The sequence below is a fragment of the Aristolochia californica genome, unplaced genomic scaffold, assembly GCF_029961685.1.
Source record: "Aristolochia californica isolate CCGP_79_NKW_82.1479 unplaced genomic scaffold, dmAriCali1.0.hap1 SCAF_15, whole genome shotgun sequence".
Classification (NCBI taxonomy): Eukaryota; Viridiplantae; Streptophyta; class Magnoliopsida; order Piperales; family Aristolochiaceae; genus Aristolochia; species Aristolochia californica.
In genome coordinates this window covers 10866197-10938285 of record NW_027181826.1, presented here as the reverse complement: position 1 = coordinate 10938285, position 72089 = coordinate 10866197, and the positions used below count along the sequence as shown (strand labels likewise).

The following is a 72089-nucleotide window of genomic DNA, read 5'->3' as shown; positions in this document are numbered from 1 at the left end:
TCCTTGAAATTTTTGGATCATTAGGTCACTTGCATCCTCAAAATGTTTGTGGCATACATATCCACCACACTCAAAACATGTTAGGATCAGTTAGAAGTCTCTTTCCTATAAAATTCCACCAAGCTATATTATTAGAGGATTGTGCTAGTTGAATTTCCCAAACATGGATAACAAAAATTTGGAGTTCATTTTAGTGCATGAAATAATTTTCCTCACTTACATTTATTATAGTTTTCAATTTTTTTTGCACACATGAAGTCTAAAATTTTTATTCTATTGCGATCTGCTAGCCTTATATCCTTTTTGTTTACGAAAAAAAATGGGAGAGTGAAAACTCAAGTTTGGATCTAAAAACAAAATTGAACATCCAAAATGGAAATGAACAAATGCTGAGATAGATAATTCCAAAAAGTATCTGTGATTTTTAAGGATTGGCAAAAAGTGGGTTGTTTGGCTCTGGGAAAATATCCAACCACAAGTTAACTTGAGAATTTAATTTTTTCCACTCCTTGAAATTTTTGGATCATTAGGTCACTTGCATCCTCAACATATTAGTGGCATGCATATCCACCACACCTATATGTTTTGGATCATTAGGTCACTTGCATCCTATCCATGTTTGGGAAATTCCACTAGCGCAATCCCCTAATAATATAGCTTGGTGGAATTTTATTGGAAAGAAGCTTCTAACTGATCCTAAAATGTTTTAAGTGTGGTGGATATGCATGCCACAAATATTTTGAGGATGCAAGTGACCTAATGATCCAAAATTTTTGAGTAGAAAAAATTAAATTCTGAAGTTAACGTGTGATTGGATATTTTACTAGAACCAAACGACCCAATTTTTTCCTATCCTTAAAAATCACAAATACAACTTGGAATTATCTCTCTCAGCATTTGTGCATTTCCATTTTGGACAATCAAATATTTCTTCAGATCCAAACTTGAGTTTTCACTCTCCCATTTTTCACGTAAACAAAAAAGATATAAGGCAAATAGATCGCAACAAAATGAAAATTTTAGAGTTTATGTGTGCAAAAAAAATTGAAAACTATAATAAATGTAAGTGTAGAAAATTAATTCAAACACTAAAAATGAACTCCAAAGTTTTGTTATCCATGTTTGGGAAATTCCACTAGTACAACCCACTAATAACACCTTGGTGGGATTTTATAGGAAAGAGACTTCTAACTGATCGTAACATATTTTAAGTGTGGTGGATATGCATGCCACAAACATGTTGAGGTTGCAAGTTACCTAATGGTCCAAAAATATCAAGGAGTAGAAATCATTAAATTCTCAAGTTAACGTGTGGTTGGATATTTACCTGAGCCAAACAACCCACTTTTTGCCTATCCTTAAAAATCACAGATACTTTTTGGAATTATCTCTCTCAGCATTTTTGCAATTCCATTTTAGACGCCCAAAATTTTTTTCAGATCCAAACTTGAGTTTTCACTCTCCCATTTTGCTCGTAAACAAAAAATATAAAAGGCAAATAGATCGCAACAAAATGAAAATTTTAGAGTTCATGTCTGGAAAAAAATTTGAAAACTATAATAAATGTTAGTGTAGAAAATTATTTTACGCACGAAAAATGAACTCCAAAGTTTAGTTATCCATGTTCGGGAAATTCCACTAGTACAACCCCCTAATAATAGCTAGGTGGGATTTTGTAGGAAAGAGACTTCTAACTGATCCGAACATGTTTTAAGTGTGGTGGATATGCATGCCAAAAACATTTTCAGGATGCAAGTGACCTAATGATCCAAGAATTTCTAGGAGTAGAAAAAATTAAATTCCCAAGTTACCGTGTGGTTGGATATTTACAAGAGCCAAAAAACCCACTTTTTGCCTTTCCTTAAAAATCACAGATACTTTTTGAAATTATCTCTCTTGGCATTTTTCCATTTCCATTTTGGATGTTCCAATTTCTTTTCAGATCCCAACTTGAGTTTTCACTCTCCCATTTGTCTCGTAATGAAAAAAGATATCAGGCAAATGAATCGCAACAAAATGAAAATTTTAGAGTTCATTTGTGGAAAAAAGTTTGAAAACTATAATAAATGTAAGTGAAGAAAATTATTTCCCTCACTAAAAATGAATTCCAAAGTTCTGCTATCCTTGTTTGGGAAATTCCATTAGTACAACCCCCTAATAATAGCATGGTGGGATTTTATAGGAAAGAGACTTCTAACTGATCCTAACATGTTTTAAGTGTGGTGGATATGCATGTCACAAACATGTTTAGGATGCAAGTGACCTAATGATCCAAAAATTTCAAGGAGTAGAAAAAATTAAATTCTCAAGTTAACGTGTGGTTGGATAATTTACCAGAGCCAAACAACCCACTTTTTGCCTATCCTTAAAAATCACAGATACTTTTTCGAATTATCTATCTAAGCATTTGTGCATTTCCTTTTTGAATGTTCAAATTTTTTTTTCAGATCCAAACTTGAGTTTTCACTCTCCCATTTTTCTCATAAACAAAAAAGATATAAGGGAAATAGATCGCAACAAAATAAAAATTTTAGAGTTCATGTGTGCAAAAAAAATTGAAAACTATAATAAATGTAAGTGAAGAAAATTATTTCAGGCACTAAAAATGAACTCCAAAGTTTTGTTATCCATATTTGGGAAATTCCACTAGTACAACCCCCTAAAAATATTCCTTGGTGGAATTTTATCGGAAAGTGCTTCTAACTGATCCTAACATGTTTTAAGTGTGGTGGATATGCATGCCACAAACATGTTGAGGATGCAAGTGACCTAAGGATCCAAAATTTTCAACGAGAACAAAAAATTAAATTCTAAAGTTAATGTTTGGTTGTATATTTTACCAGAGCCAAACAACCCACTTTTTGCCTATCTTTAAGAATCACAGATACTTTTTGGAATTATTTCTCAGCATTTGTGCATTTCCATTTTGGATGTTCAAATTTCTTTTCAGATCCAAACTTGAGTTTTCACTCTCCCATTTTTCTCGTAAACAAAAAAGATATAAAGCAAATAGATTGGAACAAAATGAAAATTTTAGAGGTCATGTGCGCAAAAAAAATTGAAAACTATAATAAATGTAAGTGAAGAAAGTAATTTCACGCACTAAAAATGAACTCCAAAGTTTTGTTATCCATGTTTGGGAAATTCCACTAGTACAACCCCCTAATAATAGCATGGTGGGATTTTATAGGAAAGAGACTTCTAACTAATCCTAACATGTTTTAAGTGTGGTGGATATGCATGTCACAAACATGTTGAGGATGCAAATGACCTAATGATCCAAATATTTCTAGGAGTAGAAAAAATTAAATTCTCAAGTTAACGTGTGGTTGGATATTTTACCAGAGCCAAACAACTGGCTTTTTGCCTATCGTTAAAAATCACAGATACTTTTTGGAATTATCTATCTCAGCATTTGTACATTTCCATTTTGAATGTTCAAATTTTTTTTCAAATCCAGAAATGAGTTTTCACTCTCCCATTTTTCTCGTAAACAAAAAAGTTATAAAGCAAATAGATCGCAACAAAATAAAACATTTAGAGTTCATGTGTGCAAAAAAAATTGATAACTATGATAAATTTAAGTGAAGAAAATTATTTCATGCACTAAAAATGAACTCCAAAGTTTTGTTATCCATGTTTGGGACATTCCACTAGTACAACCCCTTAATAATATAGCTTGGTGGAATTTTACAGGAAAGTGACTTCTAACTGACCTGAACATGTTTTAAGTGTGGTGGATATGCATGCCACAAACATGTTAAGGATGCAAGTGACCTAATGATCCAAAAATTTTATGGAGTAGAAAAATTTAAATTCTCAAGTTTATGTTTGGTTGTATATTTTACCAGAGCCAAACAACCCACTTTTTGCCTATCCTTAAAAATCACCGACACTTTTGGGAATTATCTCTTTCAGCATTTCTGCATTTCCATTTTGGATGATCAAATTTTTTTTCAGATCCAAACTTGAGTGTTCACTCTCCCATTTTTCTCGCAAACAAAAAAGATATAAGGCAAATAGATAACAACAAAATAAAAATTTTAGAGTTTATGTGTGCAAAAAAATTTGAAAACTATAATAAATGTAGGTGTAGAAAATTATTTCACGCACTAAAAATGAACTCGGAAGTTTTGTTATCCATGTTTGGGAAAATCCACTAGTACAAACTCGTAATAATAGCTTGGTGGGATTTTGTAGGAAAGAGACTTCTAATAAATCCTAACATGTTTTAAGTGTGGTGGATATACATGCCACAAACATTTTGAGGATGCAAGTGACCTAATGATCCAAAATTTTCAGGGAGTAGAAAAAATTAAATACCCAAGTAAACGTGTGGTTGGATATTTACCAGAGCCAAACAACCCACTTTTTGCCTTTCCTTACAAATGAAAGATACTTTTTGGAATTATCTCTCTCAGCATTTGTGCATTTCCATATTGGATGTTCAAATTTTCTTTCAGATCCAAACTTGAGTTTTCACTCTCCCATTTTTCTCGCAAACAAAAAAGATATAAGGCAAATAGATAACAACAAAATGAAAATTTTAGAGTTTATGTGTGCAAAAAAATTTGAAAACTATAATAAATGTAGGTGTAGAAAATTATTTCACGCACTAAAAATGAACTCGGAAGTTTTGTTATCCATGTTTGGGAAAATCCACTAGTACAAAATCGTAATAATAGCTTGGTGGGATTTTGTAGGAAAGAGACTTCTAATAAATCCTAACATGTTTTAAGTGTGGTGGATATACATGCCACAAACATTTTGAGGATGCAAGTGACCTAATGATCCAAAATTTTCAGGGAGTAGAAAAAATTAAATACCCAAGTAAACGTGTGGTTGGATATTTACCAGAGCCAAACAACCCACTTTTTGCCTTTCCTTACAAATGAAAGATACTTTTTGGAATTATGTCTCTCAGCATTTGTGCATTTCCATATTGGATGTTCAAATTTTCTTTCAGATCCAAAATTGTGTTTTCACTCTCCCATTTTTCTAATAAACAAAAAAGATATAAGGCAGATAGATCGGAACAAAAAGAAAATTTAAGAGTTCATGTGTGAAAAAAAAAATTGAAAACTATAATAAATGTAAGTGAAAAAAATTATTTCATGCAATAAAAATGAACTCCAAAGTTCTGTTATCCATGTTTGGGAAATTCCACTAGTACAACCCCCTTATAATAGCTTGGTGGCATTTTAAAGGAAAGAGACTTCTAACTGATCCTAACATGTTTTAAGTGTGGTGGATATGCAAGCCACAAACATTTTGAGGATGCAAGTGACCTAATGATCCAAAAATTTCTAGGAGTAGAAAAAATTAAATTCCCAAGTTAACGTGTGGTTGGATATTTACCAGAGCCAAATAACCCACTTTTTGCCTATCCTTAAAAATCACAGATACTTTTTGGAATTATCTCTCTCAGTATTTGTGCATTTCAATTTTGGATGTTCAAGTTTTTTTTCAGATCCAATTTTTAGTTTTCACTCTCCCATTTTTCTCGTAAACAAAAAAGATATCAGGCAAATAGATCGGAAGAAAATGAAAATTTGAGAGTTCGTGTGTGCAAAAAATTTTGAAAACTATAATAAATGTAAGTGTATAAAATTATTTCACGCACTAAAAATGGTCTCGGAAGTTTTGTTATCCATGTTTTGGAAATTCCACTAGTACAAACTCGTAATAATAGCTTGGTGGGATTTTATAGGAAAGAGACTTCTAACAAATCCTAACATCTTTTAAGTGTGGTGGATATGCAAGCAAAAATAATTTTGAGGATGCAAGTGACCTAATGATCCAAAAATTTCAGGGAGTAGAAAAAACTAAATTTCCAAGTTAACGTGTGGTTGGATATTTACCAGAGCCAAACAACCCACTTTTTGCCTTTCCTTACAAATCAAAGATACTTTTTGCAATTATCTCTCTCAGCATTTGTGCATTTCCATATTGGATGTTCAAATTTTTTTTCAGATCCAAACTTGTGTTTTCACTCTCCAATTATTCTAGTAAACAAAAAGAAAATCATAATAAATGTAAGTGAAGAAAATTATTTCGCGCACTAAAAATGATCTCCAAAGTTCTGTTATCCATATTTGGGAAATTCCACTAGTACAACCCCCTAATAATAGCATGATAGGATTTTATGGGAAAGAGACTTCTAACTGATCGTAACATGTTTTAAGTGTGGTGGATATGCATGTCACAAATGTCGAGGTTGCAAGTGACCTAATGATCCAAAAATTTCAAGGAGTAGAAAAAATTAAATTCTCAAGTTAACGTGTGGATGGATAAGAGCCAAAAAACCCACTTTTTTCCTATCCTTAAAAATCACAAATACTTTTTGGAATTATCTTTCTCAGCATTTGTGCAATTCCATTTTGGATGTTCAAATCTTTTTTCAGATCCAAACATGAGTTTTCACTTTCCCATTTTTCTCGTAAACAAAAAAGATATTAGGCAAATAGATTGCAACAAAATAAAAATTTTAGAGTTCATGTGTGGAAAAAAAATTGAAAACTATAATAAATGTAAGTGAAGAAAATTATTTATCGCACTAAAAATGAACTCCAAAGTTTTGTTATCCATGTTTGGGAAATTCCACTAGTACAACCCCCAAATAATAGCTTGGTGGGATTTTATAGGAAAGAGACTTCTAACTGATCCAAACATGTTTTAAGTGTGGTGGATATGCATGCCACAAACATGTTGAGGATGCAAGTGACCTAATGATTCAAAATTTCAAGGTATAGAAAAAATTAAATTCTCAAGTTAACGTGTGGTTGGATATTTACTTGAGCCAAACAAACCTCTTTTGACCAATCCTAAAAAATCACAGATAATTTTTGAAATTATCTCTCTCAGCATTTGTGCATTTCCATTTTGGATGTTCAAATTTTTTTTCGGATCCAAATTTGAGTTTTCACTCCCCCATTTTTTCTCGTCAACAAAAAAGATATAAGGCAAATAGATAGAAATAAAATAAAAATTTTAGAGTTCATGTGTGCAAAAAAATTTGAAAACTATAATAAATGTAAGTGAAGAATAATATTTCACCCACTAAAAATGAATTCGGAAGTTTTTTTATCAGTGTTTGGGCAATTCCACTACTACAACCCCCTAATAATTGCTTGGTGGGATTTTATAGGAAAGAGACTTCAAACTGATCCTAACATGTTTTAAGTGTGGTGGATATGCATGCCACAAACATGTTGAGGATGCAAGTGACCTAATGATCCAAAAATTTCAAGGAGTAGAAAAAATTAAATTCTCAAGTTAACGTGTGGCTGGATATTTTACGAGAGCCAAACAACCCACTTTTTGCCTATCCTTAAAAATAACAGTTACTTTTTGGAATTATCTCTTTCAGCATTTGTGCATTTCCATTTTGGATGTTCAAATTTTTTTTCAGATCTAAACTTGAGTTTTCACTCTCCCATTTTTATCGTAAATAAAAGAGATAAAAGGAAACTAGATCGTAAAAAAATGAAAATTTTAGAGTTCATGTGTGCAAAAAAATTTTAAAACTATAATAAATGTAAGTGAAGAAAATTCTTTCACGCACTGAAAATGAACTCCAAAGTTTTTTTATCCATGTTTGGGAAATTCCACTAGTACAACCCCCTAATAATAGCTTGGTGGGATTTTATAGGAAAGAAACTTCTAACATATCGTAACATGCTTTAAGTGTGGTGGATATGCATGCCACAAACATGTTGAGGATGCGAGTGACCTAATGATCCAAAAATTTCGAGTAGAAAAATTTAAATTCTCAAGTTAACGTGTGGTTGGATATTTTACCAATGCCAAAGAACCCACTTTTTGCCTGTTCTTAAAAGTCACGGATACTTTTTTGGAATTATTTCTCTCAGAATTTGTGTATTTCTATTTTGGTTGTTCGAATTTTTTTTTTCAGATCCAAACTTGAATTTTCACTCTCCGTTTTTTCTCGTAAACAAAAAAGATATTAGGCAAGTAGATCGCAACAAAATGAAAATTTTAGAGTTCATATGTTCAAAAAAAATTTAAAACTATAATAAATGTAAGTGTAAAAAATTATTTCACGCACTAAAAATGAAGTCCAAAGTTTTGTTATCCATGTTTGGGAAATTCCACTAGTACAACCCCCTAATAATAGCTTGGTGGCCTTTTAATGGAAAGAGACTTCTAACAGATCCTCACATGTTTTAAGTGTGGTGGATATGCATGCCACAAACATGTTGAGGATGCAAGTGACCTAATGAACCTAAAATTTCAAGTAGAAAAAATTAAATTCTCAAGTTAAGTTGTTGTAGGATATTTTACCAGAGCCAAACAACCCACTTTTTACCTATCCTTAAAAATCACAGATACTTTTTGGAATTATCTCTCTCAGCATTTGTGCATTTCCATTTTAGATGTTCAAATTTTTTTTCAGATCCAAACTTGAGTTTTCACTCTTCCATTTTTCTCGTAAACAAATAAGATATAAGGCAAATAGATCGCAACGAAATCAAAATTTTAGAGGTCATGTGTGCAAAAAAACTTGAAAACTAAAATGAATGTAAGTGAAGCAAATTATTTCATGCACTAAAAATGAACTCCAACGTTTTGTTATCCATGTTTGGGAAATTCCACTAGTACACCCCCTAATAATAGCTTGGTGGGATTTTATAGGAAGGAGACTTCTAACTCAACCTAACATGTTTTAAGTGTGGTGGATATGCATGCCATAAACATGTTGAGGATGCAAGCGACCTAATGATCCAAAAATTTCAAGGAGTAGAAAAAATTAAAGTTTCAAGTCAACGTGTGGTTGGATATTTTCCCAGAGCCAAACAACCCACTTTTTGCCTTTCCTAAAAAATCAGGGATACGTTTTGGAATTATAGCTCTCAGCATTTGTGCATTTCCATTTTGGATGTTTAATTTTTTTTTGCAGATCCAAAATTGACTTTTCTTTCTCCCATTTTTCTGGTAAACAAAAAAGATATAATGCAAATAGATCGCAACAAAAAGAAAATTTTGAAGTTCATGTGTGTAAAAAAATTTGAAAACTATAATAAATATAAGTGAAGAAAATTATTTCACGCACTAAAAATGAACTCGGAAGTTTTGTTATCCATGTTTGGGAAATTCCACTAGTACTACTCCCTAATAATAGCTTGGTGGGATTTTATAGGAAAGAGACTTCTAACTTATCCCAACATGTTTTAAGTGTGGAGGATATGCATGCCACAAATATGTTGAGGATGCAAGTGACGTAATGATCCAAAAATTTTGAGTAGAAAAAATTAAATTCTCAAGTTAACGTGTGGTTCGATATTTACGAGAGCCAAACAACCCACTTTTTGCCTTTCTTTAAAATCACAGATACTTTTTGGAATTATCTCTCTCAGGATTTGTGCAATTCCATTTTGGTTGTTCAAATTTCTTTTCAGATCCAAAATTGAGTTTTCACTCTCCCATTTTTCTCGTAAACAAAAAAGATATAAGGCAAATAGATTGCAACAAAATGAAAATTTTAGAGTTCATGTGTGAAAAAAATTGAAAACTATAATAAATATAAGTGAAGAAAATTATCTCCCGCACTAAAAATGAACTCCAAAGTTTTGTTATCCATGTTTGGGAAATTCCACAAGTACAACCCCCTAATAATAGCTTGGTAGGATTTTATAGGAAAGATACTTCTAACTTATCCTAACATGTTTTAAGTGTGGTGGATATGCATGCTACAAACATGTTAATGATGCAAGTGACTTCATGATCCTAAAATTTCAAGGAGTAGAAAAAATAAAATTCTACAGTTAATGTGTGGTTGGATATTTACCAGAGTGAAACTACCCACTTTTTGCCTATCCATCAGTTATACTTTTTGAAATTATCTCTTTTAGCATTTGTGCATTTCCATTTTGGATGTTTAATTTTTTTTTCAGATGCAAACTTCAGTTTTCACTCTCCCATTTTTCTCGTATACAAAAAAGATATAAGGCAAATAGATCGCAATAAAATGAAAATTTTAGAGTTCATGTGTGCAAAAAAATTTGAAAACTACAATAAATGTAACTGAAGAAAATTATTTCACACACTGAAAATGAACTCCAAATTTCTGTTATCCATGTTTGGAAAATTCCACAAGTACAACCCCCTAATAATAGCTTGGTGGGATTTTATTGGAAAGAGACTTCTAACTGATCCTAACATGTTTTAAGTGTGGTGGATATGCATGCCATAAACATATTGAGGATGCAAGTGACCTAATGATCCAAAAATTTCAAGGAGTAGAGAAAATTAAATTCTCAAGTTCATGTGTGGTTGGATATTTTACGAGAGCCAAACAACACACTTTTTACCTATCCTTAAAAATCACAGAAACTTTTTGGAATTATATCTCTCAGCATTTGTCCATTTCCATTTTGGATGTTCAAATTTTTTTTCAGATCCAAACTTGAGTTTTTACTCTCCCATTTTTCTCGTTAACAAAAAAGATATAAGGCAAATAGATCGCAAGAAAATGAAAATTTTAGAGTTCATGTGTGCAAAAATATTTTAAAACAATTAACAAATGTAACTGAAGAAAATTATTTCATGCACTGAAAATGAACTCCAAAGTTTTGTTATCCATGTTTGGGAAATTCCACGAGTACAACCCCCTAATAATAGCTTTGTGGGATTTTATAGGAAAGAGACTTCTAACTGATCCTAACATGTTTTAAGTGTGGTGGATATGCATGCTACAAACATGTTAAGGATGCAAGTGACTTCATGATCCAAAAATTTCAATGAGTAGAAAAAATTAAATTCTCAAGTTAACGTGTGGTAAGATTTACCAGAGCCAAACTACCCACTTTTTGCCTATCCTTAAAAATCATAGATTCTTTTTGGAACTATCTCTCTGAGCATTTGTTCATTTCCATTTTGGATGTTCAATTTTTTTTTAAGATCCAAACTTGAGTTTTTACTCTCCTATTTTTTGTCGTAAACAAAAAAGATATAAGGCAAATAGACCGCAACAAAATAAAAATTTCAGAGTTCATATGTGAAAAAAAATTTGAAAAGTATAATAAATTTAAGTGAAGAATATTATTTCACGCACTAAAAATGAACTCCAAAGTTTTGTTATCCATGTTTGGGAAATTCCACTAGTACAACCCCCTAATAATAGCTTGTTGGGATTTTATAGGAAAGAGACTTCTAACTGATCCTAACATGTTTTAAGTGTGGTAGATACGCATGCTACAAACATGTTAAGGATGCAAGTGACTTCGTGATCCAAAAATTTCGAGTAGAAAACATTAAATTCCCAAGTTATCGTGTGGTTGGATATTTTGCCAGAGCCAAACAACCTACTTTTTTCCTATCCTTAAAAATCACCGATACTTTTTGGAATTATCTCTCTCAGCATTTTTGCATTTCCATTTTGTTTTTTTAATTTTTTCTTCAGATCCAAACTTGAGTTTTCACTCTCCCATTTTTCTCGTATACAAAAAAGATATAAGGCAAATAGATCGCAAGAAAATTTGAAAACTATAATAAATGAAACTGAAGAAAATTATTTCACGCACTTAAAATGAACTCCAAAGTTCTGTTATCCATGTTTGGGAAATTCCACTAGTACAACCCCCTAATAATAACTCTTTGGGATTTTATAGGAAAGAGACTTCTAACGTATCCTAACATGTTTTAAGTGTGGTGGATATGCATGCCATAAACATGTTAAGGATGCAAGTGACCTAATGATTCAAAAATTTCAACGAGTAGAAAAAATTGAATTCTCAAGTTAACGTGCGGTTGGATATTTACCAGAGCCAAACAACCCACTTTTTGCCTATCCTTAAAAATCACAGAAACTTTTTGGAATTATCTCTCTTAACATTTTTTCATTTCCATTTTGGATGTTCAAATTTTTTTTCAAATCCAAACTTGAGTTTTCACTCTCCCATTTTTCTCGTAAACAAAAAAGATATACTGCAAATACATCGCAACAAAATGAAAATTTTAGAGTTCATGTGTGCAAAAAAATTTGAAAACTTTAATATATGGAAGTGAAGAAAATTATTTCACGCACTAAAAATGAACTCCAAAGTTTTGGTTTCCAAGTTTGGGAAATTCCACTAGTACAACCACCTAATAATAGCTTGGATGGATTTTAAAGGAAAGAAACTTCTAACTGATCCTAACATGTTTTAAGTGTGGTGGATATGCATGCCACAAACATGTTGAGGATGCAAGTGACCCATTGATCCAAAAATTTCAAGGTGTAGAAAAAATTAAATTCTCAAGTTATTGTGTGGTTGGATATTTTACCAGAGCCAAACAACCTACTTTTTCCTATCCTTAAAAATCACAGATACTTTTTGGAATTATCTCACTCAGCGTTTGTGCATTTCCATTTTGGATGTTCAATTTTTTTTTTTCAGATCCAAACTTGAGTTTTCACTCTCCCATTTTTCTCGTAAATAAAAAAGATATAAGGCAAATATATCGCAAGAAAATGAAAATTTAATAGTTCATGTGTGCGAAAAAATTTGAAAACTATAATAAATGTAACTGAAGAAAATTATTTCACGCACTGAAAATGAACTCCAAAGTTTTGTTATTCATGTTTGGGAAATTCCACTAGTACAACCCCCTAATAATAGCTTGGTGGGATTTGAGAGGAAAGAGACTTCTAACTGATCAAAAAATGTTTTAAGTGTGGTGGATATGCATGCCATAAACATGTTGAGGATGCAAGTGACCTAATGATCCAAAAATTTCAAGGACTACAAAAATATAAATTCTCAAGTTAACGAGTGGTTTGATATTTACCAGAGCCAAACTCCCCACTTTTTGCCTATGCTTAAAAATAACAGAAACTTTTTGGAATTATCTCTCTCAGCATTTGTACATTTCCATTTTGGAAGTTCAAATTTTTTTTCAGATCCAAACTTGAGTTTTCCCTCTCCCATTTTTCTCGTAAACAAAAAAGATATAAGGACAATAGATCGCAACAAAATGAAAATTTTAGAGTTCATGTGTGCAAAAAAATTCTAAAACTATAATAAATGTAAGTGAAGCAAATTATTTCACGAACTAAAAATGAACTCCAAAGTTTGGTTATCCATGTTTGGAAAATTCCACTAGTATAGCCCCCTAATAATAGCTTGGTGGGATTTTATAGGAAAGAGACTTCTATCTGATCCTAACATGTTTTAAGTGTGGTGGATATGCATGCCACAAATATGTTGAGGATGCAAGTGACCTATTGATACAAAAATTTCAAGGAGTAGAAAAAATTAAATTTTCAAGTTAACGTGTGGTTCGATATTTACCAGAGCCAAACAACCAGCTTTTTGCCTATCCTGAAAAATCGCAGATACTTTTTGGAATTATCTCTCTCAGCATTTGTGCATTTCCATTTTGGATGTTCAATTTTTTTTTAAGATCCAAACTTGAGTTTTCGCTCTCCCATTTCTCTCGTAAACAAAAAAGATATAAGGCTACTTGATTGCAACAAAATGAAAACTTTAGAGTTCATGTGTGCAAAAAAATTTGAAAACTATAATAAATGTAAGTGAAGAAAATTTTTTCACGCACTAAAAATGAAATCCAATGTTTTATTATCCATGTTTGGGAAATTCCACTAGTACTATCCCCTAATAATAGTTTGGTTGAATTTTGTAGGAAAGAGACTTCTAACTGATGCTAACATGTTTTAAGTGAGGTGGATATGCATCCTACAAACATGTTGATGATGCAAGTGACCTCATGATCATAAAATTTCAAGGAGTAGAAAAAATTAAATTCTCAAGTTAAAGTGTGGTCTGATATTTTCCAGAGCAAAACTACCCATTTTTTGCCTATCCTTAAAAATCACAGATACTTGTTTGAATTATCTCTCTTAGCATTTGTGCATTTCCATTTTGGATGTTCAAATTTTTTTTCAGATCCAAACTTGCGTTTTCTATCTCCCATTTTTCTCTTAAACAAAAAAGATATACGGCAAATGGATCGCAAAAAAAAAGAAAATTTTAGAGTTCATTTTTGCAAAAAAAAAATTGAAAACTATAATAAATGTAAGTGAAGCAAATTATTTGACACACTACAAATGAAGTCCAAACTTTTGTTATCCATGTTGGGAAATTCCACCAGTACAACCCCCTAATAATAGCTTGGAGGGATTTTATAGGAAAGAGACTTCTAACTGATCCTAACATGTTTTAAGTGTGGTGGATATGCATGCCACAAAGATGTTAAGGATGCAAGTGACCTAATGATCCAAAAATTTCAAGGAGTAGAAAAAATTAAATTCTCAAGTTATCTTGTGGTTGGATATTTTGCCAGAGCCAAACTACCTACTTTTTTCCTATCCTTAAAAATCACAGATATTTTTTGAAATTATCTCTCTCAGCATTTGTGCTTTTCCATTTTGGATGTTCAAAATTTTTTTTAGATCCAAACTTGAATTTTCACTCTCCCATTTTTCTCGTAAATAAAAAAGATATAAGGCAAATAGATCGCAAGAAAATGAAAATTTTAGAGTTCATGTGTGCAAAAAAATTTGAAAACTATAATAAATGTATGTAAAGAAAATTATTTAACGCACTAAAAATGAACTCTAAAGTTTTGGTATCCATGTTAGTGAAATTCCACTAGTTCAACCCCCTAATAATAGCTCGGAGGGATTTTATAGGAAAGAGACTTCTAACTAATCCTAACATGTTTTAAGTGTGGTGGATATGCATGCCCCAAACATGGTGAGGATGCAAGTGACCTAATGATCCAAAAATTTCCAGCAGTAGAAAAATTTTAATTTTCAAGTTATCGTGTGGTTGGATATTTTAACACAGCCAAACAACCTACTTTTTTCCTATCGTTAAAAATCACAGATACTTTTTAAAATTATCTCTCACAACATTTGTGCATTTCCATTTCGGATGTTCAAAATTTTTTTTTAGATCCAAACTTGAGTTTTCACTCTCCCTTTTTTCTCATAAACAAAAAAGATATAAGGCAAATAGATCGCAACAAAATGAAAATTTTAGAGTTCATGAGTGCAAAAAAATTTGAAAACTATAATAAATGTACATGAAGAAAATTATTTCACACACTGAAAATGAACTCCAAAGTTTTGTTATCCATGTTTGGGAAATTCTACTAGTACAACCCCCAAATAATAACTTGGTGGGATTTTGTAGGAAAGAGACTTCTAATTGCTCCTAACATGTTTTTAGTGTGGTGGATATGCATGCCACAAACATGTTGAGGAAGCAAGTGACCTAATGATCCAAAATTTTCAAGGAGTAGAAAAAATTAAATTTTCAAGTTAACGTGTGATTGGATATTTAGCAGAGCCAAACCACCCACTTTTTCCCTATCCATAAAAATCACAGATACATTTTAGAATTATCTCTCTTAGCATTTGTGCATTTCCATTTTGGATGTTAAATTTTTTTTTTTCAGATCCAAACTTGAGTTTTCACTCTCCCATTTTTCTCGAAAACAAAAAAGATATAAGGAAAATAGATACCAACAAAATGAAAATTTTTGCGCTTATGTGTGCAAAACAATTTGAAAACTATAATAAAAGTAAGTGAAGAAATTATTTCACACACTAAAAATGAACTCGGAAGTTTTGTTGTCCATGTTAGGGAAATTCCACTAGTACGACCCCCTAATAATAGCTTAGTGGGATTTTATAGGAAAGAGACTTCTAACTGATCCTAACATGTTTTAAATGTGGTGGATATGCATGCCACAAACTTGTTGAGGATGCAAGTGACCTAATGATCCAAAAATTTCAAGGTGTAGAAAAAGTTAAATTCTCAAGTTAACGTGTGGTTGGATATTTTACAGGAGCCAAACAACCCACTTTTTGCAAATCCTTAAAAATCAAAGATACTTTTTGGAATTATCTCTCTCAGCATTTGTGTATTTCCATTTTGGATGTTGAAATTTTTTTTCAGATCCAAACTTGAATGTTCACTCTCCCATCTTTCTCAAAAACAAAAAAGATATAAGGCAAATAGATCGCAACAAAATGAAAATTTTAGAGTTCATGTGTGCAAAAAAATTTGAAAACTATAATAAATGTAAGTGTAAAAAATTATCACATACACTAAAATTGAACTCCAAAGTTTTGTTATCCATGTTTGGGAAATTCCACTAGTACAACCCCCTAATAATAGCTTGGCAGATTTTATTGGAAAGAGATTTCTAACTGATCCTAACATGTTTTAAGTGTGGAGGATATGCATGCCACAAACAAGTTGAGGATGCAAGTGACCTAATGATTCAAAAATTTTAAGGAGTAGAAAAAATTAAATTCTCAAGTTAACGTGTGGTTGGATATTTTATCAAAGCCAAACAACCCACTTTTTCCCTATCCTTAAATGTCACAGATAATTTTTGGAATTACCACTCTTAGCATTTTTGTATTTCCTTTTTGGATGTTCAAATTTTTTTTCAGATCCAAACTTGAGTTTTCACTCTCCCATATTTCTCGTAAACAAAAAAGATATAAGGCAAAATAGATCGCAACAAAATGATAATTTTAGAGTTCATGTGTGCAAAAACATTTGAAAACTATAATAAATATAAACAAAGAAAAATATTTCACGCACTAAAAATGAACTCGGAAGTTTTGTTATCCATTTTTGGGAAATTCCACTAGAACAACCCCCAAATAATAGATTGGTGGGATTTTATAGGTAAGAGACTTCTAACTGATCCTAACATGTTTTAAGTGTGGGGAATATGCATGCCACAAACATGTTGAGGATGCAAGTGACCTAATGATCCTAAACTTTCAAGGAGTAGAAAAATTAAAATTCTCAAGTTAACTTGTGGTTGGATATTTTACCAAAACCAAACAACCCACTTTTTTCCTATCCTTAAAAATCACAGATACTTTTGGAATTATCTCTCTCAGCATTTATGCATTTCCATTTTGGATGTTCAAATTTTTTTTTTCAGATCCAAACTTGAGTTTTCACTCTCCTATTTTTCTCGTAAACAAAAAAGATATAAGGTGAATAGAACACAACAAAATGAAAATTTTAGAGTTCATGTGTGCAAAAAAATTTGAAAACTATAATAAATGTAAGTGAAGAAAATTATTTCACGCACTAAAAATGAACTTCAAAGTTTTGTTATCCATGTTTGGGAAATTCCGCTAGAACAACCCCCTAATAATAGCTTGGTGGGATTTTAAAGGAAAGAGACTTCTAACTGATCCTAGCATGTTTTAAGTGTGGTGGATATGCATGCCAAAAACATGTTGAGGATGCAAGTGACCAAATGATCCTAAAATATTGAGTAGAAAAAATTAAATTCTCAAGTTTACGTGTTGTTGGATATTTTACAGAAGCCAAACAACCAGCTTTTTGCCTATCCTTAAAAGATACTTTTTTGAATTATATCTCTCAGCATTTGTGCATTTCCATTTTGGATGTTCAAATTTTTTTTCAGATCCAAACTTGAGTTTTCCCTCTTCCATTTTTCTCGTAAATAAAAAAGATATAAGGCAAATAGATTGCAACAAAATGAAATTTTTTGAGTTCAAGTGTGCAAAAAAAATTGAAAACTATAATGAATGTAAGTGAAGCAAATTATTTCACGCACTAAAAATGTACTCCAAAGTTTTGTTATCCATGTTTGCCTATCTTTTTTGTTTACGAGAAAAATGGGAGAATGAAAACTTAAAGTTTGGATCTGAAAAAAAATTTGAACATCCAAAATTGAAATGAACAAATGCTGAGAGAGATAATTCCCAAAAGTTTCTGTGATTTTTAAGGATAGGCAAAAAGTAGGTTGTTTGGCTCTTGTAAAATATCCAACCACACGTTAACTTGAGAATTTAATTTTTTCTACTCCTTGAAATTTTTGGATCTTTAGGTTACTTGCATCCTCAACATTTTTCTGGCATACATATCCACCACATTTAAAACATGTTAGGATTAGTTAGAAGTCTCATTCCTATAAAATTCCACCAAGCTATTTGGGGTTGTACTAGTGGAATTTCCAAAACATGGATAAGAAAAATTTGGAGTTCATTTTTAGTGCGTGAAAAAAAAATTTCATTTAAATTAGTTTTCAAATTTTTTTGCATACATGAACTCTAAAATTTTTATTTTGTCGCGATCTATTTGACTTATATCTTTTTTGTTTACAAGAAAAATGGGTGAGTGAAAACTCAAGTTTGGATCCGAAAAAAAATTTGAACATCCAAAATGGAAATGCACAATTGCTGAGAGTGATAATTCCAAAAAGTATCTGTGATTTTTAAGGATAGGCAAAAAGCGGGTTGTTTGGCCCTGGTAAATATCCAACCACATGTTAACTTGAGAATTTAATTCTTTCTACTCCTTGAAATTTTTGGATCATTAGGTCATTTGCATCCTCAACATGTTTCTGGCAGACATATCCACCACATTTAAAACATGTTAGGATCAGTTAGAAGTCTCTTTCCTATAAAATTCCACCTAGCTATTAGGGGGTTGTACTAGTGGAATTTCCCAAACATGGATAACAAAACTTTGGAGTTCATTTTAGTGCATGAAATAATTTTCTTCCCTTACATTTATTATAATTTTCAATTTTTTTGCATACATGAACTCTAAAATTTTCATTTTTTGCGATCTATTTGCCTTGTATCTTTTTTGTTTACGAGAAAAATGGGAGAGTAAAAACTCAAGTTTGGATCTGAAAAAAAAATTTGAACATCCAAAATGGAAATGCACAAATGCTGAGAGAGATAATTCCAAAAAGTAACTGTGATTTTTAAGGATAGGAAAAAAGTAGGTTGTTTGGCTCTGGTAAATATCCAACCACACATTAACTAGAGAATTTAATTTTTTTCTACTCCATAAATTTTTGGATCATTAGGTCACTTGCATCCTACACATGGTTCTAGCATGCATATCGACCACATTTAAAACTTGTTAGGTTCAGTTAGAAGTTTTGTTCCTATAAAATTCCACCAAGCTATATGGGGTTGTGCTAGTGGAATTTCCCAAACATGGATATCAAAACTTTGGAGTTCAATTTTAGTGCGTGAAATAATTTTCTTCACTTACATTTATTGTAGTGTTCAAATTTTATTTGCTATACATTAACTCTAAAATTTTCATTTTGTTGCGATATATTTTCCTTATATATTTTTTGTTTACGAGAAAAATGGGAAAGTGAAAACTCAAGTTTGGATCCGAAAAAAAATCTGAACATCCAAAATGGAAATGCACAAATGCTGAGAGTGATATTTCCAAAAAGTATCTGTGATTTGTAAGGATAGGAAAAAAATGGGTTGTTTGGCTCAGATCCAACCACATGTTAACTTGAGAATTTAATTTCTTCTACACCTTGAAATTTTTTGATTCTTAGGTCACTTGCAACCTCAACATTTTTCTGGCATGCATATCCACCACATTTAAAACAGGTTAGGATTAGTTAGAAGTCTCTTTCCTATAAAATTCCACCAAGCTATTAGGGGTTGTAGTAGTAGAATTTCCCAAACATGGATAACAATACTTTGGAGTTCATTTTTAGTGCATCAAATAATTTTCTTCACTTACATTTATTATAATTTTCAAATTTTTTTGCATTCATGAACTCTAAAATTTTTATTTTGTTGCGATCTATTTGCCTTATATCTTTTTTGCTTACGAGAAAAATGGGGAGTGAAAACTCAAGTTTGGATCTGAAAAAAAATCTGAACATCCAAAATGGAAATGCACAAATGCTAAGAGAGATAATTCCAAAAAGTATTAGTGATTTTTAAGGATAGGCAAAAAGTGGGTTGTTTGGCTTTTGTAAATATCCAACCACATGTTGTCTTGAGAATTTAATTTTTCAACTTCTTGAAATTTGTGGATCATTAGGTCACTTGCATCCTCATCATGTATTTGGCATGCATATCCACCACATTTAAAACACGGAAGGATCAGTTAGAAGTCACTTTCCTATAATGTTCCACCTAGCTATTGAGGGGTTGTAGTAGTGGAATTTCCCAAACATGGATAACAAAACTTTGGAGTTCATTTTTAGTGCGTGAAATAATTTTCTTCGCTTACATTTATTTTAGTTTTAATTTTTTTTTGCATACATTAACTCTAAAATTTTCAATTTGTGGCAATTTATTTGCCTTATAGATTTTTTGTTTACAAGAAAAATGGGAGAGTGAAAACTCAAGTTTGGATCTGAAAAACAATTTGAACATCAAAAATGGAAATGCACAAATGCTGAGAGAGATAATTCCAAAAAGTATCTGTGATTTTTAAGGATAAGCAAAAAGTGGGTTGTTTGGCTCTTGTAAATATCCAACCACACGTTAACTTGAGAATTTAATTTTTTCTACTCCTTTAAATTTTGGGATCATTAGGTCATTTGCATCCTCAACATGTTTCTGGCTTGCATATCCACAACATTTAAAACATGTTAGTATCAGTTAGAAGTCTCTTTCCTATAAAATTCCACAAAGCTATTAGGGGGTGTTACTAGTGGAATTTCCTAAACATGGATAACAAAACTTTGGAGTTCATTTTTTGTGTTTGAAATAATTTTCTGCACTTACATCTATTATAGTTTTCAATTTTTTTTGCATACGTGAACTCTAAAATTTTCATTTTGTTGCGATCTAATTGCCTTATATCCTTTTTGTTTACGAGAAAAATGGGAGTGTGACACCTCAAGTTTGGATCTGAAAAAAAATTTGAACATCCAAAATGTAAATGCACAAATACTGAGAGAGATAATTCCAAAAAGTATCAGGGATTTTTAAGGATAGGCAAAAAGTAGGTTGTTTGGCTCTGGTAAATATCCAACCACACGTTAACTTCAGAATTTATTTTTTTCTGCTCCTTGAACTTTTTTGATCATTAGGTCACTTGCATCCTCAACATGTTTCTTGCATGCATATCCACCTCATTCAAAGCATGTTAGGATCAGTTAGAAGTCTCTTTCGTATAAAATTCCACAAAGCTATTAGGGGGTTGTACTAATGGAATTTCCCAAACATGGATAAAAAAACTTTGAAGTTCATTTTTATTTCGAGAAATAATTTTCTTCACTTACATTTATTATAGTTTTCAAATTTTTAAGCGTACATGAAGTCAAAAAATTTAATTTTCTTGCGATCTATTTGCCTTATATCTTTTTTATTTACGAGAAAATTGGGAGACTGAAAACTCAAGTTTGGATACGAAAAAAAATCTGAACATCCAAAATGGAAATGCACAAATGTTGAGAGTGATAATTCCAAAAAGTATCTGTGATTTTTTAGGATAGGCAAAAAGTGGGTTGTTTGGTTCCGGTAAATATCCAAACACAGGTTAACTTGAGAATTTAATTTTTTCTGCTCTTTGAATTTTTTGGATCATTAGGTCACTTGCATCCTCATCATGTTTCTTGCATTTATATCCACAACATTTAAAACATGTTAGGATCAGTTAGAAGTCTCTTTGCTATAAAATTCCACCAAGCTATTAGGGGGTTGAACTAGAGGAATTTCCCAATCATGAATAACAAAACTTTGGAGTTCATTTTTAGTGCGTGAAATAATTTTCTTCACTTATATTTATTATAGTTTTCAAATTTTTTTGCATACATGAACTCTAAAATTTTCATTTTGTTGTGATCTATTTGCCTTATATCTTTTTTTTTACTAGAAAAAAGGGAGAGTGATTACTGAAGTTTGGATCTGAAAAAAATTTTAACATCCAAAATGAAAATGTACAAATGCTGAGAGACATAATTCCAAAAAGTATTTGTGATTTTTAAGGATAGACAAAAAGTAGGTTGTTTGGCTCTGGTAAATATCCAACCACACGTTAACTTCAGAATTTAATTTTTTCTACTCCTTGAAATTTTTGGATCATTAGGTCACTTGCATCCTAAACATGTTTCGAGCATGCATATCCAAAACCTTTTTTAAAACAACTTAGGATCAGTTCGAAGTCTCTTTCCTATAAAATTCCACCAAGCTATTAGGGGTTGTACTAGTGGAATTTCCCAAACATGGATAACAAACTTAGGAGTTCATTTTTATTGTGTGAATAATTTTATTCATTTACATTTATTATTATTTTCAAATTTTGTTGCATACATAAACTCTAAAATTTTTATTTTTTTGCAATCTATTTGCGTTGTATCTTTTTTGTTTACGAGAAAAAAAGGGAGAGTGAAAACTCAAGTTTAGACCGGAAAAAAAATTTGAACATCCAAAATGGAAATGCACAAATGCTGAGAGAGATAATTTCAAAATGTATCTTTTATTTTTAAGGATAGGCAAAAAGGGGGTTTTTTGGCTCTGTTAAATATCCTACCACACGTTAACTTGAGAATTTAATTTTTTCTACTCCTTGAAATTTTTTTATCAATAGGTCACTTGCATGCTCAACATGTTTCTGGCATGCATATCCACCACATTTAAAACATGTTAGGATCAGTTATAATTCTCTTTCCTATAAAATTCCACCAAGCTATTACGGGGTTGTACTAGTGGAATTTCTCAAACATGGATAAGAAAACTTTGGAGTTCATTTTTAGTGCGTGAAATATTTTTCTTCACTTACATTTATTAGAGTTTTCTATTTTTTTTACATACGTGAACTCTAAAATTTTCATTTTGTTGCGATCTATTTGCCTTATATCATTTTTGTTTACAAGAAAAATGGGAGAGTGAAAACTCAAGTTTGGATGTGAAAAAAAATTTGAACATCCAAAATGGAAATGCACAAATGCTGAGAGAGATTATTCCCAAAAGTATCTGTGATTTTTAAGGATAGGCAAAAAGTGGATCATTTGGCTCATGTAAATATCCAACCACACGTTAACTTGAGAATTTAATTTTTACTACTCCTTGAAATTTTTGATCATTAGGTCACTTGCATCCTCAACATGTTTCTGGCTTGCATATCCACCACATTTAAAACATGTTAGGATCAGTTAGAAGTCTCTTTCCTATAAAATTCCACCAAGATTTTAATGGGTTATGCGAGTGGAATTTCCCAAACATGGATAACAAAACTTTGGAGTTCATTTTTAGTGCGTGAAATAATTTTCTTCATTTACATTTATTGTAGTGTTCAAATTTTTTTTCATACATGAAATCTAAAATTTTCATTTTGTTGCGATCTTTTTTGCCTTCTTTCGTTTTTGTTTACGAGAAAAATGGGAGATTGGAAACTCAAGTTTGGATCTGAAAAAAAATTTGAACATCCAAAATGGAAATGCACAAATGCTGAAAGAGATAATTCGAAAAAGTAACTGTGATTTTTAAGGATGGGCAAAAAGTGGGTTGTTTGGCTATGGTAAATATTCAACCACATGTTAACTTGAGAATTTAATTTTTTCTACTCCTAGAAATTTTTGGATCATTAGGTCACTTGCATCCCCAACATGTTTCTAGCATGCATATCCACCACATTTAAAACATGTTAGGATCAGTAAGAAGTCTCTTTCCAATAAAATTCCACCAAGCTTCTTTGGGGTTGTACTAGTGGAATTTCCCAAACATGGACAACAAAGCTTAGGAGTTCATTTTTAGTACGTCAAATAATTTTCTTCACTTACATTTATTATAGTTTTAAATTTTTTTGCATACATGAATTCTAAAATTTTCAATTTCTTGCAATCAATTTGCCTTGAATCTTTTTTTTTTACGAGAAAAATGGGAGAGTGAAATCTCAAGTTCGGATCTAAAAAAAAATTAAACATCCAAAACTGAAATGCAAAAATGCTGAGAGAGATAATTCCCAAAAGTATCTGTGATTTTTAAGGCTAGGCAAAAAGTGGGTTGTTTGGCTCTTGTAAATATCCAACCACATGTTAACTTGAGAATTTAATTTTTTCTACTCCTTGAAATTTTTGGATCATTAGGTCATTTGCTTCCTCAACATGTTTTTTGCTTGCATATCCATCACATTTAAAACATGTTAGGATCAGTTAGAAGTCTCTTTCCTATAAAATTCCACCAAGCTATTAGGGGGTTGTACTAGTGGAATTTCCCAAACATGGATAACAAAACTTAGGAGTTCATTTTTTTGTGCGTGAAATAATTTTCAGCATTTACATTTACTATAGTTTTCAATTTTTTTTGCAAATGTGAACTCTAAAATTTTCATTTTGTTGCGATCTAATTGCCTTATATCCTTTTTGTTTACGAGAAAAATGGGAGTGTGACACCTCAAGTTTGGATCTGAAAAAAAATTTGAACATCCAAAATGGAAATGCAAAAATGCTGAGAGAGATAATTCCAAAAAGTATCTGGGATTTTTAAGGATAGGCAAAAAGTAGGTTGTTTGGCTCTGGTAAATAAATATCCAACCACACGTTAACTTGAGAATTTAATTTTTTCTACTCCTTGAAATTTTTTGATCATTAGGACACTTGCATCCTCAACATGTTTCTTGCATGCATATCCACCACATTCAAAACATGTTAGGATCAGTTAGAAGTCGCTTTCCTATAAAATTCCACAAAGCTATTAGGGGGTTGTACTAATGGAATTTCCCAAACATGGATAACAAAACTTTGGAGTTCAATTTTAGTTCGAGAAATAATTCTCTTCACTTACATTTATTATAGTTTTCAAATTTTTATGCGTACATGAACTCAAAAATTTTAATTTTCTTGCGATCTATTTGCCTTATATCTTTTTTGTTTACGAGAAAAATGTGAGACTGAAAACTCAAGTTTGGATATGAAAAAAAATCTAAACATCCAAAATGGAAATGCACAAAATGCTGAGAGTGATAATTCCAAAAAGTATCTGTGATTTTTAAGGATAGGCAAAAAGTGGAGTGTTTGGCTCTGGTAAATATCACACCACAGGTTAACTTGAGAATTTAATTTTTTTTGCTCTTTCAATTTTTTGGATCATTAGGTCACTTGCATCCTCAACATGTTTCTGGCATGCATATCCACAACATTTAAAATATGTTAGGATCAGTTAGAAGTCTCTTTCCTAAAAAATTCCATCAAGCTATTAGGGGGTTGTACTAGAGGAATTTCCCAATCATGAATAACAAAACTTTGGAGTTCATTTTTAGTGCATGAAATAATTTTCTTCACTTTTATTTATTTTAGTTTTCAAATTTTTTTGCATACATGAACTCTAAAATTTTCATTTTGTTGAGATCTATTTGCCTTATATCTTTATTTTTTACGAGAAAAAAGGGAGAGTGATTACTGAAGTTTGGATTTGAAAAAAAATTTTAACATCCAAAATGGAAATGCACAAATGCTGAGAGACATATATCCAAAAAGTATCTGTGATTTTTAAGGGTAGACAAAAAGTAGGTTGTTTGGCTCTGGTAAATATCCAACCACACGTTAACTTGAGAATTTAATTTTTTCTTCTCCTTGAAATTTTTGGATCATTAGGTCACTTGCATCCTAAACATGTTTCTGGCATGCATATCCAAAATCTTTTTTAAAACATGTTAGGATCTGTTTGAAGTCTCTTTCCTATAAAATTCCACCAAGCTATTAGGGGTTGCACTAGTGGAATTTCTCAAACATGGATAACAAACTTAGGAGTTCATTTTTAGTGCGTGAAATAATTTTCTTCACTTACATTTATTATAATTTTCAAGTTATTTTGCATACAAGAACTCTAAAATTTTTATTTTTTTCCAATCTATTTGCCTTATTTCCTTTTTGTTTACGAGAAAAAAGGGAGAGTGAAAACTCAAGTTTGGATCTGAAAAAAAATTTGTACATCCAAAATGGAAATGCACAAATGCTGAGAGAGATAATTCCAAAAAGTATCTTTTATTTTAAAGGATAGGCAAAAAGGGGGTTTTTTGGTTCTGTAAAATATCCAACCACACGTTAACTTGAGAATTTAATTTTTTCTACTCCTTAAAATTTTTTGATCATTAGGTCACTTGCATGCTCAACATGTTTCTGGCATGCATATCCACCACATTTAAAACATGTTAGGATCAGTTAGATTTCTCTTTTTTATAAAATTCTACCAAGCTATTAGGGGGTAGTACAAGTGGAATTTCCCAAACATAGATAACAAAACTTTGCAGTACATTTTTAGTGCATGAAATAATTTTCTTCACTTACATTTATTACAGTGTTCAATTTTTTTTTGCATACATGAACTCTAAATTTTTTATTTTGTAGCGATCTATTTGCCTTTATATTTTTTGTTTACAAGAAAAATGGGAGAGTGAAAAATTAAGTTTGGATCTGAAAAAAAATCTTTACATCCAAAATGGAAATACACAAATGCTGAGCGAGATAATTCCAAAAAGTATCTGTGATTTTTAAGGATAGGCAAAAAGTGGGTTGTTTGGCTCTGGTCAATATCAAACCACACGTTAACTTGAGAATTTAATTTTTTCTACTCCTTGAAATTTTTGGATCATTAGGTCACTTGCATCCTCAACATGTTTGAGGCATGCATATCCACCACATTTAAAACATGTTAGGATCAGTTAGAAGGCTCTTTCCTATAATATTCCACCAAGCCATTAGGGGGTTGTACGAGTGGAACTTTTCAAACATGGATAACAAAACTTTGGAGTTAATTTTTAGTGCGTGAAATAATTTTTTTCACTTACATTTATTATAGTTTATAAATATTTTTGCATTCATGAACTCTAAAATTTTTATTTTGTTGCGATCTATTCGCCTTATATCTTTTTTGTTTACGAGAAAAATGGGAGAGTGAAAACTCAAGTTTGGATCTGAAAAAAAATCTGAACATCCAAAATGGAAATGCACAAATGCTAAGAGAGATAATTCCAAAAATTATATGTGATTTTTAAGGATAGGCAAAAAGTGTGTTGTTTGGCTTTTGTAAATACCCAACCACATGTTGTCTTGAGAATTTAATTTTTCAACTTCTTGAAATTTTTGGATCATTAGGTCACTTGCATCCTCATCATGTATTTGGCATGCATATCCACCACATTTAAAACACGGAAGGATGAGTTAGAAGTCACTTTCCTATAATGTTCCACCTAGCTATTGGGGGGTTGTAGTAGTGGAATTTCCCAAACATGGATAACAAAACTTTGGAGTTCATTTTTAGTGCGTGAAATAATTTTCTACACTTACATTTATTTTAGTTTTAAATTTTTTTTGCATACATTAACTCTAAAATTTTCATTTTGTGGCAATTTATTTGCCGTATAGATTTTTTGTTTACGAGAAAAATGGGAGAGTGAAAACTCAAGTTTGGATTTGAAAAACAATTTGAACATCAAAAATGGAAATGCACAAATGCTGAGAGAGATAATTCCAAAAAGTATCTGTGATTTTTAATGATAAGCAAAAAGTGGGTTGTTTGGCTCTTGTAAATATCCAACCACACGTTAACTTGAGAATTTAATTTTTTCTACTCCTTGAAATTTTGGGATCATTAGATCATTTGCATCCTCAACATGTTGCTGGCTTGCATATCCACAACATTTAAAACATGTTAGGATCAGTTAGAAGTCTCTTTCCTATAAAATTCCACAAAGCTATTAGGGGGTGTTACTAGTGGAATTTCCTAAACATGGATAACAAAACTTTGGAGTTCATTTTTTGTGTGTGAAATAATTTTTTGCACTTACATTTATTATAGTTTTCAAATTTTTTTGCATACGTGAACTCTAAAATTTTCATTTTGTTGCGATCTAATGGCCTTATATCCTTTTTGTTTACGAGAAAAATGGGAGTGTGACACCTCAAGTTTGGATTTGAAAAAAAATTTGAACATCCAAAATGTAAATGCACAAATACTGAGAGAGATAATTCCAAAAAGTATCTGTGATTTTTAAGGATAGGCAAAAAGTAGGTTGTTTGGCTTTGGTAAATATCCAACCACACGTTAACTTCAGAATTTAATTTTTTCTACTCCTTGTACTTTTTTGATCATTAGGTCACTTGCATCCTCTACATGTTTCTTGCATGCATATCCACCACATTCAAAGCATGTTAAGATCAGATAGAAGTCTCTTTCGTATAAAATTCCACCAAGCTATTAGGGGGTTGTACTAATGGAATTTCCCAAACATGGATAACAAAACTTTGGAGTTCATTTTTAGTTCGAGAAATAATTTTCTTCACTTACATTTATTATTGTTTTCAAATTTTTATGCGTACATGAACTCCAAAATTTTAATTTTCTTGCGATCTATTTGCCTTATATCTTTTTTATTTACGAGAAAATTGGGAGACTGAAAACTCAAGTTTGGATATGAAAAAAAATCTAAACATCCAAAATGGAAATGCACAAATGCTGAGAGTGATAATTCATAGAAGTATCTGTGATTTTTTAGGATAGGCAAAAAGTGGGTTCTTTGGTTCTGGTAAATATCCAAACACAGGTTAACTTGAGAATTTAATTTTTTTCTACTCTTTGAATTTTTTGGATCATTAGGTCACTTGCATCCTCATCAAGTTTCTGGCATGCGTATCCACAACATTTAAAACATGGTAGGATCAATTAGAAGTCTCTTTCTTATAAAATTCCACCAAGCTATGAGGGGGTTGTACTAGAGGAATTTCCCAATCATGAATAGCAAAACTTTGGAGTTCATTTTTAGTGCGTGAAATAATTTTCTTCACTTATATTTATTATAGTTTTCAAATTTTTTTGCAAACATGAACTCTAAAATTTTCATTTTGTTGTGATCTATTTGCCTTATATCTTTTTTTTTACGAGAAAAAAGGGAGAGTGATTACTGAAGTTTGGATCTGAAAAAAAAATTGAACATCCAAAATGGAAATGCACAAATGCTGAGAGACATAATTCCAAAAAGTATCTGTGATTTTTAAGGATAGACAAAAAGTAGGTTGTTTGGCTCTGGTAAATATCCAACCACACGTTAACTTGAGAATTTAATTTTTTCTACTCCTTGAAATTTTTGGATCATTAGGTCACTTGCATCCTAAACATGTTTCTGGCATGCATATCCAAAACCTTTTTTAAAACATCATAGGATCAGTTCGAAGTCTCTTTCCTATAAAATTCCACCAACATATTAGGGGTTGTACTAGTGGAATTTCCCAAACATGGATAACAAACTTAGGCGTTCATTTTTATTGTGTGAAATAATTTTCTTCACTTACATTTATTATTATTTTCAAATTTTTTGCATACATAAACTGTAAAATTTTTATTTTTTTGCAATCTATTTGCGTTGTATCTTTTTTGTTTACGAGAAAAAAGGGAGAGTGAAAACTCAAGTTTGGATCTAAAAAAAATTTGAACATCCAAAATGGAAATGCACAAATGCTGAGAGAGATAATTCCAAAAAGTATCTTTTATTTTTAACGATAGGCAAAAAGGGGGTTTTTTGGCTCTGTTAAATATCCTACCACACGTTAACTTGAGAATTTAATTTTTTCTACTCCTTGAAATTTTTTTATCATTAGGTCACTTGCATGCTCAACATGTTTTTGGCATGCATATCCTCCACATTTAAAACATGTTAGGATCCGTTATAATTCTCTTTCCTATAAAATTCCACCAAGCTATTACGGGGTTGAACTAGTGGAATTTCTCAAACATGGATAAGAAAACTTTGGAGTTCATTTTTAGTGCGTGAAATATTTTTCTTCACTTACATTTATTAGAGTTTTCTATTTTTTTTACATACGTGAACTCTAAAATTTTCATTTTGTTGCGATCTATTTGCCTTATATCATTTTTGTTTACGAGAAAAATGGGAGAGTGAAAACTCAAGTTTGGATGTGAAAAAAAATTTGAACATCCAAAATGGAAATGCACAAATGCTGAGAGAGATTATTCCAAAAAGTATTTGTGATTTTTAAGGATAGGCAAAAAGTGGATCATTTGGCTCATGTAAATATCCAACCACACGTTAACTTGAGAATTTAATTTTTTCTACTCCTTGAAATTTTTGATCATTAGGTCACTTGCATCCTCAAGACGTTTTTTGCATGCATATCCACCACATTTAAAACATGTTAGGATCAGTTAGAAGTCTCTTTCCTATAAAATTCCACCAAGCTATTAGGGGGTTGTACTAGTGGAAATTCCCAAACATGGATAACAAAACATTGGAGTTCATTTTTAGTGCGTGAAATAATTTTCTTCATTTACATTTATTGTAGTGTTCAAATTTTTTTCATACATGAAATCTAAAATTTTTATTTTGTTGCGATCTATTTGCCTTATATCATTTTTGTTTACGAGAAAAATGGGAGAGTGAAAACTCAAGTTTGGATCTGTAAAAAAATCTGAACATCCGAAATAGAAATGCACAAATGTTGAGAGAGATAATTGCAAAAAGTATCTGTGATTTTTAAGGAAAGGCAAAAAGTGGGTTGTTTGGCTCTTGTAAATATCCAACCACACGTTAACTATAGAATTTAATTTTTTCGACTCCTTGAAATTTTTGGATTATTAGGTCACTTGCATCCTCAACAAGTTTCTAGCATGCATATCCACCACATTTAAAACATGTAAGGATCAGTTAGAAGTCTCTTTCCTATAAAATTCCACCAAGCTATTAGGGGGTTGTACTAGTGGAATTTCACAAACATGGATAACAAAACTTTGGAGTTCATTTTTAGTGCGTGAAATAATTTTCTTCACTAATATTTATTATAGTTTTCAAATTTTTTTCCATACTTGAACGTAAAAATTTTCTTTTTGTTGCGATCTATTTACCTTATAGCTTTTTTTTCTGAGAAAAATGGGAAAATCAAAACTCAAGTTTGGATCTGAAAAAAAATTTGAACATACAAAATGGAAATGCACAAATGCTGAGAGAGATTATTCCAAAAAGTATCTGTGATTTTTAAGGATAAGGAAAAAGTGGGTTGTTTACCTCTAATAAATATCCAACCACACGTTAACTTCAGAATTTAATTTTTTCTACTCCATGAAATTTTTGGATCATTAGGTCACTTGCATCCTCAACATGTTTCTGGCATGCATATCCACCACATTTAAAACTTGTTAGGATTAGTTAGAAGTGACTTTCCTATAAAATTCCACCAAGCTATTAGGGGGTTGTACTTGTGGAATTCCCAAACATGGATAAAAAAACTATGGAGTTCATTTTTAGTGCGTGAAAATATTTTCTTCACTTACATTTATTATAATGTTCAAATTTTCTGCATATGTAAACTCTAAAATGTTCATTTTGTTGCGATCTATTTACCTTTTATCTTTTTTGTTTACTAGAAAAATGGGAGAGTGAAAACTCAAGTTTGGATCTTAAAACAAATTTGAACATCCAAAATGGAAAGGCACAAATGCTGAGAGAGATAATTCCAAAAAGTATCTGTGATTTTTAAGGATAGGCAAAAAGTGGGTTGTTTGGCTCTTGAAAAAATCCAACCACACGTTAACTTGAGAATTTAATTTTTTCTGCTCCTTGAAATTTTTGGATCATTAGGTCACTCTCATCCTCAACATGTTTTTGGCATGCATATATACCACATTTAAACACATGTTAGGATCAGTTAGAAGTCTCTTTCCTACAAAATTCCACCAAGCTATTAGGTGGTTTTATTAGTGGAATTTCCCAAACATGGATAACAAAACATTGGAGTTCATTTTTAGTACATGAAATAATTTTCTTCACTTACATTTATTATAGTTTTCAAATTTTTTTGCATACATGAACTCTAAAATTTTCATTTTGTTGCGATTTATTTGCCGTATATCTTTTTTGTTTATGATAAAACAGGGAGTGAAAACTCAAGTTTGGATTTGAAAAAGAATTTGAACTTCCAAAATGGAAATGCACAAATGCCGAGAGAGATAATTCTAAAAAGTATCTTTGATTTTTAAGGAAAAGCAAAAAGTGGGTTGTTTGGCTCTGGTAAATATCCAACCGCACGTTAACTTGAGAATTTAATTTTTTCTACTCCTTCAAAATTTTTGCATTATTAGGTCACTTGCATCCTACACATGTTTCTGGCATGCATATCCACCACCTTTAAAACATGTTAGGATCAGTTAGAAGTCTCTTTCCTATAAAATTCCACCAAGCTATTAGGGGGTTGTACTAGTGGAAATTCCCAAACATGGATAACAAAACTTTGGAGTTCTTTTTTGGTGCGTCAAGTAATTTTCTTCACTTACATTTATTATAGTGTTCAATTTTTTTTGCATACATGAACTCTAAAATTTTCATTTTGTTGCGACCTATTTGCCCTATATCTTTTTTGGTGACGAGAAAAATGGGAGAGTGTAAACTCAAGTTTGGATCTGAAAAAAAAATCTGAATATCCAATGTAGAAGTGCACAAATGCTGAGTGAGATAATTTTGAAAAGTATCTGTGATTTTTATGGATAGGCAAAAAGTGGGTTGTTTGGCTTTGGTAAATTACCAACCACTCGTTAACTTGAGAATTTAATTTTTTCTACTCCTTGAATTTTTTGGATCATTAGGTAACTTGCATCCACAGTATGTTTCTGGCATGCATATCCACCACATTTAAAACATGTTAGGATCAGTTAGAAGTCTCTTTCCTATAATATTCCACCAAGCTATTAGAGGGTTGTACATGTAGAATTTCCCAAACATGGATAAAAAAACATTGGAGTTCATTTTTAGTGCATGAAATAATTTTCTTGACATATATTTATTATAGTTTTAATATTTTTCTGCTGACGTGAACTCTAAAATTTTCATTTTGTTGCGATCTATTTGCGTTATATCTGTTTTGTTTACGAGAAAATGGGAGAGTGAAAACTCAAGTTTGGATCCGAAAAAAAATTGAACATCCCAAATGGAAATGCACAAATGGTAAGAGAGATAATTCCAAAAAGTATCTGTGATTTTTAAGGGTAGGCGAAAAGTGAGTTGTTTGGCTCCGGTAAATATCCAACCACACGTTAACTTGAGAATTTAATTTTTTCTACTCCTTGAAATTTTTTGATCATTAGGTCATTTGCATCCTCAACATGTTTCGGGCATGCATATCCACCACATTTAAAACATGTTAGGATCAGTTAGAAGTCTCTTTCCTATAAAATTTCACCAAGCTATTAGGGGGTTGTACTTGTGGAACTTCCCAATCATGGATAACAAAACTTTGGAGTTCATTTTTAGTGCGTGAAATAAATTTCTGCACTTACATTTATTATAGTTTTCAATTTGTTTTGCATACGTGAACTCTAAAACTTTCTTTTTGTTGCGATCTATTTGCCTTATATCTTTTTCTTTTACGAGAAAAATGGGAGCAAGAAAACACTAGTTTGGATCTGAAAAAAAATCTAAACATCCAAAATGGAAATGCACAAATGCTAAGAGAGATAATTCCAAAAATTATCTGTGATTTTTAAGGATATGCAAAAAGGGGGTTGTTTAGCTCTGGTAAATAACCAACCACACGTTGTCTTGAGAAGTTAATTTTTCTACTCCTTGAAATTTTTGGATCATTAGGTCACTTTCATCCTCATCATGTTTCTGGCATGCATATCCACCACATTGAAAACATGTTAGGATCAGTTAGAAGTCTCTTTCCTATAATGTTCCACCAAGCTATTAGGGGGGTGTAGTAGTTGAATTTCCCAAACATGGATAACAAAATTTTGGAGTTCATTTTTAGTGAGTGAAATAATTTTCTTCACTTACATTTATTATAGTTTTCAATTTTTTTTCCATAAGTGAACTCTAAAATTTTCATTTTGTTGCGTTCTATTTGCCTTATATCTTTTTTGTTTACGAGAAAAATGGAAGAGTGGAAACTCAAGTTTGAATCTGAAAAAAAATTTGAACATCCAAAATGGAAATGAACAAAAGCTAAGAGAGATAATTCCAAAAAGTATCTGTGATTTTTAAGGATAGGCAAAAAGTGAGTTGTATGGCTCTGGTAAATATCCAACCACATGTTGTCTTGAGAATTTAATTGTTCTACTCCTTGAAATTTTTGGATCATTAGGTCACTTGCATCCTCATCATGTTTCTGGCATACATATCTACCACATTTAAAACAAGTTAGGACCAGTTAGAAGTCTCTTTCCTATATTGTTCCATCAAGCTATTAGGGCGTTGTACAAGTGGAATTTCCCAAACATGGATAAAAAAACTTTGGAGTTCAATGTTAGTGCGTCAAATAATTTTATTCGCATACATTTATTTTAGTTTTCAAATTTTTCTACATACATGAACTCTAAAATTTTAGTTTTGTTACGATCTATTTGCCTTATATCTTTTTTGTTTACGAGAAAAATGGGAGAGTGAAAACTAAAGTTTGGATATGAAAAAAAATCTGAACATCCGAAATGGAAATGCACAAATGCTAAGAGAGATAATTCCAAAAATTATCTGTGATTTTTAAGGATAGGCAAAAAGGGGGTTGTTTGGCTCTGGTAAATAACTAACCACACGTTGTCTTGAGAAGTTAATTTTTCTACTTCTTGAAATTTTTGGATCATTAGGACACTTTCATCCTCATCATGTTTCTGGCATGCATATCCACCACATTGAAAACATGTTAGGATCAGTTAGAAGTCTCTTTCCTATAATGTTCCACCAAGCTATTAGGGGGGTGTAGTAGTTGAATTTCCCAAACATGGATAACAAAATTTTGGAGTTCATTTTTAGTGAGTGAAATAATTTTCTTCACTTACATTTATTATAGTTTTCAATTTTTTTTCCATACGTGAACTCTAAAATTTTCATTTTGTTGCGTTCTATTTGCCTTATATCTTTTTTGTTTACGAGAAAAATGGAAGAGTGGAAACTCAAGTTTGAATCTGAAAAAAAATTTGAACATCCAAAATGGAAATGAACAAAAGCTAAGAGAGATAATTCCAAAAAGTATCTGTGATTTTTAAGGATAGGCAAAAAGTGAGTTGTATGGCTCTGGTAAATATCCAACCACATGTTGTCTTGAGAATTTAATTGTTCTACTCCTTGAAATTTTTGGATCATTAGGTCACTTGCATCCTCATCATGTTTCTGGCATACATATCTACCACATTTTAAACAAGTTAGGACCAGTTAGAAGTCTCTTTCCTATATTGTTCCATCAAGCTATTAGGGCGTTGTACAAGTGGAATTTCCCAAACATGGATAAAAAAACTTTGGAGTTCAATGTTAGTGCGTCAAATAATTTTATTCGCATACATTTATTTTAGTTTTCAAATTTTTCTGCATACATGAACTCTAAAATTTTAGTTTTGTTATGATCTATTTGCCTTATATCTTTTTTGTTTACGAGAAAAATGGAAGAGTGAAAACTAAAGTTTGGATATGAAAAAAAATCTGAACATCCGAAATGGAAATGCACAAATGCTAAGAGAGATATTTCCAAAAACTATCTGTGATTTTTAAGGATAGGCAAAAAGTGGGTTGTTACGCTTTGGTAAATATCCAACCACACATTGTCTTGAGAATTTAAATTTTCTACTCCTTGAAAATTTTGGATCATTAGGTCACTTCCATCCTCATCATGTTTCTGGCATTCATATTCACCACATTTAAAACATGTTAGGATCAGTTAGAAGTCTCTTTCCTATAATGTTCCACCAAGCTATTAGGGGGTTGTAGTAGTGGAATTTCCCAAACATGGATAACAAAACTTTGGAGTTCATTTTTAGTGCGTGAAATAATTTTCTTCACTTACATTTATTTTAGTTTTCAAATTTTTTGCATACATGAACTCTAAAATTTTCATTTTGTTCCAATTTATTTGCCTTATATCTTTTTTGTTTAAGAGAAAAATGGGAGAGTGAAAACTCAACTTTGGATCTGAAAAAAAATTTGAACATCCAAAATGGAAATGGATAAATGCTGAGACAGATAATTCCAAAAAGTATCTGTGATTTTTAAGGATAGGTAAAAAGTGGGTTTTTTGGCTCTAGTAAATATCCAACCACACGTTAACTTGAGAATGTAATTTTTTCTACACCTTGGAATATTTGGATCATTAGGACACTTGCATCCTCAACATGTTTCTTGCATGCATATCCACCACATTTAAAACAAGTTAGGATCAATTAGAAGTCTCTTTCCTATAAAATTCCTCCAAGCTATTATGGGGTTGAACTAGTGGAATTTCCTAAACATGGATAACAAAACTGTGGAGTTCATTTTTAGTGCTTGAAATAATTTTCTTCACTTACATTTATTATAGTTTTCAAATTTTTTTGCATACATGAACTCTAAAATTTTCATTTTGTTGCGATCTATTTGCCTTATATCTTTTTTGTTTACGAGAAAAATGGGAGAGTGAAAACTCAAGTTTGGATAAGAAAAAAAAATTTAACATCCAAAAGGAAATGCACAAATGCTGGGAGAGATCATTCCAAAAAGTGAGTTGTTTGGCTCTTGTAAATATTATCCAACCATACGTTAACATGAGAATTTAATTTTTTCTACTCCTTGAAATTTTTGGATTTTAGGTCACTTGCATCCTCAACATGTTTCTGGCATGCATATCCACCACATTTAAAACATGTTAGGATCAGTTAGAAGTCTCTTTCCTATAAAATTCCACCAAGCTATTAGGGGGTTCTACTTGTGGAATTTCCCAAACAAGGATAACAAAACTTTGGAGTTCATTTTTAGAGCGTGAAATAATTTTCTTCACTTACATTTATTATAGTTTTCAATTTTTTTTGCATAGGTGAACTCTAAAATTTTTTTTTGTTGCGATATATTTGCCTTATATTTTTTTTTACGAGAACAATGGGAGAGTGAAAACTCAAGTTTGGATCTGAAAAAAAATCTGAACATCCAAAATGGAAATGCACAAATGCTGAGAGAGATAATTCCAAAAAGTATCTATGATTATTTATTGATGGGTAAAAAGTGGGTTGTTTGGCTCTTGTAAATATCCAACCACACGTTAACTTGAGAATTTAATTTTTTCTACTCCATGAAATTTTTGGATCATTAGGTCACTTGCATCCTCAACATGTTTCTGGCATGCATATCCACCACAATTAAAACATGTTAGGATCAGTTACAAGTCTCTTTCCAATAAAATTCCACCAACCTATTTTAGGGTTGTACTACTGGAGTTTCCCAAACATGGATAACAAAACATTGAAGTTCATTTTTAGTGCGTGAAATAATTTTCTTCACTTACATTTTTTATAGAGTTCAAATTTTTTTGCATACATGAATTCTAAAATTTTCAATTTGTTGCGATCTATTTGCCTTATATCTTTTTTGTTTACGAGAAAATAGAGAGAGTGACAACTCAAGTTTGGATCTAAAAAAAAGTTAGCACATCCAAAAGGGAAATGGAAAAATGCTGAGAGAGATAATTCAAAAAAGTATTTGTGATTTTTAAGGATAGGCAAAAATTGGGTTGTTTGGCTCTGGTAAATATCCAACCACACGTTAAGTTGAGAATTTAATTTTTTCTACTTCTTGAAATTTTTGGATCATTAGGGCACTTGCATCCTCAACATGTTTTTGGCACGCATATCCACCACATTTAAAACATGTTAGGATCAGTTAGAAGTCACTTTCCTGTAAAATTTCACCAAGCTATTAGGGGGTTTTAACAGTGGAATTTCCCAATCATGGATAACAAAACTTGGGAGTTCATTTTTAGTGCATGAACTAATTTTCTTCACTAACATTTATTAGATTTTTCCAATTTTTTTGCATACGTGAACTCTAAAATTTTCATTTTCTTGCAATATATTTGCCTTATATCTTTTTTGTTTACGAGAAAAAATAGGAGAGTGAAAACTCAAGTTTGGATATGAAAAAAAATTTGAATATCCAAAATGGAAATGCAAAAATGCTGAGAGAGATAATTCCAAAAAGTATCTGTGATTTTTAAGGATAGGCAAAAAGTGGGTTGTTTGGCTCTTGTAAATATCCAACCACACGTTAACTTGAGAATTTAATTTTTTCTACTCCATGAAATTTTTGGATCATTAGGTCACTTGCATCCTCAACATGTTTCTGGCATGCATATCCACCACAATTAAAACATGTTAGGATCAGTTACAAGTCTCTTTCCAATAACATTCCACCAACCTATTTTAGGGTTGTACTACTGGATTTTCCCAAACATGGATAACAAAACATTGAAGTTCATTTTTAGTGCGTGAAATAATTTTCTTCACTTACATTTTTTATAGAGTTCAAATTTTTTTGCATACATGAATTCTAAAATTTTCAATTTGTTGCGATCTATTTGCCTTATATCTTTTTTGTTTACGAGAAAACAGAGAGAGTGAAAACTCAAGTTTGGATCTAAAAAAAAGTTAGCACATCCAAAAGGGAAATGGAAAAATGCTGAGAGAGATAATTCAAAAAAGTATCTGTGATATTTAAGGATAGGCAAAAATTGGGTTGTTTGGCTCTGGTAAATATCCAACCACACGTTAAGTTGAGAATTTAATTTTTTCTACTTCTTGAAATTTTTGGATCATTAGGGCACTTGCATCCTCAACATGTTTTTGGCACGCATATCCACCACATTTAAAACATGTTAGGATCAGTTAGAAGTCTCTTTCCTGTAAAATTTCACCAAGCTATTAGGGGGTTTTAATAGTGGAATTTCCCAATCATGGATAACAAAACTTGGGAGTTCATTTTTAGTGCATGAAATAATCTTCTTCACTAACATTTATTAGATTTTTCCAATTTTTTTGCATACGTGAACTCTAAAATTTTCATTTTCTTGCAATATATTTGCCTTATATCTTTTTTGTTTACGAGAAAAAATAGGAGAGTGAAAACTCAAGTTTGGATATGAAAAAAAATTTGAATATCCAAAATGGAAATGCAAAAATGCTGAGAGAGATAATTCCAAAAAGTGTCTGTGATTTTTAAGGATAGGCAAAAAGTGGGTTGTTTGGCTCTTGTAAATATCCAACCACACGTTAACTTGAGAATTTAATTTTTTCTACTCCATGAAATTTTTGGATCATTAGGTCACTTGCATCCTCAACATGTTTCTGGCATGCATATCCACCACAATTAAAACATGTTAGGATCAGTTACAAGTCTCTTTCCAATAACATTCCACCAACCTATTTTAGGGTTGTACTACTGGAGTTTCCCAAACATGGATAACAAAACATTGAAGTTCATTTTTAGTGCGTGAAATAATTTTCTTCACTTACATTTTTTATGGAGTTCAAATTTTTTTGCATACATGAATTCTAAAATTTTCAATTTGTTGCGATCTATTTGCCTTATATCTTTTTTGTTTACGAGAAAACAGAGAGAGTGAAAACTCAAGTTTGGATCTAAAAAAAAGTTAGCACATCCAAAAGGGAAATGGAAAAATGCTGAGAGAGATAATTCAAAAAAGTATCTGTGATTTTTAAGGATAGGCAAAAATTGGGTTGTTTGGCTCTGGTAAATATCCAACCACATGTTAAGTTGAGAATTTAATTTTTTCTACTTCTTGAAATTTTTGGATCATTAGGGCACTTGCATCCTCAACATGTTTTTGGCACGCATATTCACCACATTTAAAACATGTTAGGATCAGTTAGAAGTCTCTTTCCTATAATGTTCCACCAAGCTATTAGGGGGTTGTAGTAGTGGAATTTCCCAAACAAGGATAACAAAACTTTGGAGTTCATTTTTAGAGCGTGAAATAATTTTCTTCACTTACATTTATTATAGTTTTCAATTTTTTTTGCATAGGTGAACTCTAAAATTTTTTTTTGTTGCGATATATTTACCTTATATTTTTTTTTACGAGAAAAATGGGAGAGTGAAAACTCAAGTTTGGATCTGAAAAAAAATCTGAACATCCAAAATGGAAATGCTCAAATGCTGAGAGAGATAATTCCAAAAAGTATCTATGATTATTTATCGATAGGTAAAAAGTGGGTTGTTTGGCTCTTGTAAATATCCAACCACACGTTAACTTGAGAATTTAATTTTTTCTACTCCATGAAATTTTTGGATCATTAGGTCACTTGCATCCTCAACATGTTTCTGGCATGCATATCCACCACAATTAAAACATGTTAGGATCAGTTACAAGTCTCTTTCCAATAAAATTCCACCAACCTATTTTAGGGTTGTACTACTGGAGTTTCCCAAACATGGATAACAAAACATTGAAGTTCATTTTTAGTGCGTGAAATAATTTTCTTCACTTACATTTTTTATAGAGTTCAAATTTTTTTGCATACATGAATTCTAAAATTTTCAATTTGTTGCGATCTATTTGCCTTATATCTTTTTTGTTTACGGGAAAACAGAGAGAGTGACAACTCAAGTTTGGATCTAAAAAAAAGTTAGCACATCCAAAAGGGAAATGGAAAAATGCTGAGAGAGATAATTCAAAAAAGTATCTGTGATTTTTAAGGATAGGCAAAAATTGGGTTGTTTGGCTCTGGTAAATATCCAACCACACGTTAAGTTGAGAATTTAATTTTTTCTACTTCTTGAAATTTTTGGATCATTAGGGCACTTGCATCCTCAACATGTTTTTGGCACGCATATCCACCACATTTAAAACATGTTAGGATCAGTTAGAAGTCACTTTCCTGTAAAATTTCACCAAGCTATTAGGGGGTTTTAATAGTGGAATTTCCCAATCATGGGTAACAAAACTTGGGAGTTCATTTTTAGTGCATGAAATAATTTTCTTCACTAACATTTATTAGATTTTTCCAATTTTTTTGCATACGTGAACTCTAAAATTTTCATTTTCTTGCAATATATTTTCCTTATATCTTTTTTGTTTACGAGAAAAAATAGGAGAGTGAAAACTCAAGTTTGGATATGAAAAAAAATTTGAATATCCAAAATGGAAATGCAAAAATGCTGAGAGAGATAATTCCAAAAAGTATCTGTGATTTTTAAGGATAGGCAAAAAGTGGGTTGTTTGGCTCTTGTAAATATCCAACCACACGTTAACTTGAGAATTTAATTTTTTCTACTCCATGAAATTTTTGGATCATTAGGTCATTTGCATCCTCAACATGTTTCTGGCATGCATATCCACCACATTTAAAACATGTTAGGATCAGTTAGAAGTCTCTTTCGTATAAAATTCCACCAAGCTATTAGGGGGTTGTACTAGTGGAATTTCCCAAACTGGGATAACAAAACTTTGGACTTCATTTTTAGTGCGTGAAATAATTTTCTTCACTTACATTTATTTTAGTTTTCAATTTTTTTTGCATACTTGAACTCTAAATTTTTCATTTTGTTGTGATCTATTTGCCTGATATCTTTTTTTTTTTTACGAGAAAAATGGGATAGTGAAAACTTAAGTTTGGTTCTAAAAAAAAATTTGAACGTCCAAAATGGAAATGCACAAATGCTGAGAGAGATAATTCTAAAAAGTATCTGTGATTTTTAAGGAAAGGCAAAAAGTTGGTTGTTTGGCTCTGGTAAATATCCAACCACACGTTAACTTGATAATACAATTTTTTTATACTCCTTGAAATTTTTGGATCTTTACGTCACTTGCATCCTCAACATGTTTCTTGCATGCATATCCACCACATTTAAAACATGTTAGGATGAGTTAGAAGTCTCTTTCCTACAAAATTTGACCAACCTATTAGGGGGTTGTACTAATGGAATTTCCCAAACAAGGATAATAAAACTTTGGAGTTCATTTTTAGTGCATTAAGTAATTTTCTTCACTTACATTTATTATAGTGTTCAAATTTTTTTGCATACATGAACTCTAAAATTATCATTTTGTTGCGATCTATTTGCCTTATATCTTTTTTGGTGATAAAAAAAATGGGAGAGTGAAAACTCAAGTTTGGATCTGAAAAAAAATCTGAACATCCAAAATAGAAGTGCACAAATGCTGAGAGAGATAATTCTAAAAACTATCTGTGATTTTTAAGGATAGGCAAAAAGTGGGTTTTTTGGCTTTAGTAAATTACCAACCACACGTTAACTTGAGAATTTAATTTTTTCTACTCCTTGAAATTTTTGGATCATTAGGTAACTTGCATCCTCAGCATGTTTCTGGCATGCATATCTACCACATTTAAAACTTTTTTGGATCAGTTAGAAGTCTCTTTCCTATAAAATTCCACCAAGTTATTGGGGGGTTGTACAAGTGGAATTTCCCTAACGTGAATAGAAAAACTTTGGAGTTCATTTTTAGTGCATGAAATAATTTTCTTCACATACATTTATTAAAGTTTTCAAATTTTTCTGCATATGTGAACTTTAAAATTTTTATTTTGTTGCGATCTATTTGCCTTATATTTTTTTTGTTTACGAGAAAATGGGAGAGTGAAAACTCATGTTTGGATCCGAATAAAAAATTGAATATCCAAAATGGAAATGCAAAAATGCTGAGAGAGATAATTCCAAAAAGTATCTGTGATTTTTAAGGATAGGCAAAAAGTGGGTTGTTTGGCTCTTGTAAATATCCAACCACACGTTAACTTGAGAATTTAATTTTTTCTACTCCATGAAATTTTTGGATCATTAGGTCATTTGCATCCTCAACATGTTTCTGGCATGCATATCCACCACATTTAAAACATGTTAGGATCAGTTAGAAGTCTCTTTCGTATAAAATTCCACCAAGCTATTAGGGGGTTGTACTAGTGGAATTTCCCAAACAGGGTTAACAAAACTTTCGAGTTCATTTTTAGTGCGTGAAATAATTTTCCTCACTTACATTTAGTACAGTGTTCAAATTTTTTTTGCATACATGAACTCTAAAAATTTTATTTTGTAGCGATCTATTTGTCTTTATAGTTTTTTTTACGAGAAAAATGGGAGAGTGAAAAATCAAGTTTGGATCTGAAAAAAAATCTTTATATCCAAAATGGAAATGCACAAATGCTGAGAGAGATAATTCCAAAAATATCTGTGATTTTTAAGGATAGGCAAAAAGTGGGTTGTTTGGCTCTGGTAAATATCAAACCACACATTAACTTGAAATTTAATTTTTTCTACTCCTTGAAATTTTAGGATCATTAGGTCACTTGCATCCTCATCATGTATATGGCATGCATATCCACCACATTCAGAACAAGGTAGGATCAGTTAGAAGTCTCTTTCCTTTAATGTTCCACCTAGCTATTAGGGGATTGTAGTAGTGGAATTTCCCAAACATGGATAACAAAACTTTGGAGTTCATTTTTAGTGCGTGAAATAATTTTCTTCATTTACATTTATTTTAGTTTTAATTTTTTTTTTGCATACATGAACTCTTAAATTTTTATTTTGTTGCAATTTATTTGCCATATATCTTTTTTGTTTATGAGAAAAATGGGAGAGTGAAAACTCAAGTTTGGATCTGAAATAAAAATTGAACATCCAAAATGGAAATGCACAAATGCTGAGAGAGATAATTCAAAAAAGTATCTGTGATTTTTAAGGATAGGCAAAAAGTGGGTTGTTTGGCTCTAGTAAATATCCAACCACACGTTAACTTGAGAATTTAGTTTTTTCTACTCCTTGAAATATTTGGATCCTTAGGTCACTTGCATCCTACACATGTTTCTGGCATGCATATCCACCACATTTAAAACATCTTAGTATCAATTAGAAGTCTCTTTCCTATAAAATTCCCCCAAGCTATTAGGGGTTGTACTTGTGGAATTTTCCAAACGTGGATAACAAAACTTTGGAGTTCATTTTTAGTGCGTGAAATAATTTTTTCACTTACATTCATTATAGTTTTCAAATTTTTTTGCATACATGAACTCTAAAATTTTCATTTTGTTGCGATCTATTTGCCTTATATCTTTTTTATTTACGAGAAAAATGGGAGAATGAAAACTCAAGTTTGGATCTTAAAAAAAAAAATTAACATCCAATATGGAAATGCACAAATGCTGAGAGAGATAATTCCAAAAAGTATCTGTGATTTTAAAGGATAGGAAAAAAGTGGGTTGTTTCCCTCTAGTAAATATCCAACCACACTTTAACTTGAGAACTTAATTTTTTCAACTCCTTGAAATTTTGGGATCTTTAGGTCACTTGCATACTCAACATGTTTCTGGCATGCATATCCACCACATTTAAAACAAGTTAGGATAAGTTAGAAGTTTTTTTCCTAAAAAATTCCACCAAGCTATTAGGGGGTTGTACAAGTGGAATTTCTAAAACATGGATAACATAACTTTGGAGTTCATTTTTGGTGCATGAAATAATTTTCTTCACTTACATTATTATAGTTTTCAAATTTTTTTGCATAGGTGAACTCTAAAATTTTCATTTTTTTACCATCTATTTACCTTATATCTTTTTTGTTTACGAGAAAAATGGGAGAGTGAAAACTCAGGTTTGGATATAAATAAAAATTTGAACATCCAAAATGGAAATGCACAAATGATGAGAGAGATAATTTCAAAAATTATTTGTGATTTTTAAGGATAGGTAAAAAGTGGGTTGTTTGGCTCTGGTAAATATCCAACCACACGTTAACTTGAGAATTTAATTTTTTCCACTCTTTGAAATTTTTGGATGATTAGGTCACTTGCGTCCTCAACATGTTTCGGGCAGGCATATCCACCACATTTAAAACATGTTAGGATCAGTTAGAAGTCTCTTTCCTATAAAATTCCACCATGCTATTAGGGGGTTGTACTAATGGAATTTCCCAATCATGGATAACAAAACTTTGGAGTTCATTTTTAGTGCATGAAATAATTTTCTTTACTAACATTTTTTAGAGTTTTCTAATTTTTTTGCATACGTGAACTCTAAAATTTTCATTTTGTTGCAATGCCTTATATCATTTTTGTTTACGAGAAAAATGGGAGAGTGAAAACTCAATTTTGGATCTAAACAAAAATTTGAACATCCAAAATGGAAATGCACAAATGCTGAGAGAGAAAATTCCAAAAAGTTTCTGTGATTTTTTTAGGATAGGCAAAAAGTGGGTTGTTTGGCTCTTGTAAATATCCAACTACACGTTAACTTGAGAATTTAATTTTTTCTACTCCTTGAAATTTTTGGATCATTAGGTCATTTGCATCCTCAACATGTTTCTGGTATGGATATCCACCACATTTAAAACATGTTAGGATCAGTTAGAAGTCCATTTCCTATAAAATTTCTCCAAGCTATTAGGGGGTTGTACTAATGGAATTTCCCAATCATAGATAACAAAACTTTGGAGTTCATTTTTAGTGCATGAAATAATTTTTGTCACTAACATTTATTATAGTTTTCAAAATGTTTTGCATCTCTAAAAGTTTCATTTTGTTGCGATCTATTTGCCTTATATCTTTTTTGTTTACGAGAAAAATTGGAGAGTGAAAACTCAAGTTTGGATCAGAAAAAAAATTTGAACATTCAAAATTGAAATGAACAAATGCTGAGAGAGATAATTGCAATAAGTATCTTTGTTTTTTAGGGATAGGCAAAAATTGGTTGTTTGGCTCTTGTATTTCCACACGTTAACTTGAGAATTTAATTTTTTCTACTCCATGAAATTTTTGGATCATTAGGTCACTCTCATCCTTTACAGGTTTCTGGCATACATATCCACCACATTTAAAACATGTTAGGATCAGTTAGAAGCCTCTTTCCTATAAAATTCCACCAAGCTATTAGGGGGTTGTACTAGTGGAATTTCCCAAACATGGATAAACAACTTAGGAGTTTATTTTTAGAGCGTGAAATAATTTTCTTCACTTATATTTATTGTAGTTTTCAAAAAAAATTTCGAAGGTGAACTCTAAAATTTTCATTTTTTATGTGAGCTATTTGCCTTATATCTTTTTTGTTTACAAAAAAAATGGGAGAGTGAAAACTCAAGTTTGTATATGAAAAAGTATTTGAACATCCTAAATGGAAATGCACAAATGATGAGCGAGATAATTTCAAAAAGTATCTGTGATTTTTAAGGATAGGCAAAAAGTGGGTTGTTTGGCTCTGATAATATCCAACCACACGTTAACTTGAGAATTTAATTTTTTCCTCTCGTTGAAATTTTTTGATAATTAGGTCACTTGCGTCCTCAACATGTTTCTGGCATGCATATCCACTACATTTAAAACATGTTAGGATCAGTTAAAAGGCTCTTTCCTATCAAATTCCTCAGGGCTATTAGGGGATTGTACTAGTGGAATTTCCCAATCATGGATAACAAAACTTTGGAGTTCATTTTTAGTGCGGAAAATAATTTTCATCACTAACATTTTTAGAGTTTTCTAATTTTTTTGCATACATGAACTCTAAAATTTTCATTTTGTTGCGAGCTATTTGCCTTATATCTTTTTTGTTTACGAGAAAAATGGGAGAGTGAAAACTCAAGTTTGGATCTGAAAAACAATTTGAATATCCAAAATGGAAATGCACAAATGCTGAGAGAGAAAATTCCAAAAAGTTTCTGTTATTTTTAAGGATAGGCAAATAGTGGGTTGTTGTGCTCTTGTAAATATCCAACCACACGTTAACTTGAGAATTTAATTTTTTCTACTCCTTGAAATTTTTGGATCATTAGGTCATTTGCATCCTCAACATGTTTCTGGCATGCATATCCACCACATTTAAAACATGTTAGGATAAGTTAGAAGTCTCTTTCCTATAAAATTTCACCAAGCTATTAGGGGGTTGTACTAGTGGAATTTCCCAATCATGGATAACAAAACTTTGGAGTTCATTTTTAGTGCATGAAATAATTTTCTTCACTAACATATTTTATAGTTTTCAAATTGTTTTGCATACGTGAACTCTAAAATTTTTATTTTGTAGTGATCTATTTGCCTTATATCTTTTTTGTTTACGAGAAAAATGGGAGAGTGAAAACTAAAGTTTGGATCTGAAAAAAAATTTGATTATTGAATATTGAAATGAACAAATGCTGAGAGAGATAATTCCAAAAAGTATCTGTGATTATTAGGGATAGGCAAAAAGTGGGTTGTTTGGCTCTTGTAAATATCCAACCACACGTTAACATGACAATTTAATTTTTTCTAATCCATCAAATTTTTGGATCATTAGGTCACTCTCATCCTCAACATGTTTCTGGCATGCATATCCACCACATTTAAAACATGTTAGGATCAGTTAGAAGTCTCTTTCCTATAAAATTCCACCAAGCTATTAGGGGGTTGTACTAGTGGAATTTCCCAAACATGGATAACAAAACATTGGAGTTCATTTTTAGTGTGTGAAATAATTTTCTTCACTTACATTTATTATAGTTTTCAATTTTTTTTTTTGCATACATGAACTCTTAAATTTTCATTTTGTTGAGATTTATTTGCCTTATATCTTTTTTGTTTACGAGAAAAATGGGAGAGTGAAAACTCAAGTTTGGATTTGAAAAAAAATTTTAACGTCCAAAATGGAAATGCAAAAATGCTGAGAGACCTAATTTCAAAAAGTATCTATGATTTTTAAGGATAGGTAAAAAGTGGGTTGTTTGGCTCTAGTAAATATCCAACCACACGTTAACTTGAGAATTTAGTTTTTTCTACTCCTTGAAATTTTTGGATCATTATGTCACTTGCATCCTCTACATGTTTCTGGCATGCATATCCACCACATTTAAAACATGTTAGGATCAGTTAGAAATCTCTTTCCTATAAAATTCCCCCAAGCTATTAGGGAGTTGTACTAGTGGAATTTTCCAAACAATGACAAAAAAACTTTGGAGTTCATTTTTAGTGTGTGAAATAATTTTCTTCACTTACATTTATTATATTTTTAAAATTTTTTTGCATTCAAGAACTCTAAAATTTTCATTTTGTTGCGATCTATTTGCCTTTATCTTTTTTGTTTACGAGAAAAGTGGGAGAGTGAAAACTAAAGTTTGGATATGGAAAAAAATCTGAACATCTAAAATGGAAATGCACAAAAGCTGAGAGAGATAATTCCAAAAAGTATCTGTGATTTTTAAGGATAGGCAAAAAGTGGGTTGTTTGGCTTTGGTAAATATCCAACCACACGTTAACTTGAGAATTTAATTTTTTCTTCTCCTTGAAATTTTTGGATCATTAGGTCATTTGCATCCTCAACATGTTTCTGGCATGCATATCCACCACATTTAAAAATTTTAGGATCAGTTAGAAGTCTCTTTCCTATAAAATTCCACCAACCTATTAGGGGGCTGTAGTAGTGGAATTTCCCAAATATGGATAACAAAACTTTGGACTTCATTTTTTGTGCGTGAAATAATTTTCTTCACTTACATTTATATTAGTTTTAAAATATTTTTTCATACATGAACTCTAAAATTTTTATTTTGTTGCAATTTATTTGCCTTATATCTTTTTTGTTTACGAAAAAAATGGGAGAGTGAAAACTCAAGTTTGGATCTGGAAAAAAATTCTAACATCCAAAATGGATATGCACAAATGTTGAGAGAGATAATTCCAAAAAGTATTTGTGATTTTTAAGGATAGGCAAAAAGTTGGTTGTTTGGCTCTGGTAAATATCCAACCACACTTTTACTTGAGAATTTAATTTTTTCTACACCATGAAATTTTTGGGATCATTAGGTCACTTGCATCCTCAACATGTTTTTGGCATGCATATCCACCACATTTAAAACATGTTAGCGTCAGTTAGAAGTCTCTTTCCTATAAAATTCCACCAAGCTATTAGGGGGTTGTTGATAGATGCCATATTCTGACATGAGAACTTGGTTAATTATAATAGAATAGCCCTTATAATATTGTTTTAGGTGGTTATTTATCAATTTTCAATTGAAACGTGCATTTATTGAATTTGGCATTAATTGTCTATATTGCATATTTTTCTCTCCTGAATTAGATTTCATTGCTTTTAGGGTTTATTTCGTCCTGAAATGATTTTTAAGGATTCATGTATGGAATTTCAGGAGAATTTTAGTGGAGAAGGAGATATTTACCAAAATCCCATTAGGGAAAGGGAGGTGATTTTTTAGGGCAAATCGTACTGAAAAGCGAGCCACCGTCGAACAAAACAGAGGAGACCGTCGACCGAAACAGGGGAGGCCACCGACTGAAAGAAGGGAGTCCTGAGAGGATTTCCAGCCATCGTTCGCCGTGCCACCATCGTCCACCGCTATTCGGCAACCGAGAATAGACCCAAGGAGAGCTCGAGAGTGTCTCCGTCGCGGTTAGTTTGACACTGCCAGTTTCTGCTCGCCAGGCAGAGAGGTGACCCGAGAGGGCTCCTCCTGCGCCGATTCCGCATTTTGACCATCCTCCGGCGTCGATTACACATTTTTGACCTTTTCCAGAGCTATTCCAACTCCGTCCGAGACTCGAGAGAGCCGGTTAGAGGATTTCAGCTCCGTTCCGTTCTTCGCCGGTCGTCACCTCCGTCAGTGGATTTCTATCATTCTTTGCCGGTGTCGTCTCTACCTCCAGCCACTCGCTCTTGCTACCCGAAGCCATCAATTTTGGAAAATTGCAGCACCCGTGAGAGCGAGCTTGCTGCCCGAGCGAGAGGAAGGAGAAGGGGAGTAATCCGTCATTTTGGAATTTAATTTTCCCATAGTTTGAACTTAGGTTTTGAATGTTTATTAAATTTGATTTGAGAATTAATGTTTATCGAAGATTTGTTTTCCGGATATTGGATTAAATTAGATAGTTAGGGTAGGATTGTAATCTAGGTTGGATTTTGGTATTTTCATCCGATTTCTGTCTTTCACTCTATGCGTCCGAGAGGGGATAGACGAAAGGATTGAGAAATCGAATTCGTGGTTACGTGGCGCTCGAGAGAGGCAGAATCACAGTAAAATCCAGAGTTGATAATTTTAGCATCATCATAATAGGAAATTGATTCTCTGCATTCTATTGTAATTCGATCTCTGTCATTAACTCTAGGCGCTCGAGAGGGGCTAGATGCAAGGATTGAGAATCCGGATTCGTTGTTACGTGGCGCTCGAGAGAGGCACGAATCACGATAAAATCCAGAGTTGACGTTTCCTGTTGTGCAAGTAGTTAATCAGATTACTGCTTGATAATTTAGGATATAATTAGTGTTTAGTTCAGATTAATTCATCATATTTGGTTAGGCTAGTTGACTGAAGAATACACAAAATTCAGTTCTCCCTGTGGATATGACCATCGCTTCCCGCTAGATTACATGAACGATTCGTATTCTTGCGAGGTATAAAAGTCGATGTAACTAAATTTCACATCAAGTTTTTGACATTGTTGCTGGGGAGGCACGTATTAAGTGTATTTCTTTGTTCTCCGTGGTCTTAGGTTAGATTTATTTTATTTTATTTTTTTTGCTTTCATAATTTTATCTTGGTGATTTTGTATGGAGTTATTTTTATTTCTTCTAGTTAGTTTGTATTTTCAGTAGTGAGTTTGTTAGCTTAATTTGATAGTTATTTTTGTTTCTTTTTGTGTTTTTATGCACGGACGCCGCTCCCTAGGTGAACCATTAGCTCCCTTTGTTGAAGAGGTAGAACATATTTGTAGGAAAACACCCGAAATCAAGTTAGGAGCTACCATGGCCAATCAAGGTGAACCATTACAGTTACCTGCAGTAGGTGACCGTAGAGCCTTGAGGGATTATTCTATCCCATCCCAGTTCACATCACCTTCTTGCATTATATTGCCACCGACTACTGCCGCCAGTTATGAGTTGAAACCGGGTGTGATCCAACTCCTCCCTACATTCTATGGGTTGGAGAAGGAGGACCCTTATTACCACATCAAGGAATTCTTAGATATCTGTGCGACTTTCAAATTCCAGAATTTCTCAGATGACTCTATCTGGTTAAGACTTTTTCCATTTTCACTTAAGGATAAGGCCAAGTCTTGGCTTAATTCCTTGGAGGTGGGCAGCATTACTTCATGGGACACATTAGTCACAAAATTTTTGTCCAAGTACTTTCCCATTCAGAGAACTACAACTCTCAGGAGAGAAATCTCCAACTTTATGCAACAGGAGGGTGAACACTTTTATGAGGCTTGGGAGAAATGGAAGGATTTGATCCGTAGGTGTCCGCATCATGGGTTTGAGAAATGGCATTTAGTTCAATACTTTTATCAAGGTCTTACACCCCAGGTTAGATCCATGGTAGATGCAACGAGTGGTGGGATTTTGATGGGTAAGAGTGCTAGTGAGGCGTGGGACTTCTTTGAAACGTTGAGTGATCAATCTCAGCAATGGGGTTTGTCATTTAATGTTGATAGGAGATCCCAAGAAGCCAAAAGAGGGTGTCTCTACGAGGTTAAACACCCATGCTCATGGCCAAGATTGAGGGGTTGACTAGAAAAATTGATGCCCTTATGGTGTCCAAGAGTTCACCTGCTCCTAACCCATCTACTATCTGTGCCATATGCTTTGGCTCATCTCATCCCACACAAATGTGTCCATCTAGTTCATCCTACCCGGAGCTCATTGAGGACTTGAATGCAATCCAGAATTTTCATAGACCAAACCGGAATGATCCTTTTTCGGAAACATATAATCCGGGTTGGGCTAGGCACCCAAATTTCTCATGGTCCAAGAGCCCACAGGTTGGGGGTCCTCCAGGGTTTACTCAACCCCAAGCTCCGTGACCACACTTCACTCAACAGCCATTGATTCCACAAAAACCTTCACTTGAGGATATGCTTCAATTATTCATGCAGAATACACAGTCTTCCATTGCTAAACTTGAAATGCAAGTGAGTCAGTTGGCCAACCACATGACTGAACAGACACAAAATAGACTCCCGAGTCAAACCATTCCTAACCCCAAAAGCACACATGAGAGTGGGTTGAGTTCCAAACCCCACCATGAGCAAGCCAAAGCCATAACCACCCTTAGGAGTGGTCGTGAGTTGAACAATGGGGTAGGGACCACTAAGTCTAAGGAGTCAAAGCATGAAAATGGGGACACATCATTGAGTGAAGAACCTCTAAGTTCTCCACCAACAGTCAGGCAGATCCCTAACCAAGTCCCACCAGCTCCTTATCCGCAGAGGTTATCGGGCCCACCTAGGAAAGGAGATAGCATGCATGAAACGTTGGAACTGTTTAGTAAGGTTCACATTAACATTCCACTTCTTGATGCTATTAGGCAAGTCCCTGCCTATGCCTGATTTTTGAAAGACCTTTGTACACAGAAGAGAAAACAACATATTAACAAAAAGGTCTTTCTTACTAAGAATGTAAGCTCAATTTTGAAGCACAATGCTCCTCCTAAAGTTAAAGATCCTGGATGCCCCACAATTTCATGTGTCATTGGTGAACATACCATCCAGAGAGCTCTTCTTGACTTAGGGGCAAGTGTGAATTTGCTTCCTTTCTTTGTGTACCATCAATTAGGTTTGGGGGAATTGAAGCCTACTCCCATCACACTTCAAGTAGCTGACCATTCTGTCAAGATACCACGAGGAATAGTTGAAGATGTTTTGATAAAAGTGGACAAATTTCTGTTCCCGGTTGATTTCATTGTTCTTGATACAGAACCAGTAGTCAATGTGACCAACCAAATTCCTGTCATCCTAGGACGTCCCTTCTTAGCCACATCTAATGCTATCATTCATTGTAAAAGTGGTGAGTTGGAGTTGTCTTTTGGAATTTGTAAGGTCTCGTTGAATGTGTTTAATACCGGGCACCATCCACTTGAGTCTGATGATCTCAGTCCTGCATTTAAGATAGAGATTGTTATGCTTGATGACAATTCCACTCTTGAATCTTTTGAGTCTTACATAACATCTTCAGACATGGACTATTTTGATGAGGAAACATATTTCCGAGAGGTTGATTCTTTACTCAGTTTTGTACCTCTGTTGGAGGAAGCTTATGAGGTTGTCACAACTGATCATCCACATGATCTTCATCTTGACTTGGACAAACCTCTTGAAACTTCCAAGCTAGATCTTAAGCCACTTCCTCCCACGTTGAAGTATGCATTCTTGGGGCCCATGAACTAATTGCCAGTCATTATTGCCTCTGATTTGAGTACTGAGCAGGAGGAGCAATTGATTGAAATTTTACAAGCACACAGAGAGGCATTGGGGTGGACTCTTGATGCCTTAAAAGGGATTAGCCCCTCCATATGCATGCATCGTATTCATTTGGAGGGGACTAAAGCCTCACGTGAGATGCAACTTAGGTTAAATCCCCATATGCTAGAGGTTGTGAGAGAAGAAGTCATCAGTTTGCTTGTGACAGGAATCATTTACCCTATTTCTGATAGCACCTGGGTGAGTCCAATTCAAGTGTCCCTAAGAAAGGGGGGATAACAATAATGAAAAATGAGAGTGGTGAATTGATTCCCACAAGAACTACCACCAAGTGGTGTGTCTGCATTGACTATAGAAAACTTAATTCCCCCACTAGGAAGGATCACTTCCCACTACCTTTCATTGATCAGGTGCTAGAGCGATTTCCTTGGCCATGTTGGTATAGGCGCTTCATTAAGGACTTTAGCAAAATTTCTCGTCCTTTAATGAATTTGCTTACTCAAGATGTTGCTTTTGCCTTTGATGATGCATGTATTCTTGCTTTTGAGACACTGAAGAAATGTTTGTCCACCGCACCCATCGTCCAACCCCCTACTTGGTCTTTGCCTTTTGAGTATATGTGTGATGCCTCTGATTATGCATTGGGGGCTGTTTTGGGGCAAAAGACGGATAAAATTCCCTGTGTCATTCAGTATGCTAGCCGCACTCTTCATGATGCTCAATTTAATTACACTACCACTAAGAAGGAGTTGCTAACTATTGTGGTTGCCTTGAACAAATTTAGATCATATCTGTTAGGGTCAAAGGTTATAGCGTTCACTGATCATTCTGCTTTGAAGTACTTATTATCCATCAAGGACACTAAACCTCGCTTGATTAGATGGATCTTGCAATTGCAAGAATTTGACCTTGAGATTCGAGATAAGAAGGGTTGTGAGAATGTTGTTGCTGATCATCTATCTAGGATCTGTGTAGCACCTCAGGAAGGATTCCTTCCTTGATGAACAACTTCTCCAAGTATCCCAGTTTCCTTGGTTTGCTGACATAGTCAACTATCTTGTAATTCATAAGATTCCTGATTATTGGAGTAAACAAGATCAGTTGAAATTCTTTTCCCAAGTCAAACATTTTTTTTGGGATGATCCTTATTTTTTCAAGGTGTGTCCTAACCAAGTCATTAGGCATTGTGTACCTGAGCAAGACTTTGTCAACATTCTTGAATTTTGTCATTCCCACGCATGTGGTGGACATTTTGGTGCTAGAAAGACCGCGGCTAAAGTCTTGCAATGTGGTTTCTATTGGCCTTCATTATTTAGAGATGCCCATGAGTTTTCTCTTGTGTGTGATAGATGCCAACAGACTGGTTGTTTGTCTAGGAAGAACATGATGCCTCTTGACCCCATTCTTATTGTTGAATTGTTTGATGTGTGGGGTATTGACTTCATGGGTCCTTTTCCTGTCTTGTTCGGCTATCATTACATCCTTGTTGTTATTGAATATGTCTCTAGATGGATTGAAGCTATTGCATGTAAGACAAATGATCACAATGTGGTGGTAAAGTTTTTAAAAGAAAACATCTTTAATCAGTTTGGTACCCCGAGAGCGATCATCAGTGATGGGGGATCTCATTTTTGTAACAGAACATTTGAGACCTTATTGAAGAAATACTCCATCACTCATCGGGTGTCCACTCTGTACCACCCGCAAACTTGTGGTCAAGTGGAAATCTCTAATAGGGTGATCAAACGGATTTTGGAGAAGTCGATTCGCTTTGATAGGAAAGATTGGTCCACTCGATTGGATGATGCTTTATGGGCCTATCGAACCACTTATAAGACTCCTATTGGGATGTCTCCATTTCACCTAGTGTTCGGCATAGCATGTCATCTACCTGTTGAGCTTGAGCATAGAGCTTATTGGGCCATTAAGGCTTTGGATTTTGATTTGACTCAAGTGGGTGAGGAGAGGAAATTGCAATTGAATGAGTTAGAGGAGATACGTCATGATGCTTATGAGAATGCCAAACTGTATAAAGTGTGAACAAAGCTTTTACATGATAAATCTATTTTTCGCAAGTCTTTTACTGTTTGGCAGAATGTTTTACTTTATAACTCATGATTGCATTTGTTTCCAGGGAAGCTGAGATCCAGGTGGTCCGGTCCATTTGAGGTTACACTGGTGTTTCCTCATGGCTCTATTGAGATCAGCAATCACGGAGATGGGTCGGTCTTCAAAGTTAACGGTCAGAGGCTCAAACCGTATTGTGAGAATGTCCCCACACCGGAGGAGGTGATAGTGATTTTCTTGGCGAAACCTGTCATTTCATCTTGACTGCGTCAGAGTCTTGCTTATGACTATAAACTTAGCACATTGTGGGCAATCCCCTCATTTCTATCCCTTTGTACATTACAATTTTTATTTTTGGTTTATTCATTCTTATTTCGGATAACCTTTGGTGTACTCTGGTCTTGATTGATTGGAGGTCCCCCGGTGATGCCGGCCCCGACATGGACTCGGGGTACTCTCTTGCCGGCTGAGAGCATAAATGGTTCCGGTACTCGATGACCACACTTTTGATCCCTAGTTTGAGAGGTCTGTACTCAAACAACCGTTCTGGGATTGACCAGTTCGATCTTGAAGTATTGAATGAAAACCTTATGGTGAGTAACTTAAGGACTTGTGTTCAGCGAGTGATTCCTGCTGCCTTCAGTGGCCAGTCACACGGAGATTTCTTCAAAGTGTGATGTGGGATAGCGGTTTCATCTACGATTGATTACCTACGGGTACGACTGATACGAGTAAACCTTCTTCGAGGGAGACTATGTATCATTCCTGGGGGTCTTTATTGACTCTTTGGTATTATTGTTGATGACCAAACACATTTGGTCCCACCTATGGATTTAGGAGCCCTGAGGGAGCTTAACCCTTACTCTGCTGGAGTATAACTAGCTAAGCTGTGAGTCAACTGGAGTAGTAGCTACTAGACGAGAAGACTGGCACCAGAACCGACGTTAAGGCCAACAATAAATCGTCTAGTAAATCAGATATTTTAGTGATTGTTAGTTGGTTTGTTTGAGGATGTGTCATACTCTAGGTTTGGGGGTGTTTGCTGATATCTCTTTTCCTTCCACTGTTTTGGCTTCGCTTTACTTCTTGTGTGCCAATGGAGCATGTGGTTTCCATGCGTTTTATTATTCTTTAGCTGTTATTCCTTTTTGTAGTCGTTCTGGTGTTTTAATTTTTCCCCATTGAGGACAATGTCAGGTTTAGGTTTGGGTGGGTGGGGGGGGGGGGGGGGAATGGCTCTTTTATGTCTTAGAATGACTTTCTTTTGATTTTTGTTCGTGGTTTTCAAATTACTCCTCTTAGTATGTGGCTAACTTTAGTAGAGTTAAAATAAGTTGCTCAAATGTGTATCAAAATTTTTCGTAAAACTGTGTAGAATATGCCTATTAGAAATCTGATATCATTTGTTGTGATCCATGGGAATTCAGTGGGATAACTTACTATTGCATTAGACTTGGAACTTAGTTGCAAAAGAGAACATGTAAATCTAGTGTTGATCTATGTTAGTCTGAATAGTCTTGTATGCTTGTTTGAATTCATTCCTTTTTATATCTGAGTGAAATTCTTTGTTGTAATGTATGAATGCAAATGGAAATGCTCTTGCTTTCAAGAGACAGATAACTTCAGAAACAGCCTGGGCTAACCCAGGGACATGCACCGGAACAGTCGGTTACTTAAAAATAAGTGCATGTGCAGTGAAGACGAATACAAAATGGTGGTAATACCAAAAGTATTTAGTGAAACAAAAATTACGCTGGTAATAGCAAAAATGCGCTGGTAATAGCGTAAAATGGGTTTAAATCTGGAAGCAATGAGTTTCCTTAACTTTGATGATGAATTGTAATTTGAAAGAAGTTGCAGGTCAAGATTGAAATTGGTATACTTCTGTTGTGAGATTGTTAGACAACAGACTTTACTATTTTCTCTTAATTGTAATGTGACCAGGATTTTATTGTTATTTGTTGCCTCTTTGTTCTGTTGAAGTAATTGCTTATGGGTCACATTGGTTCAAGTGGAGTAACAATGAGTGTATTTGGATTGATAATGTGCTATATTTTACACAGGTTTTCAAATTGAGCAGGGTTTCAAATGATTTTCAGATATTTTACGATACTAAGTGTTAGTCATATGCTAATGAGGAGTAAATTTTCTTCACTTTTCTTTTTATATTATTGATTTAGATGAATTTTGTGGGTAAATTCCATGCAAACCCTCACGAGACACAACTCGTCCACTACTGTAAAGTAGGGGTTTAACGGCTTGTTGCATGCGCTAAATGCAATCGTGTTCCCTACGAAAGTGGCATTTTGTTTTCCTACGCTTAATTTTGGTTCTATTGTTGTTTTGCTAGGGACTAGCAAAGATTTAGGTTTGGGGGTGTGATAGATGCCATATTCTGACATGAGAACTAGGTTAATTATAATAGAATAGCCCTTATAATTTTGTTATAGGTGGTTATTTACCGATTTTCAAATGAAACGTGAATTTATTGAATTTGGCATTAATCACTGTCTATATTGCATATTTTTCTCTTCTGAATTATATTTCATTGCTTTTAGGGTTTATTTCATCCTGAAATGATTTTTATGGATACAATTATGGAATTTCAAGAGAATTTTGATGGAGAAAGAGATATTTACCAAAATGCCATTATGGAAAGGGAGGAGATTTATTAGCACAAATCGTAGTGAAAAGCGACCCACCGTCGAATGAAACAGGGGAGACCGTCAAACGAAATAGGGGAGACCGTCGACTGAAACAAGGGAGGCCGCCGACCGAAAGAAGGGAGACCTGAGAGGATTTCCAGCCGTCATTCACCATGCCACCGTCGTCCACCGCCGTTCGGCAACTGAGAACAAACCCGAGGAGAGTTCGACACCGGCAGTTTCTACTCGCCAGGCCGAGAGGTGACCCGAGAGGGCTCCTCCAGCACCGATTCTGCATTCCGACCATCCTCTGGCTCGATTACACATTTCCGACCATTTCCATAGCTATTCCGACTCCGACCGAGACTCGAGAGAGCCGGTTAGAGGACTTCAGTTCCGTTCTGTTCTTCGCCGGTCGTCACCTTCGTCCATGGGTTTCTATCCTTCTTCGCCAGCGTCATCTCTACCTCCGGCCACTCGCTCTTGCTACCTGAAGCCATCAATTTCGGGAAATTGCAACACCCGTAAGAACGAGCCTATTGCACCAGCGAGAGGAAGGAGAAGGGGAGTAATCCATCATTTTGGAATTTAATTTTCCTATAGTTTGAACTTAGGTTTTGAATGTTTATTAAATTTGATTTGAGAATTAATGTTTATCGAATATTTGTTTTTTGAATATTTGATTAAATTAGATAGTTAGGGTAGGATTGTAATCTAGGTTGGATTTTGGTATTTTAATCCAATTTCTGTCTTTCACTCTATGCACCCGAAAGGGGATAGATGCAAGGATTGACAAATCAGATTCGTGGTTACGTGGTGCTCGAGAGGCACGAATCACAGTAAAATCCAGAGTTGATAATTTTGGCATCATCATAATAGGAAATTGATTCTCTGCATTCTATTGTAATCCGATCTCTGTCATTAGCTCTAGGTGCTTGAGAGGGGCTAGACGCAAGGATTGAGAATCTGGATTCGTGGTTATGTGGCACTCGAGAGAGTCACGAATCGAGATAAAATCCAGAGTTGACGTTTCCTGTTGTGCAAATAGTTAATCAGATTATTGCTTGATAATTTAGGATATAATTAGTGTTTAGTTCAGATTAATTCATCATTTTTGGTTAGGCTAGTTGACTGAAGAATACACAAAATTCAGTCCTCCCTGTAGATATGACCCTCGCTTCCCGCTAGATTACATGAATGATTCATACGCTTGCGAGGTATAAAAGCCAATGTAACTAAATTTCACATAAAGTTTTTGGCGTTGTTGCTGGGGAGGCATGTATTAAGTGTATTTCTTTGTTCTCTGTGGTCTTAGGTTAGATTTATTTTTATTTTATTTCTTTCATAATTTTATCTTGGTGACTTTGTATGGAGTTATTTTTATTTCTTCTAGTTAGTTTGTATTTTCAGTAGTGAGTTTGTTAGCTGAATTTGATAGTTAGTTTTGTTTCTTTTTGTGTTTTTATGCACGGGCGTCGCTCCCTAGGTGAACCATTAGCTCCCTTTGTTGAAGAGGTAGAGTCAAGTTAGGAGCTATTTGCCTTATATCTTTTTTGTTAACAAGAAAAATGGGAGAGAAAACTCAAGTTTGGATTTGAAAAAAAATTTGAACATCCAAAATGAAAATGCACAAATGCTTAGAGAGAAAATTCCCAAAAGTATCTATGAATTTTAAGGATAGAAAAAAAGTGGGTTGTTTGGCTTTGGTAAATATCCAACTAGACGTTAACTTGAAAATTTAATTTTTTCTACGCCTTGAAATTTTTGGATCATTAGGTCACTTGCATCCTCAACATGTTTCTGGCATGAATATCCACCACATTTAAAACATGTTAATATCAGTTAGAAGTCTCTTTCCTATAAAATTCCACCAAGCTATTCGGGGGTTGTACTAGAGGAATTTTCCAAACATAGATAAAAAAACTTTGGAGTTCATTTTTAGTGCATGAAATAATTTTCTTCACTTACATTTATTATAGTTTTCAATTTTTTTTTGCATACATGAACTCTAAAATTTTCATTTTGTTGCGATCTAATTGCCTTATATCTTTTTAGTTTACGAGAAAAATGGGAGACTGAAAACTCAAGTTTGGATCTGAAAAAAAATTTGAACATCCAAAATGGAAATGCACAAATGCAGAGAGAGATATTTCCAAAAAGTATCTGTGATTTTTAAGGATAGGAAAAAAGTGGGTTGTTCGGCTCTGGTAAATATCCAACCTCACTTTAACTTGAGAATTTAGTTCTTTGTACCCCTTGAAATTTTTCGATCATTAGGTCACTTGCATCCTCAACATGTTTCTGGCATGCATATCAACCACATTTAAAACATGTAAGGATCAGTTAGAAGTCTTTTTCCTATAAAATTCCACCAAGCTATTAGGGGGTTCTACTAGTGGCATTTCCAAAACATGTTAGGATCAGTTAGAAGTCTTTTTCCTATAAAATTCAACCAAGCTATTTGGGGGTTGTAATTTTGGAATTTCCCAAACATGGATAGCAAAACTTTGGAGTTCATTTTTAGTGCGTCAAATAATTTTCTTCACTTACATTTATTATTGTTTTCAAATTTTTTTACATACATGAAGTCTAAAATATTCATTTTGTTGTGATTTATTTGCCTTATATCTTTTGTTTTACGAGAAAAATGGGAGAGTGAAAACTCAAGTTTGGATCTGAAAAAACATTTGAGCATCCAAAATGGTAATGCACAAATGCTGAGAGAGATAATTCCAAAAAGTATCTGTGATTTTTCAGGACAGGCAAAAAGTGGATTGTTTGGTTCCGGTAAATATTCAACCACACGTTAACTTGAGAATTTAATTTTTTCTACTCCTAGAAATTTTTGGATCATTAGGTCACTTGCATCCTCAACATGTTTCATGCACACATATCCACCACATTTAAAACATGTTAGGATCACTTAGAAGTCTCTTTCCTAGAAAATTCCACCAAGCTACTAGTGGATTTTCCCAAAGATGGATAACAAAACTTTAGACTTCATTTCTAGTGCGTGAAATAAATTTCTTCACTTACATTTGTGATAGTTTTCAAATTTTTTTGCATACTTGAACTCTAAAATTTTATTTTGTTGCGGTCTATTTGCCTTATATCTTTTTTGTTTACGAGAAAAATGTGAGAGTGAAAACTCAAGTTTGGATCTGAAAAAAAAATTGAGCATCCAAAATGGAAATGTACAAATGCTGAGAGAGATAATTCCAACAAGTATCAGTGATTTTTAAGGACAGACAAAATGTGGGTTGTTTGGCTCTGTTAAATATCCAACCACACGTTAACTTCAGATTTTAATTTTTTCTACTCCTTGAAATTTTTGGATCATTAGGTCAATTGCATCCTCAATATGTTTCTGGCATGCATATCCACCACATTTAAAACATGTTTGGATCAGTTAGAAGTCTCTTTCCTATAAAATTCCTCAAAGCTATTAGGGGGTTGTACTAGTGGAATTTCCCAAACATGGATAACAAAACTTTGGAGTTTATTTATAGTGCGTGAACTAATTTTCTTCACTTACATTTGTTATAGTTTTCAAATTTTTTTGCATACATTACTCTAAAATTTTCATTTTGTTGCGATCTATTTGCCTAATATCTTTTTTGTTACGAGAAAAATGGGAAGGGAAAACTCAAGTTTGGATCTGAAAAAAAATTTGAACATCCAAAATGGAAATGCACAAATGCTGAGAGAGATAATTCCAAAAAGTATCTGTAATTTTTAAAAACAGGAAAAAAGTGGGTTATTTGGCTCTGGTAAATATCCAACCACCCGTTAAGTTGAGAATTTAATTTTTTCGACTCCTTGAAATATTTGGATCATTAGGTCACTTGCATCCTCAACATATAACTGTCATGCATATCCACCACATTTAAAACATGTCAGGATCAGTTAGTAGTCTCTTTCCTATAAAATTCAACCAAGCTATTAGGGGGTTGTACTTATGGATTTCCCAAACATGGATAACAAAACTTTGGAGTTCATTTTTAGTGCGTCAAATAATTTTCTTCACTTACATTTATTATTGTTTTCAATTTTTTTTGCATACAAGAACTCTAAAATTTTCATTTTGTTGCGATCTATTTGCCTTATATCTTTTTTGTTTACGAGAAAAATGGAAGAGTCAAAATTCAAGTTTGGATCAGAAAAAAAATTTGAACATGAAAAATGGTAATGCACAAATACTGGGAGAGATAATTCCAAAAAGTATATGTGATTTTTAAGGACAGGCAAAAAGTGGATTGTTTGGCTCATGTAAATATCCAACCACACGTTAACTTGAGAATTTAATTTTTTCTAATCCTTGAATTTTTTGGATCATTAGGTCACTTGCATCCTCAACATGTTTCTGGCATGCATATCCACCACATTTAAAACATGTTAGGATCGGTTAGAAGTCTCTTTCCTATCAAATTCCACCAAGCTATTAGGGGGTTGTACTAGTGGAATTTCCCTAATATGAATAACAAAACCTTGGGCTTCATTTTTTGTGCGTGAAATAATTTTCTTCACTTACATTTATTATAGTTTTCAAATGTTTCGCATACATGAACTCTAAAGTTTTAATTTTGTTGCGTTCTATTTGCCTTATATCTTTTTTGTTTATGAGAAAAATGAGAGAGTGAAAACCCAAGTTTGTATCAGAAAAAAAAATTTGAACATCCAGAATGGTAATGCACAAATGCTGAGAGAGATAATTCCAAAAAAGTATCTGTGATTTTGAAGGACAGGCAAAAATTGGGTTGTTTAGCTCTGGTAAATATCCAACCACACGTTAACTTGAGAATTTAACTTTTTCTACTACTTGAAATTTTTGGATCATTGTGTCACTTGCATCCTCAACATGTTTCTGGCATGCATATCCACCACATTTAAAACATGTTATGATCAGTTAGAAGTCTCTTTCATATAAAATTCCCCCAAGCTATTAGGGGGTTGTACTAGTGGAATTTCCCAAACATGGATAACAAAACTTTGGAGTTCATTTTTAGTGCGTGAAATAATTTTATTCACTAACATTTATTATAGTTTTCAAATTTTTTGCATACATGAACTTTAAAATTTTCATTTTGATGCGATCTATTTGCTTTATGTCTTTTTTGTTTACGAGTAAAATGGGGGAGTGAAAATTCAAGTTTGGATCAGAAAAAAAATTTTGAACATCCAAAATGGAAATTCAGAAATGCAGAGAGAGATAATTCCAAAAAGTATCTATGATTTTTAAGGACAGGCAAAAAGTGGGTTGTTTGGCTCTGGTAAATATCCAACCACACGTTAACTTGAGAATTTAAGTTTTTCTACTCCTTGAAATTTTTGGATCATTAGGTCACTTGCATGCTCAACATGTTTCTTGCATGTATATCCACCACATTTAAAACATGTTAGGATCAGTTAGAAGTCTCTTTCCTATAAAATTCCACAAAGCTATAAGGGGGTTGTACTAGTGAAATTTCCAAAACATGGATAACAAAACTTTGGAGTTCATTTTTAGTGCATGAAATAATTTTCTTCACTTACATTTATGATAGTTTTCAAATTTTTTTGCATACATGAACTCTAAAATTTTCATTTTGTTGCAATCTATTTGCCTTCTATCTGTTTTGTTTATGAGAAAAATGGGAGAATGAAAACTCAAGTTTGGATCTGAAAAAACATCTGAACATCCAAAATGGAAATGTAGAAATGCTGAGAGAGATAATTACAAAAAATATCTGTGATTTTTAAGGACAGGCAAAAAGTGGGTTGTTTGGCTCAGGTAAATATCCAACCACACGTTAACTTGAGAATTTAATTTTTTCTACTCCTTGAAATATTTGGATCATTGGCTCACTTGGATACTCAACATGTATCAGGCATGCATATCCACCTCATTTAAAACATGTTAGGATCAGTTTGAAGTCTCTTTCCAATAAAATTCCCCCAAGCTATTTGGGGCTTGTACTAATGGATCTTCCCAAACATGGATAACAAAATTTGGAATTCATTTTTAGTGCGTGAACTAATTTTCTTCACTTACATTTATTATTGTTTTCAAATTTTTTTGCATACATTAACTCTAAATTTTTCATTTTGTTGCGATCTATTTGCCTTACATCGTTTTTGTTTACGAGAAAATGGGAGAGAGAAAACTCAAGTTTGAATCTTAAAAAATATATGAACTTCCAAAATGGAAATGCACAAATGTTGAGAGAGATAATTTCAAAAAGTATCTGTGATTTTAAGGACAGGCAAAAAGTGGGTTGTTTGGCTCTAGTAAATATCCAACCACACATTAACTTGAGAATTTAATTTTTTCAACTAATTGAAATTTTGGAATCATTAGGTCACTTGCATCCTCAACATGTATCTCGCATGCATATCCACCACATTTAAAACATGTTAGGATTAGTCAGAAGTCTCTTTCCTATAAAATTTAACCAAGCTATTAGGGGTTGTACTTGTGGAATTTCCCAAACACGGATAACGAAACTTAGGAGGTTATTTTTAGTGCTCGAAATAATTTTCTTCACTTACATTTATTATAGTTTACAAAAATTTTTGCATACATGAACTCTAAAATATTCATTTTGTTGCGATCTACTTCCCTTATATTTTTTTTGTTGACGAGAATAATGGGAGAGTGAAAACTGATGTTTGGATCTGAAAAAACATTTGAACATCCAAAATAGAAATGCACAAATGCTGAGAGAGATAATTCCAAGAAGAATCTGTGATTTTTAAGGAAGGCCAAAAAGTGGGTTGTTTGGCTCTGGTAAATATGCAACCACACGTTAACTTGAGAATTTAATTTTTTATTCTCCTTGAAATTTTTGGATCATTATGTCACTTGCCTCCTCAACATGTTTCTTGCATGCATATCCACCACATTTAAAACATGTTAGGATCAGTTAGAAGTCTCTTTCCTATAAAATTCCACCAAGCTACTAGGGGGTTGTACTAGTGGAATTTCCCAAACATAGATAAAAAAACTTTGGAGTTCATTTTTAGAGCGTGAACTAATTTTCTTCACTTACATTTATTATAGTTTTCAATTTTTTTTGCATACATGAACTCTAAAATTTTCATTTTGTTGCGATCTATTTGCCTTATATCTTTTTTGTTTACGAGAAAAATGGGCGAGTGAAAACTCAAGTTTGGATCTGAAAAAAAATTTGAACATCCAAAATGGAAATGCACAAATGCTGAAAGAGATAATTCCAAAAAGTATCTGTGATTTTTAAGGACAGGCAAAAAGTGGGTTGTTTGGCTATGGTAAATATCCTACCACACGTTAACTTTAGAATTTAATTTTTTCTACTCCTTGAAATTTTTGGTTCATTAGGTCATTTGCATCCTCAACATGTATCTGGCATGCATATCCACCACATTTAAAACATGTTAGGATCAGTTAGAAGTCTGTTTCCTATAAACTTCAACGAAGCTATTAGGGGGTTGTACTTGTGGAATTTTCCAAACATGGATAACAAAACTTTGGAGTTCATTTTTAGTGCGTGAAATAAATTTCTACACTTACATTTATTACAGTTTTAAAATTTTTTTGCATACATGAACTCTAAAATTTTCATTTTGTTGCGATCTATTTTCCTTATATCTTTTTTGTTTACGAGAAAAAAGGAAGAGTGAAAACTCAAGTTTGGATCTGAATAAAAATTTGAACATCCAAATTGGAAATGCACAAATGCTGAGAGAGATAATTCCAAAAAGTATCTGTGATTATTAAGGACAGGCAAAAAGTGGGTTGTTTGGCTCTAGTAAATATCCAACCACACGTTAACTTAATAATTTATTTTTTTCTTCTCTTTGAAATTTTAGAATCATTAGGTCACTTGCATCCTCAACATGTTTCTGGCATGCATATCCACGACATTTAAAACATGTTAGGATCAGTTAGAAGTCTCTTCCCTATAAAATTCCACCAAGCTATTAGGGGGTTGTACTAGTGGAATTTCCCAAACATGGATCACAAAACTTTGGAGTTCTTTTTTAGTGCGTGAACTAATTTTCTTTACTTACATTTATTATAGTTTTCAAAATTTTTTTCATACAGGAACTCTAAAATTTCATTGTGTTGCAATCTATTTGCCTTATATCTTTTTTTTTTACGAGAAAAATGGGAGAGTGAAAACTCAAGCTTGGATCTGAAAAAAAATTTGAACATCCAAAATGGAATTGCAAAAATGCTGAGAGAGATAATTCCAAAAAGTAGCTGTGATTTTTAAGGACAGGCAAAAAGTGGGTTTTTTGGCTTTGGTAAATATCCAACCACACTTTAACATGAGAATTTAATTTTTTCTACTCCTTGACATTTTTGGATCATTGGGTCACTTGCATCCTCAACATTTATCTGGCATGCATATCCACCACATTTAAAACATGTTAGGATTAGTTAGAAGTCTCTTTCCTACAAAATTCAACCAAGCCTTTAGGGGTAGTACTTGTGGAATTTTCCAAACATGGATAACAAATCTTTGGAGTTCATTTTTAGTGCGTGAAATAATTTTTTTCACTTACATTTATTATAGTTTTCAAATTTTTTTGCATACATGAACTCTAAAATTTTCATTTTGTTGCGATCTATTTTCCTTATATCTTTTTTTTGTATGAGAAAAATGGGAGAGTGAAAACTCACGTTTGGATCAGAAAAAAAATTTGAACATCCAAAATTGTAATGCACAAATGCTGAGAGGGATAATTCCAAAAAGTATATGTGATTTTTAAGGATAGACAAAAAGTTGGTTGTTTGGCTCCATTAAATATCCAACCACATGTAAACTCGACAATTTAATTTTTTCTACTCCTTGAAATTTTTGGATCAGTAGGTCACTTGCATCCCCAACATGTTTCTGGCATGCATATCCACCACATTTAAAACATGTTAGGATCGGTTAGAAGTCTCTTTCCTATAAAATTCCACCAAGCTATTTGGGGGTTGTACTAGTGGAATTTCCAAAACATGCATAACAAAACATTAGAGTTCATTTTTAGTGCATGAAATAATTTTCTTCACTTACATTTGTTATATTTTTCAAATTTTTTTGCATACATGAACTCTAAAAATTTCATTTTGTTGCGATTTATTTGCCTTATATCTTTTTTGTTTACGAGAAAAATGTGAGAGTGAAAACTAAGGTTTGTATCAGAAAAAAAAAATTTGAATATCCAAAATGGAAATGCACAAATGCTGAAAGCGATAATTCCAAAAAGTATCTGTGATTTTTAAGGACAGGCAAAAAGTGGGTTGTTTGGCTCTGGTAAATTTCCAACCACACATTAACTTGAGAATTTAATTTTTTCTACTCCTTGAAATTTTTGGATCATTAGGTCACTTGCATCCTAAACATATTTCTGGCATGCATGTCCACCACATTTAAAACATGTTAGGATCAGTTAGAAGTCTCTTTCCAATAAAATTCCACCAAGCTATTAGAGGGTTGAACAAGTGAAATTTCACAAACATGGATAACAAAACTTTGGAGTTCATTTTTAGTGCGTTAAATAATTTGCTTCACTTACATTTATTATAGTTTTCAATTTTATTTTCTTACATGAACTCTAAAATTTTCATTTTGTTGCGATCTATTTGTCTTATACCTTTTTTGTCTACGAGAAAAATGGGAGAGTGAAAACTCTAGTTTGGATCTGAAAAAAAATTTCAACATCCAAAATGGAAATGAACAAATGCTGAGAGAGATAATTCCAAAAAGTATATATGATTTTTAAGGATAGGCAAAAAGTGGGTTATTTTGCTCATGTAAATATCCAACCACACGTTAACTTGAGAATTTATTTTTTTCTACTCCTTGAAATTTTTGGATCATTAGATCACTTGCATCCTCAACATCTATCTGGCATGCATATCCACCACATTTAAAACATGTTAGGATTAGTTAGAAGTCGCTTTCCTATAGAATTCCAACAAGCTATTAGGGGGTTGTACTTGTGGAATTTCTCAAACATGGATAACAAAACATTGGTGTTCATTTTTAGTGCGTGAAATAATTTTATTCACTTACATTTATTATAGTTTTATATTTTTTTTGCATACATGAACTCTAAAATTATTATTTTGTTGCGATCTATTTGCCTTATATCTTTTTTGTTTACGAAAAAAATGGGAGGGTGAAAACTCAAGTTTGGATCTGAAAAAAAAATTGAACATCCAAAATAGAAATGCACAAAGGCTAAGAGACATAATTCCAAAAATTATCTGTGATTTTTAAGGTCAGGCAAAAAGTGGGTTGTTTGGCTCTAATAATATCCCACCACACGTTAACTTGAGAATTTAATTTTTTCTACTCCTTGAAATTTTTGGATCAGTAGGTCACTTGCATCCCCAACATGTTTCTGGCATGCATATCCACCACATTTAAAACATGTTAGGATCGGTTAGAAGTCTCTTTCCTATAAAATTCCACCAAGCTATTTGGGGGTTGTACTAGTGGAATTTCCAAAACATGCATAACAAAACATTAGAGTTCATTTTTAGTGCATGAAATAATTTTCTTCACTTACATTTGTTATATTTTTCAAATTTTTTTGCATACATGAACTCTAAAAATTTCATTTTGTTGCGATTTATTTGCCTTATATCTTTTTTGTTTACGAGAAAAATGTGAGAGTGAAAACTAAGGTTTGTATCAGAAAAAAAAAAATTTGAATATCCAAAATGGAAATGCACAAATGCTGAAAGCGATAATTCCAAAAAGTATCTGTGATTTTTAAGGACAGGCAAAAAGTGGGTTGTTTGGCTCTGGTAAATTTCCAACCACACATTAACTTGAGAATTTAATTTTTTCTACTCCTTGAAATTTTTGGATCATTAGGTCACTTGCATCCTAAACATATTTCTGGCATGCATGTCCACCACATTTAAAACATGTTAGGATCAGTTAGAAGTCTCTGTCCAATAAAATTCCACCAAGCTATTAGAGGGTTGAACAAGTGAAATTTCACAAACATGGATAACAAAACTTTGGAGTTCATTTTTAGTGCGTTAAATAATTTGCTTCACTTACATTTATTATAGTTTTCAATTTTATTTTCTTACATGAACTCTAAAATTTTCATTTTGTTGCGATCTATTTGTCTTATACCTTTTTTGTCTACGAGAAAAATGGGAGAGTGAAAACTCTAGTTTGGATCTGAAAAAAAATTTCAACATCCAAAATGGAAATGAACAAATGTTGAGAGAGATAATTCCAAAAAGTATATATGATTTTTAAGGATAGGCAAAAAGTGGGTTATTTTGCTCATGTAAATATCCAACCACACGTTAACTTGAGAATTTATTTTTTTCTACTCCTTGAAATTTTTGGATCATTAGATCACTTGCATCCTCAACATCTATTTGGCATGCATATCCACCACATTTAAAACATGTTAGGATTAGTTAGAAGTTGCTTTCCTATAGAATTCCAACAAGCTATTAGGGGGTTGTACTTGTGGAATTTCTCAAACATGGATAACAAAACATTGGTGTTCATTTTTAGTGCGTGAAATAATTTTATTCACTTACATTTATTATAGTTTTATATTTTTTTTGCATACATGAACTCTAAAATTATTATTTTGTTGCGATCTATTTGCCTTATATCTTTTTTGTTTACGAGAAAAATGGGAGGGTGAAAACTCAAGTTTGGATCTGAAAAAAAAATTGAACATCCAAAATAGAAATGCACAAAGGCTAAGAGACATAATTCCAAAAATTATCTGTGATTTTTAAGGTCAGGCAAAAAGTGGGTTGTTTGGCTCTGATAATATCCCACCACACGTTAACTTGATAATTTAATTTTTTCTACTCCTTGAAATTTTTGGATCATTAGGTCACCTGCATCCTCAACATGTTTCTTGCATGCATATCCATCACATTTAAAACATGTTAGGATCAGTTAGTAGTCTCTTTCCTATAAAATTCCCCCAAGCTATTAATGGGTTGTACTAGTGGAATTTCCCAAACATGGATAACAAATCCTTGGAGTTCATTTTTAGTGTGTGAAATAAATTTCTTCTCTTAAATTTATTATAGTTTTCAAATTTTTTTGCATACATGAACTCTAAAATTTTCATTTTGTTGCGATCTATTTGCCTTATATCTATTTTGTTTACGAGAAAAATGGGAGAGTGAAAACTCAAGTTTGGATCTGATAAAAAATTTGAACATCCAAAATGGAATTGCACAATTGCTGAGAGAGATAATTCCAAAAAGTATCTGAGATTTTTAAGGACTGGTAAAAAGTGGGTTGTTTGGCTATGGTAAATATCCAACCACACGTTAACTTGAGAATTTAATTTTTTCTACTCCTTGAAATTTTTGGATCATTAGGTCACTTGCATCCTCAACATATTTCTGGCATGCGTATCCACCTTATTAAAAACATGTTAGGATCAGTTAGAAGTCTTTTTCCTTAAAATTCCACAAAGCCATTAGGGGGTTGTACTAGTGGAATTTCCCAAACATAGATAACAAAATTTTTGTGTTCATTTTTAGTGCGTGAACTAATTTTCATCACTTCCATTTATTATAGTTTTCAAATTTTTTTGCAGTGATGATGAACTCTTAAATTTTCATTTTTTTGCGATCTATTTGCCTTAAATATTTTTTGTTTACGAGAAAATTGGGAGAGTGGAAACTATAGTTTGTATCAGAAAAAATATTTCAACATCTAAAATGGAAATGCACAAATGCTGAGAGAGATAATTCTAAAAAGTATTTGTGATTTTTAAGGACTGGCAAAAAGTTGGTTGTTTGGCTCTGGTAAATATCCAACCACACGTTAACTTAACAATTTAATTTTTTCTACTCCTTGAAATTTTTGGATCATTGGGTCACTTGCATCCTCAACATGTTTCTAGCTTGCATATCCACCACATTTAAAACATTTTAGGATCAGTTAGAAGTCTCTTTCCTATAAAATTCCTCCAAGCTATTAGGGGTTGTTCTAGTGGAATTTGCCAAACAAGGATAACAAAACTTTGGTGTTCATTTTTAGTGCATGAAATAATATTCTTTACTTCCATTTATTATTGTTTTCAAATTTTTTTGCAAACATGAACTCTAAAATTTTCATTTTGTTGTGAACTATTTGCTTTATATCTTTTTTGTTTACGAGAAAATTGGGAGAGTGAAATTCAAGTTTGGATCTGAAAATTTTTTTCGAACATCCAAAATGGAAATGCAGAAATGCTAAGAGAGAAAACTCCAAAAAGAATCGATGATTTTGAAGGACAGGCAAAAAGTGGGTTGTTTCGCTCTGGTAAATATCCAACCTCACGTTAACTCGAGAATTTAATTTTTTCTACTCCTTGAAAATTTTGGATCATTAGGTCACTTGCATCCTCAACATGTATCTGGCATGCATATCCACCACATTTAAAACATATTAGGATCAGTTAGAAGTTTCTTTCCTATAAAATTTCCCAAACATGGATAACAAAACTTTGGAGTTCATTTTTAGTGCGTGAAATAATTTTCTTCACTTACATTTATTATAGCTTTCAAATTTTTTTGCGTACATGAACTCTAAAATATTTATTTTGTTGCGATTTGTTTCCCTTATATCCTTTTTGCTTACGAGAAAAATGGGAGAGTGAAAACTCATGTTTGGATCTGAAAAAACATTTGAACATCCAAAATGGAAATGCACAAATGCTGAGAAACATAATTCCAAAAAATATCTGTGATTTTTAAGCACATGCAAAAAGTGGGTTGTTTGGCTCTAGTAAATATCCAACCACACGTTAACTTGAGAATTTAGTTTTTTCTAGTCCTTTAAATTTTTGGATCATTGGGTCACTTGCATCCTCAACATGTTTCTTGCATGCATATCGACCACATTTAAAACATGTTAGGATCAGTTAGAAGTATCTTTCCTATAAAATTGCACCATGCTATTAGGGGGTTGTACTAGTGGAATTTCCCAAACATGGATAACAAAACTTTGGAGTTCATTTTTAGTGCATGAAAAAAATTTCTTCACTCACATTTATTATTGTTTTAGAATTTTTTTGCATACATGAACTATAAAATTTTCATTTTGTTGTGATCTATTTGCCTTATATCTTTTTTGTTTACGAGAAAAATGCGAGAGAGAAAACTCAAGTTTGGATCTGAAAAAAAATTTGAACATCCAAAATGGAAATGCACAAATGCTGAGAGAGATAATTCAAAAAAGTATCTGTGATTTTTAAGGACAAGCAAAAAGTGGGTTGTTTGGCTCTGGTAAATATCCAACCACACGTTGACTTGAGAATTTAATTTTTTCTACTCCCTGAAATTTTTGGATCATTGGGTCACTTGTATCCTCAACATGTTTCTTGCATGCATATGCACCATGTTTAAAATATGTTTGGATCAGTTAGAAGTCTCTTTCCTATGAAATTCCACCAAGCTATTAAGGGGTTGTACTAGTGGAATTTCCCAAACATGGATAACAAAACATTGGAGTTCATTTTTAGTGCGTGAAATAAATTTCTTCTCTTAAATTTATTATAGTTTTCAATTTTTTTTGCATACATGAACTCTAAAATTTTCATTTTGTTGTGATCTATTTGCCTTATAACTTTTTTGTTTACGAGAAAAAATGGGAGAGTGAAAACTCAAGTTTGGATCTGAAAAAAATTTTGGAACATCCAAAATGGAAATGCACAAATGCTAAGAGAGATAATTCCGTAAAGTATATGTGATT

The 72089-nt window shown here is 32.7% G+C and overlaps 1 non-coding gene across 1 annotated transcript; it reads right to left on the bottom strand.

Annotated features, from left to right (window-relative positions):
* Window positions 1–50630: 50630 nt before the first annotated feature.
* Window positions 50631–50737, bottom strand: LOC137952411 (small nucleolar RNA R71). The gene has a single exon (XR_011112244.1). It is a non-coding gene; the product is annotated as a small nucleolar RNA R71 (small nucleolar RNA).
* Window positions 50738–72089: the final 21352 nt, after the last annotated feature.